The sequence below is a fragment of the Molothrus ater genome, chromosome 1 (genome assembly GCF_012460135.2).
Source record: "Molothrus ater isolate BHLD 08-10-18 breed brown headed cowbird chromosome 1, BPBGC_Mater_1.1, whole genome shotgun sequence".
NCBI classification, from domain to species: Eukaryota; Metazoa; Chordata; class Aves; order Passeriformes; family Icteridae; genus Molothrus; species Molothrus ater.
In genome coordinates, this window is record NC_050478.2 from 58,572,339 (window position 1) to 58,644,427 (window position 72,089).

General features: G+C 39.8%; 2 protein-coding genes across 7 annotated transcripts; one reads left to right on the plus strand and one right to left on the minus strand.

Moving 5' to 3' along the window:
- Positions 1–448: 448 nt before the first annotated feature.
- BRD9 (bromodomain containing 9) lies at positions 449–27,739 on the minus strand. Of its 5 annotated transcripts, XM_036404498.2 has the most exons (18): positions 27,607–27,739; positions 26,461–26,681; positions 24,718–24,850; positions 22,969–23,029; positions 21,891–22,035; positions 19,958–20,068; positions 19,029–19,204; positions 16,534–16,662; positions 15,544–15,676; positions 13,265–13,340; positions 11,866–11,961; positions 10,951–11,083; positions 10,025–10,136; positions 8,358–8,396; positions 7,849–7,920; positions 6,473–6,575; positions 4,528–4,695; positions 449–3,773 (listed from the first exon to the last, which is right to left on the minus strand). In XM_036404498.2, the coding sequence occupies exons 1-18, from the start codon at positions 27,677–27,679 to the stop codon at positions 3,673–3,675; spliced, it is 2,082 nt and encodes a 693-aa protein (XP_036260391.1). In that variant the 5' UTR covers positions 27,680–27,739; the 3' UTR covers positions 449–3,672. The 5 variants fall into 5 exon arrangements, with proteins under 5 accessions (XP_036260391.1, XP_036260389.1, XP_036260388.1 ...); XM_036404496.2 differs by lacking the exon at positions 16,534–16,662 and having other exon boundaries at positions 19,029–19,144; XM_036404495.2 differs by lacking the exon at positions 16,534–16,662.
- A 6-nt stretch (positions 27,740–27,745) lies between these two features.
- On the plus strand, positions 27,746–40,963 carry TRIP13 (thyroid hormone receptor interactor 13). Of its 2 annotated transcripts, none has more exons than XM_036404499.2 (14): positions 27,746–28,007; positions 28,158–28,260; positions 29,830–29,995; positions 30,291–30,420; positions 32,454–32,509; positions 34,199–34,289; positions 35,533–35,605; positions 36,542–36,605; positions 36,858–36,944; positions 37,737–37,843; positions 38,493–38,646; positions 38,828–38,940; positions 40,086–40,155; positions 40,733–40,963. In XM_036404499.2, the coding sequence occupies exons 2-14, from the start codon at positions 28,169–28,171 to the stop codon at positions 40,826–40,828; spliced, it is 1,299 nt and encodes a 432-aa protein (XP_036260392.1). In that variant the 5' UTR covers positions 27,746–28,007; positions 28,158–28,168; the 3' UTR covers positions 40,829–40,963. The 2 variants fall into 2 exon arrangements, with proteins under 2 accessions (XP_036260392.1, XP_036260393.1); XM_036404500.2 differs by having other exon boundaries at positions 27,746–27,893.
- Positions 40,964–72,089: the final 31,126 nt, after the last annotated feature.

The following is a 72,089-nucleotide window of genomic DNA, read 5'->3' on the forward strand; positions in this document are numbered from 1 at the left end:
TCCCATGGAGACACCCTAGCTTTCCTTGTGAGGTGGATGGGCTTCTTCTCCCCTCCCCTTATCAGCACACAGATCAGCATTTATAACACATATTCCAAGGATGGTAGAAGGGCAGAAAAAACCAAACCAGAAAAAGCAGCGCATTTCCATCCATATGAAAGTAATGCTGTGCAGACTCCAAATCCTACAGTGGCCAGGTAGAAAAACAACAGCAAAGCAACAAACACAAAAACGAGTGGCATGGTTAAGAACCAGCCCTTCAGTCTGGAACGTAGGGGTGGAAAAACCAGGTTATTTCTGCTGGTCAGCTGTTCAGGTCTCATCTGCATAAATATCTCATCATAGCAATGCATCTGCCAGAAAGCAAAATAACTTCATGGCTTTAAAAATGTCTTTGTGCTTTTTCTTTTTTCTTTTTTAATAAAGAGCAAGAGAGGAACAACAGAAAGATTTTTTTATTTTTATTTTTTACTTAATATTTATAGGTAAATTCTGTCCCTGTACTTGTGTATCTCAGAGAGTGGAATAAAGTTGCTCCATGCTGAATTCTTGTTTACAAAGATGTTTGCTATGTGTGCAATACAGTCTCAACATTCCCTTTGCTGCCACTGAAGATGACTGCGCTAAAACATGTGTTTGATGACAGACATACAAAAGAGAAAAGAAAAATCAGTTATTTAGACCATTTTGTATTTTCTTTGATATATTTCTATGTTGTGGAAGAACAGATCTAAGATTTCTCTTAACATTGCTTACTTCCTTAGCGCAACACACTTTTTCATACAGCAGTTATTAGAGGGAAAAATTGAAAAAATGCATTTAATTTCTCAATTTTTTTTATAGGAACCCTGGGTTGATTTTACCAAACACCCTAGGAATTTCCCCTCTATTTCAATGATAGCATATTCCAACCAATGGGAACTCACATAAAGTTTATTGACATATGGTGCCACCTAGCTAGAAGATGTTACATGTCATGTATTACAGATTTGAACAGGGTGCCATGGACACAGAGTCGTCTCCCAAATGAACCAAACAGGAAATATCTATCAAACACACTAGAAAGAAATGGTTTATCTTGGATTAAATAAATAATGATGTATGTTATATAAACTCACAGAACTAAATCAAGTTTTTAAAATTCTTAGTGTTTAAATAAAACTGTAAGATTAGAGGCCTTTACTGGTTAGTTCAAAGCTTTTATGTGTATATGAACTTACCACCTGCAGAGTCAAGAGCAAATAAGACTTAGGGAATTTTTTACCCTCCAATTAAGTAAGGAAAGGACAGGCAAATTTCTTCTTAAGGCTTTTTTGCAAATAAACCAGAATCATTTGCAAGATGCAACAGTGTACCACTGGTACCAGCACAGGCACATACAACAACAACGAAGAGGAGCAAGAGATTCTCTTTTAGCACAAGAATCAGTAAAAATGCACTGTGACAAACAAGTAACTGAAAGACATTACTTCAACCACTTACTTTAACATTTTAGTATTTTTTACCAGAGACTGTAAACTCAGTCCAATCTTTCTATAAAATTTAGAAGAACGAGATTTCTCAAAGAAACATGAAAGCTTTTCTTGTGGCAGTTAGTGAGCCTAATCATGTGTCTCAGTACATTCAGCAAACAGGTTACAAGTCAATGCCACTCTTGAGAAGGCACCACAGCAAAAGCATTTGTATTTGCTTCTAGGAAGAAGTTTTGTCTTAAAAGCATTTTTTCCCTGGGGAATGCAGGCAGTTAGCCTAGTGAAGGGATTGTCCAGCACCCATGGAACAGCAGTTGGAGATTGTTGTGCATAACTAACATTGCTTAAGGGCCAGATAGGCTGAATAAATAAGAAAACCTTCCTCAGGCACAAAGTGCTCTCTGGTACAGTAATGATGCAAACAACATCCAGCCTTTTATACAACCAGCTCATGGAGCCCATAAAGGCTGATCTACAGAATTTCACAGAGTTTGAATGCATTCTGCCTGAAATCCAAGGTGAAGGTATCAAATTAGATACTGCACATTATTTCAGTTTTCAGTAGTAAACACTGCAGTTCAAACCAAAACCAGAACAAACCAGCACATTCTTCTAGAGGTGTATTTTTAACATTCTCCTGTGGAATTTTATTCAAGAGCTAAGGCAGGCAATTCAACAGCAAGTGTTTCAATAAAGATTTCCTCACCAACTGTAACTATAGAGTCTATTACAGGAATCAATTTATATTTACTGTATGAGAAATCAGAGATTTACTAGAGGTCAAAAGCATGTCAGATTTAAAGACACTTTTCAATTGAAATCGTTTTGGGAAGCTGCAATCCCACACAAGGCTGTATGCCCATGCAAATCCTCGCCAACAACACTGCCACAGGGCGGCAGATCATTTATGTCACTTCCAAGAACCCACAGTCATGATGTGTCAGAATGCAGGAGCGGCAAAGGAGCCCAAGCACAGTGCCACACACATTCCTAACAACTCCCAGACAGAAAAACCTCACACTGTTCTTTCTTCGGCACTTCCACTTGGAATGAAACAATCTTCCTATTTAGAATTTATCAAGACTTTACTACCAGTTATCTGACTTCCTTAATGGTTCCTAAAAACTGAGGAGATTACTAAAACTAAATGTTTTTTTTTGTTTATAGCTCAATGTGGCATGATGAAATTAATCTTTTGAAGCAGCACATGAATTCAACCCAAAACTCTTTAGTATTTCAGATTTAGTATAAGGAAGCAAACTTCTCCCTGGCAAGGACAACAGATTTGCTGTATATCAAAACTGCTTTTCTATTTTTATTAATATTTACAAAATAATGTAAATTCATAACATTTGTCTTCTTGCAAATAGCAATAGTACAAAACTCCTCAATTTCAGTATTGATGTATTATAAAAGTTTTATTTTGGAATTACTGAACAGCACACTGTATCCAGTATTTTTTTCACCCTATGAGATATACACATCATTTTAAAAAATACAAGTATTATCTTTTCTTTGTGCTTCAAGATACGAGGGATCACAAAAACATACATCTTTTTCAAATCGAGGGTAGAAGTTTTGTAAATGAGCATTCAACTGGAACTACCAAGTACTGTTACTCTGAAATTAAATGATCTCTGCAGTGATTAAAAAAAAAGATTTTAAAATATGGGGAAATTTTTAAAACAATTTCTACAGATTATTAGCATTTGGAGATTGAAAACACAATAATGATCCAGATTCATGCAGTTATTTGTTCTTCCTTGGAGATGTTCAGGTCTTAGCCTGAACAGTAGATAACAGAACAATTATCTACAGAACTAGGTGATAATTGTACTGCAAACATTTAACGACTGTTGCCATGATTCTGGGAAAATTATCACTTTTCAGCGTCTATAAAACAGAAATTTTTCTAACACATTATTTGCTGCTTTTCAGTCAAGATTCACACATCAGTAAATAACACTCTCCCTTAATAAACAAAATGAAAGCAGTTCTTGGTACATTGCTAACAACATGATGCACTAATTAGTTTGGGGTTGGGATTTTTATATGTTTGCTTGTTTAATCCTGTATACATGATAATATTATACAGCAATCCTCATAGAAAAGAGGACAAAAATGCAGTTTCTGTCATGGACAAAAACTTTATAAAAACATAATACAATTAAAATACAAAATAAATATAGTACATGTCAGATTAGTTACTAGTAGCATTTGAGGTTTCTGGAGACTGAAGAAATTCATACGGATCATGAACCATGTCTTGCTGTTCTCCAACACTCAGATGAGAGGGGCTTCCTGTTGGATGTGGGAAAAAAAATCGAAACTTTAAAAGCACAGAAAAAATTAAGAGATATTTATACATATAAACAGGATGGTTATTTCACATTTTCCTTTTAGACTTTTAAAGTAAGACATCTAAATAATATTTAAACAGGAGATTATGAAAAAGAAATCACAAGATTCTTAGTAATTTAGATAATTTTTGGAATAGTAATCATTTTGTTATTACTCTGAGTTGATTACTTTGAGTTAATTACACAAAATGCAACTGAGTATCATGCATCCAACATCTTCTACCTTCTCAGAAATGGCACCAAATTGTTAAGCAGTATGTTATGCTATCATCCCGTCTTATCACTGAATTTTACAGTTGACAATGAAATGCTGTTGTAGAATCCCATTTGTTACTTGCTGAACACAACTATGCTGAAGTAAAATAATCATTATATACTCCTTAGTGTAACTGACAGCATCAAATGAAAATGCTTACAGGAATTTGCCATTGAATTATCAATTTACTTCACAATTACTTTAATCACATCTAATAAAAAAATAGGAAATTACAGTTAGGGGTCTTAGTTCTGGAGGTTCAAAGTATGTCTTGTTAGTTATCACTGCCGGGCATATTTAAAAATTAAAACATGATCAGTCAGCACGCTGTTTTATCAGAGTAGTTTCCCACAGAGATTTATATAAATTACAATGTGAGTTTAAACCAATTCCAAATAGAGCACAAGTACTGGAACTTCTGTGCCACAGCTAAATTTACCAAGATGATGTTGGTCTCTTTCAGAGGTATTGGAAAGGGAACTCAAATTAGATGATGGCCGGGACCCCACTCTGTCAGCCTGAGCTTCATGAAGGTCCTGAAGCAGTTTTGTTGTTTCATCTAGATGTAGATGGTTATCATCATGATCAAGCTCCTTCTTCACTTTTCCTAAGAGCCACCAACCAAAACCCATAATTAGCACATGTACATTGACCCACGAATTACCAAGTCACTATAAAAAAGTTCTAAACTTAACACAAGCATTGGCTATACCCAAATGACCTCAATCTTGCATTTTTCCTCGCACTTCTAAAAAGCAACAGCTGCAGACCTGTGCAGTATTGGAAGATGAAGGAAAGTGGCACAAGGAAATGGCTGAAACTGAACTGACTACCAGTACCTAAACAACTGTAAGAGCTTATTTTGTCTTCCTTAGCTGTGAAATGCCAGATATGGACAGACTGGCCTGGGTTGGAAGGGACCTTAAAGGCCATCTCATTCCAACCCCGCCTGCCATGGGCAGAGACACCTGCCCCATCCAACCCGACCTTGAGCACTGCCAGGAACAGGGAACCCACAACTGACACAACTGTGTCAGTGCCTCACCACCCTCACAGTAAATAACACACTTAGTTTGTGGCAAAACGGAGTCTGCAAGCAGATCATTTAAATATTTAACTCAAAATACAGTTAAAACAGAACCTGAAATCTATGGAGGCAAAGATATCCCCATCACAGAAGGTTCTAAGAACAGTATCTTCTCCAGCTACATTGATTTTTAGTAAGTCAAATGAAATTGTGAAATTGGAAAGAACTGCATGTTTGTGCCAATATACACTATTCTTTCATATGAAGACCTAAAAAAAATTCCCTCAACTTTAAACAGGAAGATAAACTCCTTCCCTTCTTTTTCTTAAATGCTAATTTTGCAAGAATTATGATAAGAAGTAATTTCATAAACTCACTCTGGCAGCCAACTAATCTAGCAGTATGATTATTTACAGAAAGGCCAAAGAAGAAAATATAAGCAGCTTTCAGTGGTGCATGAAATTTATAGTAAGACTGATATGTCTAAACATTATCTATAAAATGGATATTTATTAATTTTTTACTGAACTGCAGTAAAATTAGAGTGAGACAGCATAATCAGAACTTACAATTGCTTTTCAAACTGCACCTATGTGAGAAATTTGTAGAAATCTTTCTTCCCTTTAAGCCTTCAATTCATTTCATTGTGTTTTATAATACATAGCTTGGCCTCTTTCACATTCAGAACTAAAAGTACCTTAAAACATAAGCAAGTTGTTTGCTTGGATGACATTTTTGAGGACATATGAATAACTCAGCTGCCTGCAGAAACGGTAACAGTACTTGTTGTGGTACTTACAGGATAACTATCAAAGGCATGTATTTGAAACAGTATCCAAATTCTTTCACACAACTGAAGAAAAAGTCTATCCAGTCCTAGAAGTTTCTTCCCACTTTTGTTTTGGGATGTTCCATGTAGCAATATGATTGGGTTTCACATACTTACCTAATTCCCAAGTTTTAAACTTACCTAAACTTACCTAAACTTACTTACCTATTTCCCAAATTGTAAAAGACATATGAAACAACATAATTTCTGAGTGAAAGCTTCACACCAATTCTTAAAATTTATATTACTATGAACACAAGAAATACAAGCAAAGCTACCAAAATAATGAAGTACAAATACTTTGTTTTCTTCAGTTGTACAGGAAAAGTTAGCTTGTATAACACATGGATGTCTCAAAGGAAAAACAGAACAAGGTTTCATTTATAAGCCCTAGACTTTTACCATAGTTAAATGTATATTTATTACTACTTTTCAAACCCTTTTTTAAGTCTTAGCAAATCCTGCTGTGATTTTCTCTAAATGGTACAACTAAACCATAACTGATATCTTGTATATTTAGATACTTACCTAACGAACTTAACATAGAAATATCAAGAGATACATCTGAATACGGCTTCATGGAGAGAAAGTCCAAGTCAGAAGTGTTACTGTCTCCAGCAGATTCTCCAACCTATTAAAATACAAAAAACAGAAAGATTAGCAAGAGGTACAAGCTGTGATGTTAACTTCACAAAGTTTAATGCACAAATCCATTCTCTCAGAAGGGTTACTTCAACATCTGAAACTGGAGCATCCATAGCCATCTTGGCTAACCTGAAATTCAGAGACGGCTCAAAAAGATTCCTGGACATGAATGGCCAGGGATGTGCACAGTAGTCCAAGTCTTTTATCTCATGATCCAGGACTGCTGAAACTCAATTACACACTCAACTCATCCATGTCTCATGGTAGAACCCTAGCAGGTGGAAGTATTACCAGTATCCCTCATCTTCCCCATATGTGAACATTGGATTTATTGAAATTTTTCGTACACTGGGCCTCCTTCTTGACAGTATCAGCTGGAACTGGTTGATCTAGTATTTTTCCTATACACTTGGATAATGAAATACAGCCTAAACTTTGCAACTCTCCTTCTTTCCACACCCATTGCAATATTGCTAATGTAATGGCACAAAGGAAGAAATCAGAGTCACTAAGCTTCAAAACCTGTTCTAAGGGAAATCTCTGAGGATGCCTGATCCAGCAGGAGAAATGAGACACTCAGATAAACATACAATCAGATATTATCTTTTAGAAATATGAAAATGAAACCTAGCACGTACATCAAATAACTTAACCAGTCACCTTCTAGAGAAATTCACACCTTTCCACAAAACATAAGGAATATTTATAAAACTATGATTTTTTTTTAAGTTGCTATAATGTGATCCATATAATTTTTATGTGAATTGCATTGAATGTAGTGCATATCTCCTGTTATCACAAATAATTTGCAAGATAAAACCAGTACCACTTAAAGAAAGATTTTATTAGTAGCTGTAAAAGCATAAGATATGGTTATTTATCCATAGTTTCTAATAGACATTTTCAATGGATATGCTATTAACCGATTAATATTAATGGGTTTTTTTCCAATTTTATAGCAGGCTGAACCTCAAATATTGATCAGCAGATCAAGTATCTTTTTCAGGTTCCTATGTGATCTTTCTGCGTCTGAGACTTAGTTATGCATGCTGAAATAAGCTGAAGAACAATAAAGCCACAAATGAAAACAGACTGAATATCAGAGAATTCATTTTCAGTACTGCAATCTTATTCCAGATAATGTAATTTTAATATTCAACCTCAGATTGTGCACTGAAATGAAATAATGTCTCAATACTACTTTTTTGTTTCTGTTTTTTCCCCTGTTGTTTCCCTCCCCTACCCCCCAGCCATTTTACCATAATCTGTTTGGAAGAATCCAGACAGGTATTGCGCAACTTGTGTTCTTCTTTTATAAGAACTGGCAGAACCTAAATAACATAGAAATACTTTAGATTTCATAGCTTATATTTACTAAGGATGTTCCCTGAGAATGTTTGTGTAATTTACTGGTTTTCCACAATGAGGTCGTGGGCCATCATAGAAAACTGCCACATTGTGTGATGTTGAGTAGAGCCTTCACAAAAAACTAGAGACCAGCTTTCTCTAGGGCAATCATATAGAGTCACGCCAACAATTTGTAACTAACCAGGACAGCCTCTCCAGGAATAACCTAAAGCCTCTCCTTTCTCATATACTCCACTTATCAATCTTTTCTGTATTACCATACAGAACAGAGGCACATTAAATAAAATAAAGAATTGGAATGTTGCAAGCTCAGAGAGCTGAGTAACTTTCTCTACTTTAAACGCCAAAACACTTTTCCCTGTTAAAACCCCCAAACAAACACAGTATTAGCATAACTTACTTTAACTTCATCCAGTGGTTTTACTGGGATGTTTCGCCTCTGTAATGAAAGAATACCAATAACTGCTTATACTGAACACGTGAGAAAGACATCTTTCTTGTACCATCTCAAGTATATTCAAATCACACACAAAAGGAGGCTAGAGACAGCTAACTTTTTCACATATCTGTAACATAATTAGAATGCAACAGTCGCTGCTCTGAAATATTTTAGTATTATTCATTTTAAGTAATCTTTGAGTCCCCTTATACTATTTCTTCTGCTCATAAACTTTATATTCAAATGCAGTATCTTTGTCATTACTTCAGTAACTTCTGATCACAAATCATTCAAGGTTGTACTTCCAGAGATACTAATTCTTACTCAAATGCAGCAGTACAAAATGCTCAACATAGAACACCATGTATATGTCACTGAAACACATGTAATTGTGTAAAATCAGTGTATATCCATATATGTCACAACTAAACAGCATTTTCAAGTGTAAATAGCCATTGACCATTGGAAGGTCCTCAGAAATTCTCACCTGGAATGACATTCATAGAAAAACATGGTAAAAGGCAAAGGCACATTTTATTTTAATGCTAAGTTGACTATGTTGCATAAACACATTTCTATGTGTAGAAAAGTATTCAGAATATTGGGTTTTAACTTTTTGAACTAATCCTTTACATTTCTTCCTGTTAAATGTACCATCTTTTTCCATAGGGAAAAAACACCCAGAAAATTCTAAACAATCATCAGTGGTTTTCATTCCATTGTCTCCTTATTTCCAAACACCACCCACCCTACTCCACTTCTAAGTCGCAAAGATGTAGCATAATCTCATTTCCACCAGATCAGGAAGTCTAGAGTACTTTCCATCTTCCCACCCTGCCTTCCTTTCTTTATTGTTCAATCTTTCAGAGTGTCAGCATTTTAAATAGCAGACAATTATTTCAAACTACGACTGCCTTTCAAAGTGAAGATAACACAAAATTTATCGTCAGAAAATTTGCAATTTTTTAGCTTATTTTGTCTTGGGAATGCAAGTCTTGGGGAATGCAAGTCTCACTAGAACCATACACATTTCTGAGAAAACTCTCTTCTCATAACAATCCTAGTATTCATGTCTTCAGGAAAGTGCTTTTGGAAATAAGTTAAAAGCTTTCCCTGTAGACACACTACATGAATGTAAAATTTAGCACTGGAGGGTAACAGACACGTGGTACAGTGGTAATTACTCTTTTAATTTTACTTCCATGTTCCAAATAACTAATCCTTCTATGAGAAATATATTTTGCTTTTCAATTAAGAAAAAACCCAAAACTTTAACAAAAGGATTGTAATGTAACTCAGAAGTCTGTATGTAAGTCATGACATCAAGTGACAAGGCTGCCTAAACTCCATCCAGTTGGTTGGACCCTGCTATGCTGCATCTCCTGTCTCCTCCTTTCTACAGTCACATAGTGAACCACATTGGAGAACTGACCTAGCCAGAGGAAAGGATTCCTCCTTCAGTCTCTAATTAATTCAGCCTCTAATTTGGTTTATGGTTGCTTGAACAGCTAGGCTTGCACTGCTTAAACTGGCAGTGGAAAACAAAGCATATCACAAAATATTAAAAAGCCAATAGGGTCATTCTTATTCTGATGAATTTGTGACACTTCAGTGCACCCAGGACACACCTGCTTTAGCTGATAAATAGTTTTGGAATGGTCACCACTAGTGATCTGGTCCAGAAGATCATCAACTATTTTCTTGCTGTAACTTCCAGCATCCTTCACAAATTCTTGTAAGCTAGCAGGAATGGAGATAAGCATTACAGAAAACATCTACTTTCATAAAAACTACTTCAACTTAAAATGTTTTCCCAAATACATTGAGTTACACCTACATTTTCTTTTTCCTTTAACTCTTTTATGCTTCTTCAGGAAAGCAATTAAGGTCGCCAGGACATATAGCTTTTTCTTTTACTTTAATAGTAAAGTAGGTTTACAACTTGTTTTTCACAAGTACCAGCAAATTTTGTCTTGAACTATCATAGATGGTAGGGTAGTGGGTTAAAAAACAAAACACAAAAGATAAAAAGCTTGAGATTATTTCTTTCCCTCCAAGATCAACAATTTAATGTTAAATGTCATTTTTCTTTTCAAGTAGCATTAAATCTTTTGAAACTCATTGAAAAACATAATTGTTTTAAAGCCACTGAAATATATTACTTGCCTTTTAAAATTATTTACTGCTGGGTAACACTAAATCTGGGGCAACCTATAATATTCTGTGGTTGAAGACCCTAATAACAAGATCCATAACAACTTTGCAATAAAATAGAATAGCTTAAAAGGCCAAATAGAAAAACCCCCCAAAACTCTCCCCACCTCCAAAACTCCAAAAGTAAACAACAAAAACAAAACAAAACAAAAAACCAAACCAAAACAAAACAAAAAAAAACACCAAAAAAAACCCAAGCCAAGAAGGATGAAAGCCTGGCTTCAAAAGTAAGTTTTAGAAAAAAATTCAGGATTTGGAGGCTCTTAGTTGAGATCTAGTTTAAATTTCTTTGCAAAAAATTGCTATGAGAAGGTTGTCTTCTTAATAAAGAAGACCTTACCTTAAGGCACACTGGATCCCAGTTTCATCACCATATGCTGAGTATAGAAGCTCCATCTCATCTGGTTTCAGATCATGAAATATAGAGTTGTTTTGCAAAGAAGGTGCTGTATTGGCACTGGTAAGAAAGGTTACTACACAGGTAAAAGACACAACAAATTATTAGCAGCAGTGTCAAAGATCACTTGGGGGAAAAACCAAAGATTGTATTTTCTGAAACAGATACAGATTCTGAAACAGATACATGGCACAGAAAGTGCCATGTAGTTTTTCCTCCAACTGAAAGCAAGAGCAGTGTCTCAAGGACACTTACAGACTCTAGAATCAGCGCTATTTTAACCATATAAACAAACATACTTATACTACTGAAAGATCAAGAATTAAGTTATCCACCCCATTCCAAGAAGAAAAAGGTTCACGGTCACATTCCCTTCTGTATTTCTACATTTTGTGTGCATCTACATGATGGTTGCCAGTCAGTTTCTGGACAGCAGATTAGAAACTATTAAAAACTGTCAATAACAACAGGAAAAAAAAATCCACAGCCTGCAAAATCTTTGTCAAATGTTGCAAAAATGCAAATGACTGGAAGTTGTTTTTCAACCGTAAGTGCAATTACTATGGAAAAATTATTTCCCCCAGAGGAAATGGACTACCATTACTGGAAATCTTCTAGTGTGGCTATAACACCACGGTAAAATATTAATACATAAACTGCTAATTAAATTATGTTTAATTAGCGAAATATTCAATTTAATAAAAGCTGCATTCTGCTATTAATGGAATTATTATATATTATAACATAACTAAGCGAATTTTCATAATATAAACAGGTATATATCAAAATGATTTTATATCAAGTAATTGCTTGAATATTTAATAAACACAAAGTTAAAAAATGGTCTTTGGTAATTACCTTTATTTCTTCGTTCATCTTTGAAGCCCAGTGTAGTGAAGGCAGGTAATAATTTACTTGACAGTGAGCTCAGATCCACTGGGTGAGTTTCTTCCTCTGATAATTTAAAAGAAGGCTTAGAAAAGCATTTTGTGTTTACAATTTATGACAAATAATTAGAATTTGCTATTTTAGAGCTGTAATTAACATAAAGACTAAATGTTTTTTAAACTATACATTAAGGGTAGGTACTGTAATTCAGGTTCTCCATTTAAATTTCAACCTCAACCTATAAGTATGCTTCCATGTCATATTCACAAGATCTATGGCTTAAGTTATTTCTTAATAACTTAAGTTATTTCACTTTTACAGTATACAGTAGCATCTGTAATTATTTTAGTAGCCAATTCACAAACCTTCAATATCCAGATATTACTGAAATGATAAAAGCAGTCTCTTGCAGTCTCTTATGTTGACTAAGTGGTTTTTTATAGAAATTCATTACCATCACACTTTGAATTGTCAGTGGCATAATTTCAGAGGCATTAAATCACTTTTTTTTTAGAAATAGGTAATAGGCATGAGAGCAGCCAAAATGCTCAGAAAGATTCCAGAAAAATTTACTACCACACGAAAAAGAATTTAGCAGGCTTGCATCTCTCAATGTGATTAGTCAAAAGCATTTATATATTCATCAGTGAAACAAGAGGAAAGCTGTGAAAAAATTCTAATCTCAAAAGGTGCAGAGAATGAAGTGCTAAATCAACATGACGATTCAAAAAACTATGGCATTTTATTCATTACAAGTTTTTAATACTTCTGCATCATGAGCTTGAAATTAAAGCAAACGGAAAGCATAAAACAATATAAATACCATAATAGTAACAGAACAAGAACAAAAAAGAAAATATCAAGGAACTAAAGAAAAAAAATCTCATACACTTAAAACTGAAATTTAGCTAATGATTGAAAAAGATAATAAAGAGGTAAAAGATTATTCTAAATTTGCATCTGTGCATTGCACATTTACATAGAATTGCAGCATCTTCATTCACTTTTTGTCATTAGGTACTAACACTACAGTGTTTTTGCAGTAAAAGCTTGTCTTCCAGGCTCTTTGTAAAGTTGTAGGAATGTCTAAGTGCTTATAAGGAGATATTATTTTATCTTCTCACTATTGGCATCAGCAAAACAAAGCATCTGAAGTGTGAAAATAGGGAAGGCAAACAGAAACACCTTTGGGGTGTTTGGGGAAATGGCTTGGGAAATAATTAATGAAAAGAATGAAATTTTTTGAAAAATAAAAAACAATTTAAAAACTCATATATATTACGCAGGATCTGTATCTACGGTTAAGACTTCAAAATCTCTTATAACATATAAGACTAGAAATGTTTACTTCAAAGACTATGGCTTTTACCTTCTGCTTCTGGATCAGATGAATTTACTACACTAAATAATAAAGTTCCATCTCCATTTTTTTTCAGATAACCAATCTGTGGACAGAACCAGAGATACAGGAGGAATCATTCAAAACTGTTCACACTCAAAGGAGGAGCTGCCCATTTACAGAGAAAACTATAAAAAGCAGTTTTAGCTGTATTGCACTGGACTTTGCTATTCCCTTTTTCATACAGAGAACCTTGGGTCACTACTATTTTATACCACTTAGCCAGTGTTTCAGAACAGGAGACTTAGGAGAAGTTCATACATCATATATACAATGCCCTATTCATCTTTCTAAGTCAGATCTAAAGATTACACCCAAGACAAACCCAATTCCATTGTCATTAGCATGGAACCAGCCTTTCTGACTGCAAAGTCCAGAACACACATTTTTTTTAGAAGCAATCTGTAACTCCCATCCACAAACAAAGTCACTGCTTATTTTCAAATATAGACTGAACTGTCTTCATGTCTCACCCACAACTTTTTCTAACTAGAAGTACTTTTATTAACACACTACCAAATTCTTCAAGAGGAAGAAGTGCTGTGACAGACCTACTGAAGCAGACAAGCACAATGCTAAAGACAGATGTGAAAGACAACAGAGCACACCAGGGTCTATAAAGTTAGAGCCAGATCTGATGCAACAAGCAAAGCTAATGTCAGAAACTAACTACACATGAATTGAGAAAAAAACCACTGTAAACTCTCAATATAAAGGGAAAATGAAAACTGTTCTCTCGCTACAAAAATATTAGTAAATACATCTGAGGAAATGAACAACAAATCTCTCCTATTTTGTTTTCTATCCCCCTCCATCTGAAAACATTTAAAACTCTCTCTGTACAGGAGGCCAAAGCTAATATTGGCATACAATAAAAACAGAGGTGAGAGATGCTGGAAAGAGAATGAACAACATCTTCAAGTGATGGCAAAAGTTAACAACAGCTGAATTCCAAAAACATGCCAGGGTTACCGAGATTCAGTGGGACATGCAGTGGGGCTGCCAAGCTGACTTAACAGCCTTAGCAACTAAGAGCTGCACACCTTGAGAAACTTCCTTGAACAGTGCAAAACTGACTGCATCACTCAATGGTATTGCTTTGAAGGGATTTTAAAAGCCACTCTACTTTGGAGGTTTCCAATAGACTTCAATTCTAACAAGTCTTCTCATTATCCAAAGAAACAGAAATACATTTGAAACTAAGCCTCCACCCACTACTCTTTGCAGTTTTATTTCATAATCCAGTTGAGCCTAAACTGACTACATAATCAGGGCCACTGCCCAAGAAATGGACATTTAAGTTTGAAGACACAACACCACTTCTGCTTCAAAGTAAAGTTTCTTCTGCAATAGTTTTTAAAGAGGTGGAAAATGCAGATGTGGACACATCCTGATTCCTTTCTCGAATGCAGTGACCACTAGAGTGACAGATGAGAAATGGGAGCAAAGGTGGAATAAGTCTCCATAAAATTCGAGGGAAAGAGAGTAAAGGTATGTCAGTACAGATCTGTAGCGAATGCCTGGAGCATTCACTCCAAGCCTAGCACAAGGAAATGAAGGAATCCACCACTATCATCACAGAGCTAAAAAACCTACAGCTAAAAAAATTGATCCTTCAGAGAAAACGACAGCACCACCAAGCTTGTCCTTGGAAGAGCACAAAACCCAAATACATGGAATAACATCAGCATTACATTCAGGACTGTAAAACTTGCTATCTAAACCTACTCAATGAAAGATCTTTGTATTTGGTACTCATGCTACAGCTGACAGCTACTGCTTGTAAATACAAAACTACAAGACTTTACAGACTCTCCTCATTAAAAAAGGTAATTTAACATTAAAAGTATGTTAATTCCTGGGGGGGAAGGGAGGGGAGAGAAGGGGAATCCTAATTGTTCTTCAACCTATGCCGTAGTTTGCTTTTTCTGAGGTTGGAACAATAGGAGAAGTGTGATGTTATTTTAATCACTTTCAGTGCTAAGGGTGGCAATTCAAGATGGAACATTTCACTGTTTCCTGTAAGTGAATTTCCAAAGAGAGAACCTGAGATTGACTTAGGACCCCCTACAATGGCTTTCAGTGGCAACTAAAGATAGACAACAGCAGTATCAGTACACCACACAGAACATATATCCCAGATGCTCCAGTCCCAGGCAGCCTAACAGTAAAGCCTGTTTCCTAACGTGAAACAAAGCATTCAATAGTCAGGCACAAACTGGAACTGCTAACTGCCATGTGCAGTAGACCTTGCTGTTGGGTAGATATCGATTGATCCTATCCCGAGCTTCATCTGCTGCATGTTCCACTAGTGCCAGGACATGTTCTTCAGCAGTGCTGTCTGTCAGGCTGCATGCATTCCCCTCAGGTTCAAAAATGCAGCTAAAAAGGAGAAGAAAAGGAGCTGTAGCAATTAAAAGCTAAAACAAAACAAAGGGCTGAATTCTGGTTTTGCTTAATAGAGCAATCAGTCCCACTCTTCTCCCAGTGTCAGTGTACCTCAGCATTTAAGTGGAATTATAATCATTATAATCATATAATCATTACAATCATATTATGAAGTTTTGCAGCAGAAGCTGTGAACTACCAAACTACTGACTTCAAAAATTTAATTGTTTCTGTATCCTGATGAAAATGAAGTATAAAATGAAGCACAAAACAGAGATTGGGAATAAAACTGGCAATTATACAAGGTGAATGCTGTATGCATCCTTAGTCTCCCACATGCACGTATACACTATTTTCAAAAATTACAAACAGGAAGATGCAGAAAATAAATTATGTAATGAGACATAGAAACTGTTGCTTATCAGAGAAAAAACCCAATAGGCTGCATTTATGATGATTATGTCATATAGCTGCTTGCAGAAGTAGGACCAAACTCCAGGTCTAAAAGGGAGTCCTTTAATTCCTGTGTTTTCAGTATTGGAAGTTAGCATTCCTAATCTGTATCAATCACAAAACTGCTTGTAACTGAAATTACAGAACTTAACATTTATCTTTCAGTAGATCCCTTTTCATTAGAGCTCCAAACCAATAAAATCGTAGCAAATAAGCATACCCAAGGATGGAACAGGACATAGCTATCACATAAAATCAGGAAAAGGTAGTATCATAAAAAGAAGTGTGAAGATATCATAGAATATGGCAGTCTTCATTGTATTTTATATATAAAATAAATGTTGTAAATCAAAGTATTTCAGGGCATTATATAGACATTAGACACTAGGGCCAAACACCTTAGGTACTGGGTAGAGCATCTCCTCACACCAAATCCATTTCTCTCTCCTGGGTTATCTTCTTCCATTTGCTTAGCTAAGAATTTCTCTCTGTATAGAGATTCAGATCCAATACACAAGTAAGTTTTGCTATTAAAGACAATAAAAAGATCACAGGATCATACTATTATGAGACAAATGTTATACTACTCTGTTTCATTGAAACTTTAAGAAAGGGTATACACAGCAGGAAACTCCTCAACAACTGGCACTTTCCATCACACACTACAGAATACTTAAAGAACAAGAATTTTGAGAGAATGTTCAGATTGTAACATCCTAAAAAAAAATTCAAAAACTATTTAAACATTAGGATGTTCAAGTGATCAAGTCGCTTCTTCCTCTATATAGAGGTCTAAGCTGCTTTAACACTTTGTAAACATTGACTTCAACTCCTCTGTTTGTAACCATAAATATGAAAGCAAAAATATCTGCTATTAGGTTTGATTTTCCCCTCTCAAGGTCTTATTCTTCATCAAAAAATACAGTATCAATCCTACAGATGCAAAAATACAAGTATTTAAAAGTTCACGTTACTTAGAAAAAAACTAATTTCAACTACTAAAGTTACACAGATGTTGAGAGGAACAGAAAAGTAGATTTATACTACATCTGATTGCTGATAAACTGGTACCAGGATATATGTTAATGTAGATGGCAGTCTCAATTTCTTGTTCTGTGACAAAGGACAAAGTTACTCTTGTGGCAGAGTTTATGCAAGAATTAATGCTGGGCACCACACAAACCAAATTATTTTGTCTTCTAAAAAAAACCAAGAACAACCAAAAACCAAAGCACCTCTCCCTCAAAACTTGTCTACAAAAAGGTGCTTTCAGTTGAATTCTATCCACAATCCATTAAACAAAAGAGAAATTATACCTTCTCAATTCTCTATGATACAGGAACAGATTAGTTTCTGTATGTTATCATTAGAATAGCTTCCACTACAGATAATTATTGTTGAAAATTATTTTTGAAGATACATGTTGCAGTCTTCTATTTCCAAAAAACCCCTAAATTAGAATACCACTTCTTCCATCAGCAATAAGAATTACAAAAATGCTGGAAGTGTAAAAAATGAAAAGTGGCTGATGAGAACTGTAAAGCTCACTTTTAAAAAAACATGAAACAAGGTATGTAGAGAGCTTTTTGGATAATTGGTTAGCTGAGAAAGGACATTTTGATGTGATACCGATGGATAAGGATAGGGGAAACAAGCTGGGAACTATGTAACCGGTGTCCAATCACTGACAAAGGTCATAGTGACCTTTGCTGAAACGGGAAGATGGGGGAGAAAGTTGCTTGCCAGAAAATGTAGATATCTTAGGTAGAGAAGCTAGAAGAATGCAAACATAGAAGCAAAATAATTATTAGAAGATAGAAGTAGGTGTGGTTGATCTATGTGTGCTTTAACCAATAATGAGCTCAGCTTTTGCAATATGTATAAGCTTCATTAACACCAATATAAATATGTGTGAGTTTTCAATAAACTTGGGGATTTGCCATTCAGGCATATGGTGTGTTGCAATTCCTCCGCCGTTCACGACAAAGGTATATTTCACTTTTGTTACTTTGAGGATTTAACAAGAAACCTGCAGAACATATCTACATGATCAGATTATTTACAACATGACTAGCGGTGCTCTGTTGCAATATTTTTTCCCATAAAATTCCAACTGATATAATGCTTTACAATTTAAATTCAGTCTATCTTTGGATGCCTATGCAAGAACACTGAATAATATAAGTTGCTTGTATATCATAGTTTCTGCTAAAATCTCATAAAATAAATTTACGAAATTCAGATTTAAAAAAATTAAATTAACATTAGATTTTAGTTATAAAAATATGAATTTGTGACATGGAGGTACCTATTAGCTGGAGGATTACTATTGCACTAGCAATATATTTTACCACTAAGTTAAATAAGATTTCACTGGGGATATATTATCATCTGCTCCAGAAATAATCTCCTATACTTTTATAACCTGCCAGACAAGGTTAAAGTTAAATAAAATCACTCACTGATCTGGAGCCACTTTGCCCTCCTGGGAAGAACCTCTTACATTTTGATGAGACTACTTTAGGAAAGGAAAAAAAGGAACAAAATGCAAAAGGTATTTGTAGCTATACCCAAAATAACATTTTAAACCATCATGAGAAGAAACCACTCAGTATTTAATACAGATATAAAGAAGAATGAAAACATCTCTATAGATATTAATTTTAAGTGTTTGAAAGAATATGCAGTCATCTTTTGAATTGTTTGCTTCAAGTTAGGAATCACTGGCTTATTAAACAAGTTCTATAAATAAACAAATAAAATACAACAAAATTGCCCACTTATCCTATGGACCTCAAGGAAAAATGCTGAGTTTTTTCCCTCAGTTCTTTCCTGCTGTGTAATGCTACAAAAGCTGCAACAAACTAGTAAGTATCCCCATTAAAACCTTTACCTAATAACTTCTTTATTTTGCTTTTTGGATTTCTTGGTAGTCTCTGCTTGTACAGGAACAACTTCAGGAACAGGTTCTTCAACTGTTGTGTCTTCATCGCCCAAAAGAGCTGCCTGCTGAGAAAAATCCATGTCCTGCATAAACGACATGCTGCGCTTCAAAGCTAACAGCCGTTCCTAGAATCAGAAAGGACAGAGCGGCAGGGACTTAACCTTTCCCTCATAGCCAAGATGCTATGATAATGGGATGGGATGGGAATGGCCATGGCCTTATTTTGTTCTTAATCTCGTTTCCAATGGCGATGCAACATGATTTGGTCATGGTAGCATGGCATCAGAATTTCTGCAGCCCAACTATCAAGAGAGAAACAAACAAACAAACAAACTGCATATGCAAAAACAACTATTTTACACAAAACTTACCATCACTGTAACACATGCACACATACACACACACACACACATGTGCACACACAGAGCAGCTCACAAGAAAACCTTCATTTGACAAGCCAACAACTGTATCTGAGTAAGAAGTATTTGTGACACTGCTGAAAATTCCCCAACACCTTCAAAAAAGTAATGCTTTCTTGTTTACACAGAGATAAAACTTAAATGAGATCTTGCTTCCAAAAGTTTCAGCCAGAAGTAGGATTTTTCGGTAGAGTTGCATATATGTGGATTCGAACTGCTTCCACTGAAAGAAGCTCTTACAAACTTCAGTGGTGCAGGTAAGGTTGAGAAATAAGTAAAAATTACTGGGTTATAACAAAAATGCCATCAAGCCCTTAAATATAGCAGCACTAACTGGCACTGCTGTAATTCATCACAGATGGATGAAACAACATTTACCATTGTTACTTTGTTCCTTTTGAGTATGGTAACATAAAAACCCCCAAAGTTTCTGCTTTTTGTTTTTAATAGGTCTCTTACTTTGCTCATCATCTTAAAGCCTGTGTGCAGTATCTTCTTGGCTAGTTTGTAGTAAACAGTATCTGGTCTGTTGTAAGTCATTGCATTATCACACATCAGTTTAAAATCAGCCTGTAAAATACAAGACAAAAGAACTGTAAACATTTCAGGTCCTTTGTTAAATGACTGGAAGATACCACTCCATCTTGGTAGCTCTTTGAAGAACACAGTAATATTCTAGGGGTAGGCTCATGAACACAAGCCAAAAACAGAATTGCAAAGGTTTGAGCCTCTTCTACCTCTCCAAGATGCTCAGTTTCCTTTGGAACTGGCTTTTGGTTATAAAAACCACTCTCTTTCCTGAATGCCAAACGTAACATCTTCTCTTTAACCAAGTGGACCAAATGGACTAAATGGACCAAACACTAGACCGAGCTACCAGGGTGACTTTTTTTTTACAGCATTACAAGCCCTCTGCCTCCAATTACCAAAGCCATGGCAAAGACAGAAATTGAGGTAACATGGACAAGCAAACTATGGCCCAAGAAGCAGACAAAGAAGTGCATGTAAGCTACACTTCCAGTGATGGCCTTTCAAGTGCTGCAGAAACAGCCAGTCTTTTGCTTGCCCAACTTTGAAGCAGACCCTTTTTTTTTCTGAAGTGAAACGAATGAGTGTTCTGCAGAAATTGCCCCTCTTTTAAATGCAGGACAGAGTTCTTTCAGACTCTACTCTTAGACAGATTATTTATTGTCTTGTGACTAGCCTCAGCTAGTTATATCAGACAGGTAACCTTTTGAGCAGACTTTATTTCAGAGGTTAAAAACCTACAAACTTCATTTCTTTATTAAGGTTATGGCTCTGTAGTTCTGTGTAATTAGGTACCCTCATGTATCTAGAAAGGGAGTCCAATTCCTTTTTTGCTCTAACATGGGCAGGCTTTTAAGAAAACTTTTATCACTCCTCTGACTACCAGCAGAAGCTAAGTCCTTGAAGAAAAAACAAAAGTCAGTCTAAAAAATACTGCCATTTTCTTTTTTTTTTAGGTTTCTATCCCACCAGTTTCAATACTGCAACCTTGCCTGTTACTTAACAGTCACAGAGCTTCCTATAAATCTCTACAGCATATTTAACAAAACAGAGTAATAATCTTTGTCAAAGCATCTGTAAGAAATGTAAACCATTCTTTGCTCACCTTGCCGGACCTTTCAAAAAAAGAGATTAACCCTGAGAAACAAGCCAATGCTCTCTTGCTCAGGCTACCATCATATCAACATCAGTCTAGGAAAAAGCAATTCCAAAAGCTGCTAATAATTCATGACCTTCACAAATGAGTTAAAGAAAACTCCTCTCCTTCAGGAGCTACCAATACTATGAAAAAATTTCTTACTGCACTGTCTGTGAAACCATGATGTATCTAATAAATTATTTCAGCAAAAACAATACGATTAATGACTAAGTTAAGCTGCAAATAAACTTGCCAAGTAAGTTTCTGCCAGAAGACAATTTCAAATGAAGTTATATAAAAACCAGAAGAATTAAAGATAAAAAATATGTAATTGCTATTTACTCATATACAAGATGCTCCAGTATATCTGCAGGTTTCTTGCAGACAGGTCCAAATTACATTTAAATCAATCTAACAAGGTCTAAATTTAAAAAAGGACAAAAAAAAAAAGAGCTCAGTGGCTTAAGTCTTGGTGATAATCTTACTCCTGTCAAAGTTTAGCAAAAAGCTAAATTCCACAGAACTTTAGAAGATCTTCTTGGTTTCAATAGTAATTTATAGAAGACTGTAGTAGAATATGACAGATTATTTGTAACGTACTGAATATACAAAAGTGCTCAGTTCTGAAAAAAATGAGCATTAATTAATGTAACAAAGGCTTCTACAGTTAAAAAGAATCTTCAGTTTCTTACTAGTTGTGAAATATCTAAATCTTTATTAATTCACCTTGAATTCAGTGACTGATTTGTATTCATTTGCTGCAATTTTTTCCTTCATTGTACCAAAATCCATAGGGTGTTTTATTATCATGGAATATCCAGGAGCAATGGCATCCGTGACTGGAAAGGCAAAAAACCCATGAGGATCTTTCCTAAAAATACAAACAATAAATTGAAATTTACAGCAGGCAACAAAACAATCCTTGCTTTTGCATCACATTAATAACACAATAGTACTACTAAAAAAACAAAAACTACTAAAAACATTCTCATAAAATAGATCCATGTTTGAAAAATTTCCTGATAAAGGACAGCATTGTGATTTCACATATGTAGACTTATTTAAAAAAGAAATTCCTGCAAATTTTCATTAAAAATGTCTTTCAATTCAATTCAATGATCAAATGATCAGTTCAAGCTAGTTCTCATATTTCTTAATTAATTCTTGTATGTTTTCTGTGTCTCTACACTCCAACTTGGTCTTTTGGCTTCTTGTAGAAAAAGCTCAATTCTTCTTGTTCATAAGGTCCTCTAAAAATAAACACAATGTTTAATTTTTTTAATTTGTTCCAAATTCAGCTTATTGCTACAAAATAAAAAAGTAATGTTTTTTTTAAACATGAGGTGCAGGTTTAAGAAAACAATAAAATAAAAAGCCTCTCCCAATTTAGAAGATTATCAAGTAACCAGGTCTAAATTTGCTTTGTATCTGACAGTAGACACTGAATAAAACAAAATTTAACTAAAACAGTCCAATCTTTTAAAGTAATGTAGAATTGTAACTGGTTTTTAATCCTTAAACTAAGTCACTAATATTTAATAAATTTATAATGGCAATGTATAATTTGCCCAAAACACTTATTTCCCTGCCCAATGCTAGAATTGCAAACTTGGTAATAATTATCCTCAACTTATCTTTAAAAACAACAAAGTCTGACACGGTTGCAAAGGTTAACAAATATCTTTCAGTCAGTCACCAGGCACTGCTTTCAAACAGAAAACCAGGATATGAAGTTGCCAGGTAACACATACAAATATGCACCAGACACAGCCTACACAGTTGAAGATACAAAAACATTTACTACCTTTGAAGCTGGCGAAGGAAGTGTTCCAGTAATTGCTGGATTGGTGTGCTCTCATTTTCAGCTGCATTTTGAGATGAAAACCCAGGTAAGTGCAATGAAACCACATATGCATATATTTTTTTATTTAAAAATATAAGTACCAAAGAGAAAAATCTCACTACAAGTACAGCTTGTACTGATCTGAAGCCAAATGTATGAACATGGATTTTAAAGCAGAAGCACATCAGATATCTAAGCACACACTACCTTTTTCTTCTTCCTTCATTTTCTGAGCTTTTTTTCTTATCACATTAAAACCTAGTACCCATTAAGTCAGATGTAGTGCTAAATTTAGCAGCCCTAAGAATATGTATTAATAAGATTAAAACAATTACATTATATATTTCTGCAGAAAAAGTGAAACTTGGTTGCTTAAATACTGCAGTTGGGAAATCATATTCTTACAACATGTTCGCTGTGCAATTTTCATGGTTTCTTCACCATAAACTCCATGCAATTCTATAAGCCTTTCAATCACAGAGTGACAAACAGATGCAGATTTACTGGCAAGACAGGTAACAACTACAATTTCACCTCCTGTACAGATCACAAAAGAAACACTATATGTTAATATAGTCTGTTACTTCAGAGAGACTGGCTTTAAGTGACGTTTGAAACACTAATGAAGCACCAAGAATTGAAAATCCAACTCTCCATGATAGAGGAAAGACATCTCCTTTCTTAAACAGAATGGGTCAGGTAATTTATATGCTTTCCAATACTATTTTACAACCAGATGAAAAGAGAATAATAATTGGAATAGTTTTTATCTCGTCAGTTTTTAAGGCTCCTGACTACCCAGAGACATAAAACTCGGATCTGAAAATTTCAGTTACCTTGACAGCTGATGGCCACTATTCCTCAATTTAATGTGTGGTCACAATTATAAAATTCCTTGGGATTACCTGACTAGTCAAAGGGCAGTATTCCAAAGACAAGACTCACAATATTCCTAATGACACAATTTTTTGCTACTAGGTTCCATTTTCAGGCTTATGTATAACTGAGATCATGATGTAATTGAAAATTCCTAAAAGTAAAGGTTTCCACTGAGCAATGCTGAGTTTTAATTATAAAGCAATGGCTACTGGTAGAAAAAGCAAGGCAAAATCTGAAAGGATCAAACATGCAGAAGTTGCCATATACAAATGATAAATATTCTGGCTGGTGATAAGAATTAGAGAAGATTTGTAAATTAAAAACAGGGCTGGTATGTGGTGTCTACAGTCTTTAGAGATGCACTATCACAACTTCCTTTCCATGAGAATAGAGATGCTAAAACTCCACATAGATTAGAAAAACAAAAAAGACAAAAACAACACCTAAGAAGTCTCCACGAGAGTTTTTTCCCTTGAACTAAGTGAAACTTTGTTTCAGACATTCTGATCACTATGGTGTAATTGCTAAGGAGAAGGAATTAGGGGAGCATTATGTGCAATAACACTTTCATAATGAGGTGTACCCTGCCAAGGAACAGAGGCCAGAAACAGGATGTCCTCGGCAACATCAGTTACCTGAAAACAAACCTACTAAAACATGGAAGCACCAAGAGGAATATTGACTTTTCAGATAGCAGAAAGTTCTGGATGTTGGAAAAAGTCAAGCTCCTATATTTCAGTAAATCTTCATGAAAATTTTATCTTTGACAAAAGCTTTGTTTTGTGTTCTTTTAAAAAGAACCAAAATAATTTAATCTTTCATACTGTTCACCTGGCTGAGTTCTGCATGCTCTGACAGGACGATCTGGAGGAGGTTCAACCTCCACCTTTTTCCCAGGATCAAAGTCATCAGTTTCTCCTTCAGTGTCACACTGTTCCTTCTCCCTTTTCCTCTTTTTCTCTTCCTAGGACAGCAGAAAGAAGACATATTTTAGAGGGATGTGCAATCCCACACATCAAAAGGCAAGAAACAGTGATGTTTTTAATTTGGAATACTCATTCAATATCCAAGTCATAATACTGTTTAAACAATATTGCATATATTTTCACTATCACTTTTTCAATTTTCTTCTCCAATTAAAACTGTTCATCTTTTGCTACTTTGTACTTGATACAGTATTGTTCTATCATTCCTGCATGTTTATTGAAAAGAAAAATTCTGAAGCTATTCATATGCAAAACTGCACAATAATAAGCTACACCAGAGAGCAAAGAAAGTTAATTGACTATTGAGTAAAGATCAATCTGTGGCTCCGCCCTCATCAATGTATTTTTGTTGTTTGTCACATTAAACAGAAGTGAGTAAAATATATGACAACTCAGCCAACAAAAGAAGCATAAAAAACAGTGGTGGCAATTAATGATCTCTTCCTGAGTTTCAAAGCAAAGGTACATCTAAGTCATTCCTGAAATTCCACAATCATTATCCACATTTGCACAGAAAAGCACACATTCATTAACCTTCCCTAGACTATGGTTTCATTACTTAAAGATCCATTAGCTTATTTTGAATGTATTAATCATGAAGTTCTGTGAAAAAAATCCAAACAATCCCCATCCCACAACTCCGTAAAGGCAACTGATACTGCAAAATCTTGTATGAAGGACAGGTGGTTTTGCTACATTTCAAGTCCCAGCCTAAAACATCTGTACTAAGAAAATTGTGCACTGTCTGTGCTGTATTTAAGGGCTTCTGAATGATCCTATGAGATCTGTCAATTCCAGATGATTTTTTTGTTAGGCTTGTATTACTTGGAACTGATAGATGGTAGACACAAACACACACAAAGTAGCACCAAAAAAACTGTCACACAAGAATAGTAAAACTACATGACAGGAAAGAATTAAAAAAGCAGAAAGGTCAGAGAACCATTATTACACAAAATAAATACTCTTAAAATTGAATTGTACAAGTAACTGTGCTGTCAATGCCTCACTACTGATTTTAAACAAACTCCCCAATGCTCAACACAGACAACTAAGTTGACTACCCTAGTTACTACTAACAAAGTCACAAAGCCCAGCACACAGGTTATTCCAAGAGCTAACGATGTAATGTACCACAGTACTCAAGAGTTCAGAAGCTGTTTTGAGTAAACATATCAATTTCAATGTCCAGTAACTTGGCACATCTCCAAAATGCAAACACAGCCTGGAACTTAAAAGCTGAAAATACCCTCCCTAAAACAGTAGCAAAATATGTTTGTGACCAGGCTAAAATACAAAAGATCGAACTGAAAAACAGAAACATTTATTCAAAGCAAATAAGTAAGGAAAATAAAAAGTTATAAGAAGGAAGTTTTTACTTTGTTCATAGAATCATCACAAAAGGTATCTCCTGTAAATAGCAGAAGTACACCAACTCACACACAAGGGTTTTCAACATTTCTGAAGTGCTATCTCCAGACAATAAGCTTCTTGTAACAAGTGATTTAAACAAAGTTCTGTACCAAACTTTAGACCTGATAAGTAAGCACGAAGGCTGGTGTGCCTGATTCTAAAAATCACAGCTTACCTTTCTCTTTCTTCTTTCCTCATCATCTAGATACTTTTCTTTTTCCTTCTCTGACTTTTTCTTCTTTTTTTTCTTCTTTTCTTTATGTCGTTCTCGCTCATGATCTGATCTATCATCGTAGTAACTAGAGTCATGCCCTGACCCAGAGAGTTCAGTGACTTCACTGCCTCCAACTTTAAGAACCAGTTTTAAGGGTTTTTCCAAAGGCTTGTCCACATAATCTAAATTTCAAAAAAAATAAATTAATAAATGCATAAATGCACAGGGAGCCAACAGCACATAGCAATTACAGAATCAGTCTCAATTAGGTCAGAAAAGACCACTGAGATCAAGTCCAATCTATGACAAAACATTACATGTCAACTAGACCATGGCACTGACTGTCACATTCAGTCTTTTCCTAAGCACCTCTAAGGACAGAAACTCCAGCACCTCCCTGGCACCCCATTCTAATATATAATCACCCTTTTTGTAAAGAAATTCTTTCCCAGTGTCCATCCTGAAGTTCCCCTAGTGCATCTTGAGGCCATGTCCTCCCGTCCTGTGGCTGGTGGCCTAGGAGAAGAGACCGACCCCCACCTGGCTACACCTTCTTTTCAGGCAGCTGCGGAGTGACAACGTCCCCCCCGAGCCTCCTTTTCTCCAGGATAAACAATCCCAGCTCCAAAACTTCTTCTAGAACTATTGATTATAAGAATTCGCTGCAAATCAAAAATATACAGAATACATTTGGAAAGAAAAACAAAAGCTAAGGCTAACAAATCCAAGCTAACAAACAGTCGTTCTGCACATCTTACGTTGTGATGTTCAACAAACCTGCAAGACATTAGAAACCGGTTCTTCGGCCTCCCCTAAAACCGTCGCAAAGTCCTTGCAGAGCAAGGTGAAATTAAGCATCATTCAAGCACCGCAGCGACCAGATCCTCTCAGAAGCGGCCGTGGGAAGCACGGAGACGCTCCGGCTCACACTGCACCGCCCGCCCCGCGTTCCTCGGGCCGCCCCCGCCGCCGGCAGCTCCAGCACTCGGAGCGAGGTCTCTGCCCAGGCCCCACAGCCCGCGCAGGGACGCCGGGCCCCGCCGACAGCCGCGCCGGGGGAAGGGACGGGCGCGTCCCGGGTACAAAGAGACCCCCCCCGGCCCTTACCGCTGTAGGTGGTGGCGGAGGTCGAGCGCCATTCTGCCTTCTCGGCTTTGTGCTTCTTGTGTTTCTTCCCCATGGCGGAGCCGCAGCCGGCCCCGCCGGAAGCGCTGGGGAGGGCGGCCTCCCCGCCCTCCAAGGAGGAAGATCCGGGTGAGGGGCCGGCCCTGCCTCGCCCAGCGCGCCCTTTACAAACAGCGGCTGCTGCAGTCGGTGCCTGGTGCCTCCGGGTCGCCCGCGCTCGCGATCTCCGTCGTCCCGGCGCGTCGCTTCCAAGGCCGTGCCTGCCTGAGGTGATTCCCTGTCCCCAGCGCTGAGGCGGGTGCAGCCGCCCGCCCGCCCGTCCGTACGCGCGACCGCGCTCGCGGCGCGTCCTGAGCCTGTCGTCATCTCCTGAGGGAGGGAAGGTGCGGATCCCGATCCTGGTCCTGATCACGTACCTGGTCTTAGCGGGGGGCGGTGTGCACCTGGACGGGACACCGGGAAAGGGCCGTCCGTGCTGTGGGCGTGTAGCAGTCGCTGGAAGTCGCTTCTCTTTGGTATCGCTTTTCCCCTAGGAGCGAGAAAGATGGAAGGCGCTGCTGGAGATTTGAAGCAAGCTCTCCCAAACGTGTGTGACAGCGTTCAGATCCATGTAGAAGTTCACCAGAAGTCGAGCAGGTCTCTGATCAAAGCGTTGCTTGCTGCCGCTTGTGTCTGTTTCCTCTCGGCCTCGTTCTACGCATCTCCAAGAGCCCTCAGGACCCAGCTCTGCCTTCTCTGTGCTCTCCCGGGAGTTTCCTCACCTGTGTCTTTTCCTAAGATTGAGCAAATACACTTTGCTCAGTTTCACCTTGTGGGTCATGTCATCCAGTCTCATAGCGAAGTTGTTGGCCACGTTACGGGTTTGCCCCAGTTTATCCTTGTCTCTGTTGTGTCTATGCTGACAACTGCTCACAGTACTCCAGATGTGGTCTTACAAAGCCAGTGGATGGAAACACTGCTCTCCCTAACATCTGCAATCTTGGTAGCACAGCCTCAAAAGGTTGTTCTCATTAGTAGCAGGGGCACACTTGACTTATTGCCAGCTTGTCCACCCAGTACCCACGGGCCCTTTTCTGCAAAACAGTATGTCATTCAGTAGGCCTCTGATCTGTTCTGTTATCTGGGCAGTGGGTGGAGAGCTAAGATTTCATGTTTACCTTTGCTGAACGTCAAAAGTTTCCGGTAAGAGCATATTGCCAACCTGCAGAGAGGTCCCTCTGAACAACAGCCCCGCCCTCCAGAATACTGAAAGTTTTCCTTGTTTTGGTGATATCCATAAACTTGTTGCAGTCACTTTCAATCCCTTTGTCAAGGATGCAAAAACAGTGCTGGTCCCAATGCTAACAGCATCACACTGCCTTTCCCCACCCAAGTTACTGACAGCTCTGCTTAATCTTTGTACTAATCACAGCCCTCTGAGCTAGACAGTCCAACCCTCCTTGTCTATTTATCCAGTTCTTATCTTACTGTTTTGGATGTCTTAAGGATATGGGAGAGCACATCCGAGACATTAGAAAAATCAAAGCATAAAATACACACTGTGCTATTTTTGCCAGGCTTAACAGAGAACTGAGGATTTGCACTGGTTCTAGATGAGTGAAATTGCAAAATTAAGTTAAATCTTCAAATGGTATTCCTTTTCCTGTAGTTTTTGTCTCTTCTGGAATTCTCCCTATATTGTGTCCCCATCCTGATGTTTCAGCTGTCCTGAAAGCATAATAGAGCTTCCAAGCTAAGCTTACCAAATTCAGTCTGTAGCTTGGCTCTGAGTCTTTCTGGGTTTCCTGCTGAAACACAGATTGCATAACTGCTTTCCATTCTTGAAGTCTTCTAGCTGTCTCATTCAGTATCCCCTGATACGACCTCAGACAGAGCAAATAGTATTATTTGGATTATGTCTTTTAATGCACAAATTAAAAACAACTGTCCAGCTTGTTGCTTTTGCAGACAGACTTAATCTGACAGGTTCTTTTTTCCTGTAGAATGCTGGAGGAGGATTGAGTGGGTTTGGGATTTTTTTGTGTTAGTTGTTTTTTTAGGATTGGGGGTTTTGTTGGTTGGTTGTTTGGTTGGGTTTTTTGGTGTGTGCAAGATAGAAGCTATTTTCCGTGAAAGCCTCATGTATGAAATAATGCTTTCCAACAGTAATTCAAATTGCCTTATAAAGGTCAATGCCATAAAGTAATGATGTTTCTTTCTTGTTAGTGTGGCCAAGAAAGAAGATATTAGGATGAGTGTCTTAAAGCTGTTGAACAGACACAACATCGTGTTTGGTGATTACAAGTGGACAGAATTTGACGACCCTTTCCTTAACAACAATGTGCAGTCTGTGGCAATTGTGGACACGGACCTGAAACTGAAGGACAGACAGGTATTCCTGGTCAAGAACGTGCACCTCTGTTTATGTGCCCCTGAACTAGTTGTAGGTGGACTTCTGGTACCCCAAGGGCAGAAGCAAGACAAGGTCTGTAGAATGATGTAGTATCTTAGGCTGACTAGTATAACTAGGAAAAGGTGGCAAATTTTTTTTTACTGCTTATTAAGGTCTGAAACAGAGATAGTAGGCTTCAGAGATAAATGCCAGCTGAGAACTGTAACTTTCTTTTGTTCAACTGGCTTTAAATGAGAAATATGACAGGTAACAAATCTTTTTATGTTCATTCTAGCCTATTGACCTGAGCACAAGCAGTCTTTCTCTTCATGTTTTTCATCTGAATGAAGAAGGACCAACCTCTGAAAACCTGGAGGAAGAGAATGATGATATCACTGCAGCTCACCACTGGGTGCTACCAGCAGGTACCTGTGTAGCATTTCTGGGAGCTCTAGAACAATAAAGAAAATATTGCAAAGGCTAAAATTGTTTATAGTTACCAATAAAGGTACTATTTGTATTTGTTGTTTGTCTATATAACAAATATGTTTGGAGTTTTTTCTTTATGGAACAAATATATTTGGACTTTTTCCTTTGTGGTTTTGACTGACGTGCTGCAGATGATTCCAAAACACATCCTTTATTTCTGTAATACTTGTAGATGTGTGGAAATAACTGGTCTTGTGGTCTAAAATGTGTAGTCATAATCAGAAGCATGCAAGTTTTTAACACTGGTGGTTGCATTCCAAGTTTTTTTTAACTTGAAGATCCACAAGAAGCTTATGACTTTAAATATTCATTTTACAGAGCCCACTGCTGGCTTCCAGCCCCCATGACAGTACTGCTTTTATAAACAGTAACAAAGTAAAAGATTTAGTCTTTATCTTATGCTTTTATAAACAGTAACAAAGTAAAGAGATTTAGTCTTTATCTTCTGGAGAGGAAAAATCAGGCTTTCCTCTGTGATAGAGCCAGACCTGCCTGTTACTGTCCTGTGCTTGGGGAAATTTGATTCTCTGCCTGAAAGGAAAAGCACAAGTGTGAGCTTTAGCTCAGAGAGACAGTAATTTTGAAACATTTCCTACTCTTTCCATGTTGTGAAATGCCTTATTACATTAGTTTTCAGGAAGAATTAAATCTGATACATTGACATTATTGTCGCAGTATGCTAAAATCAGGGTGACCCAGCTCAGCGACAACAGAGGTGCAACAGACCCCCCCCCCCCCCCTTTCAAGCTCTGCAGAATCCCAGCTACCAGTAGAGGTTTGGCACAGGAACAAAAAGACAGCAGCATGGGTCTTGGGGTAGAGCTGGGGTGGCTTTATTTGGTGGTAATTTCCCTTGAGTTTAGGACTCCAAACAGCCAAGACCTTGACTCGAGGTTAACAGGAGTTTTTATAACATTTGTCGGGAGGAGGGGTTTAGGGTAACAAACCAACAGGGATATGGTTGGGGGGGGTCTGAGGTGGGGTAATTCATACTTAGACCAATGAAAGAGCACCAGGGAAGGGAGTAACTTGGGTTCTAAACAATGGGGTTCCAAGTAGAGAGGGCAGGTTTGGGGAAGGATTGACACCTAGGGGGAGGAGGAGTAAGGAAGGTTCTGGGGAAAAGGGTAGGGAGAGGAGGGATTGACAACTTGGAAGGGGAGGGGTTTGAAACTTGGCAGGGAGTGGCTGGGTAACAAACGAAGGACTGACACTTAACCGAACTGAATAACAATGAGGGAGCAAGTCTAAATTTAGAAACATGAGATGCAAACCTGGGCCACTCCAAAGGCAAGGGGAGGACAACACAAAGGGATTGTAAAAAATCACAAATTAGATAGTGAGCATGCCAATAAAAACTAAAGAAAACACACTGCAGCAATTATTGCCACAATTTTGTGGTTTATAGTTGTTCAGTCTTTTATGCTTTTCTTTGCTGAAAGTTAGAAGCCAATGGCTAGGAATGATTGATAATCAAATGACAACTTTAGGCTTTTATGCATTATTCAGCTACATGGTTTTTTGGTCCTCTATATCTTGATGTTATAAAAAAAAAAAGGCAAACTTGAATGATAAAATTTGCCTTAAAACCCTCCTCCTACCACTAGTTTTCATTGCTTCCTTGATGAAATGTAAGTTCATCCTCTACTGAGAATGGAAGGAATGATATTTTTCTTTCATGTTAAGAAATTAACATTAATTTATTGTCACAGATATTGGAGGAAATAGAAGCTGGGAAACTGCTGAATTTGTCTGTTAGAAAGTGGTGTTTGCATTTTGAGAAAAATTAAGTTGAAAAGTTGAAAAACTTTTTTTTTCCCCACAGATGCTTTACTTGCTTTCATATACGTGTTCTTAATTCTTCATTTTAGTTGAGCATAATTTGAAAACTGTTTTGTGCTGCAATGATGAGTTACAGGTTTCCAGATTGATTTATACTAAACAGGTATATAATATATTGCTTTTGCAGCTGAATTCCATGGCCTTTGGGAAAGTCTTATCTATGACACTGAAGTAAAATCAAATGTAAGTTGGAAATGAACAACAATTAAAATTGCTTGAGAAGAAGTAAGAGCTGAAATTAAACCTGTTTGAAGTTTGCTGCATCCTATGGAGATATGGGTGCAGGCTGGGCAGAAGGGAATGGGAGTTTAACTTTGTTTCTGGCAGCAGCTAAACAGTTAATGGACTTGGCAGTAATGTAGGCAAGCAGGGCTGCTGTTCGTGCAAATGCTTATTCAGTGATTTGACCAAAGCTGAGTGCCTTGCCACTTGAATGCTGGCAAGACATTGGAAAGAAACAAAACACTTCCATGGGGTCATTTTCTAGCTTGAAGATCCCGTGCATTCATCAGAGGTTGTGATGATAACTGCCAGAGATTGTAGAACAGTAATACGGTAATCTGAAATTTAGTAATTGTGATGCAAATAAAACCCACAAATAGTTCAATTCAGCTTCTAACTGAAGTTCTTGGACACATAATTAATTCATTAGCTTATTTGTAATACTATAGATACAGTATTTTCACTTAAGTCTTTATAACCAAATACAGAAAAGCAAAACATTCCAGTGATGGTACTTCTTAATTGATAAGGTAAAAATCAATTAATACATACACATTTGTGTAATTTATGGAACAGTTTTCAAAGTCATCTGTGAAATGACAAGACTTTCATTAGACTTGCTGGTGTACTAAATAGCAGCAAGCTGATCACTGTTGAGTGTAAGTGTATATGGGTAGAAAGAAATGGTTGCTTTTAATGGCTAAAACTTGAACTACTACTGTAAAATTGTGATAAATCTTCCTTTAAACCATGGGAATGCCTGAGCATGTTTGGGTTCTATGGGCTCTGAAATAGTTGCTGTGAATTTTCAAAATAGCACAGTGAGAATTTTGACAAATATGTGGATTAAGTTCAGTTGTTTTTGCTGTTGTGTGATTGCTCCATCTCAAGCATGATGCACCATTGCAGGAGCACCACTGTATTGTCCCATCAACATGCAGGGATCTAAAGCTCGTTACACGTAAGAGCAACAGAAGATAATGTGGTATCAGGTGTTATAGGTAAAAGTCATTATAGATTCACACCTGAAGTTCATATTCATTTTATTGAAAGAGTTCTCTACTTCCTAATTCTAGATAATTCTAAAATGAAACTGCAGTATTTTTAGAAGCAATCATTCCAGGAAATACATGCAACTTCCATTATTTGGAGGAATGAATTAATCTACGAATTCCTTGTAGAAGCTAATACAAATGCTTCAGTAAAAAGGAAATAAATGTGACAGGAAATGTTTTGTTTGGTGTGCTGACTATAACAAACTGTACAAATGTATAGCTGTACAACACCTAAACAGGACCCAGAATTTGAGTCTTTGATTCTCTGTGCTTAGGCAGCTTGTGTTTTACAGACACACAGTACATGGGACAATGAAAAATAAAATCAATTTTCCTTCCTTGAAGCATTTAATTTATCCATTTAAAAGTTCTGGAACTCCATTTGTGCCAAGTACATGCTATTCTTATTCTTGAGGGCAGGACAGAAATGAATTCCCATCCTTTGCAGAAATAAATTTGAGTAAAGAGATGAGCTCTTTTTTTTGTTGTTGTTATGAGTATACACAATAGACATCATTAGAGATTGATTCTACTTGTGGTTGTATTTGTTATTATGACTCTAATTTGTGTCTTTCTATCTGTCCTCTTCATTTAGTTACTCGATTATGTGACGACAACATTATTATTTTCTGACAAAAATGTTGACAGCAACCTGATATCATGGAACAGAGTTGTTTTGCTGCATGGTAAAAATGATCTGTTTTAAGCCAAGTAGATTCACTGGCCAGCTGTTTATACTTTCCTTCTGGAAAGACTTGTACTGCAATCCTATGTAGTGAAATGAGGTGATATGAAAGCAGCACCTCAATAGTACAAATTTGGATGAAATGTAATGTCAGGGTCAAATCAATGTTCACATATTCTGTTTTGCATGGATTTAAATTCTAAAGCTTACAGTGCAGTGACAACTATGGATTTCTTAATTTTAAGTGATACTGTTGCATTTTTACAGAATGAACAAAAATAATGCAGATACTGAAGATACTAGGAGGCATATATTAGTTAAACTTCTATTGCAGTACTAAATTTTTTTTAGTTATAGCTTTTTAAAAACTTTGGGGAAACTGGGAAGGCAATCTGTGTTGTGTTGTTGACACTGTTCTGTTGCCAACACTTGCTAGTTTAGTTACTTTTAGTTATTTTAGTGAAGCTGAAATCTTCAGTCAGTTCTAGCTCACTGTAGAGGTTGTACCACAAACGAGATTAGCATCAACTGAATCAATTTTCTTGCAAAGTGCATCTTGGACTGATTTTGTCATCAAGACTGGTATTCAGAAATAAAAGGTCATAGTGGAAATATTTGTTTGTTGTACTTAAGTTACAACTGTCATTTTACTTCTACAATTTAGAAGCTTCTTTTTTAGATATTTTTATTTGAAAGACTTTATTTCAGACTCATACTCTGGTAATTGTGCTTGTACTTGCCTCTTTGGAGGAAGTCTTTGTGGCTCTTCCATAGGATATAAAGTCAAATCCAAAAGGTTTGTCTCAGAGTATAGTTCTCAAGATGATCTGGGTTTCCCCAAGGAAGAAATTTCTGGGAGAGTGGACAGCTGATCAAACTGATTGTGATATGTTTCTGTTTTCCATGTTAAAAGAGTGCGTTTCAGGAAGATACAAGTTTGAGCATAGCACTGATTATAGAGAATGCTGATGAGGTTTAGCCCTGCTGGGGTGATACTCTGCTTCTCTGGCTGTTGAGTGTTTTAACTTTATGGTGTCTGCATACATATAGAATCCAGCATTAGCTCTAGGATTGTAGTCAAGGAAGCAATTTTCTCAAAATACTCTAGTGTACACAATCATTATTTGTTGTGATTTTACTCTACAATTAGTGCTGTAATGAAATAAAATAGTTAAAAATCTGTTAAATGTCATTAACAATATAATGCAGACTCTGTGTAATATATGGATCTGATTTCAAATCAGGCCCTCCTGGAACTGGGAAAACTTCTCTCTGTAAAGCATTGGCTCAGAAGCTGACAATTCGACTGTCATACAGGTGATTTTTTTTGTTTGGAAAACTTTCACTTTAGCTTACTATACGTAGTTGTTCTTTTTCATTAGCCCAAGTATATCTCATATTTATTTTCAAGTAACTTGTACTTAGTGCTATTATATCTTCTTTTTTGTAGTGCACGAGGCTAGCAATAAAATTGATCTGCTAGACTGATTAGGATATTTTAAGGCCTTGTAAAATGTGTAAATAATTGTCCCAGGTGTGTTAAAGACATTCCAGTGGCAGTACAGTGATTTTTGCCCACTTTGTACATCAATGATTATTAAAGGGCAGAGGATCAAGGAGTATTTTGGTTTTTGTATCTTCATGTTTGATAGAGCCTGGTTTTAATAGGTAGTGGTTTTTTAAACTAATTTCTTTTGTGCTTGGATTGTCTGAATGCTGCAATCTGCAGAGGTCAGTTTGTATATCAGACAGATCATAAGAAATAGCCTAAAAGTTCATAGCAACCTAACAAATCTATATTAAAAAACCAAAGATATAAAATAAAAGGTGTAGCATAAATAATGTGTATTTGCATGATCCTACTCTAGTCCAAACTGAACATATGAAAATCATAAGCTATATAATGTGTGGTTGAGATACTTTGTCACTTCTTGCTATACTGAAGAAAATCTTACACAAAGAGAAGAATGAGGCAATTATCATGGTAAGAGTTACTTACCCTATTCTAATGAGGAAATTCTAATAGCAATTTAATATAAGAATTCTAGTTACATTTTCAGCAACATGACAAGTTCCAGCAACAAAAATAATATCAGTAAAATATGTATTATATTTTGAAAGGTAAGTAATTTAAAGTACTAATTCACAGAATTCCAGGGTCAGAACATCAGGAATGACACTTACAGAAGTTATTGATATTTCTGATTTTTATTTAGAATGGAGTTGATACTTCTTTTTCTCTTCATACTTTAGGTATAGGTATGGACAGTTAATTGAGATAAACAGCCATAGCCTTTTCTCTAAATGGTTTTCTGAGGTATGTATTGATGTACCTAATAAAATAAGCTACATATTTTAGAAAATACACTGTAATTATTCTGTTTAGCTTGTTTCCTAAATATGTGCACCAGAGATTGTTCAGAATAATTAATATATTTGAAAATGCTTAAAGAGAAGTTTTTTTAGAAAGTTGTTTTAAAACCCAGGCATTTACACCTTTAAATATGATAAGCCTTAGAAAGTTGTGTGGTAAGGAAATAGTCAACATATGCATATGGTGTCTTTCTAGAGCGGCAAGCTTGTAACCAAGATGTTCCAGAAGATCCAAGAGTTAGTTGATGACAGAGATGCTCTTGTATTTGTACTGATTGATGAGGTATGATTCCAATAGCATTGTTATGCATAAAATGTAGCATAGAAAGGAAATGGATGGGAAGGAGCTGCAATAGTGCTCATTCATAAAGAACAATAAAAGCACATTTATGCTATTTTGTAAGCTACATGATTGTGCAGATGAGTGAACTTTAGTCTTGACTGCTGCAGATTTGAGAGGTTTGGAAGGAACATAGTGTGACCTAGCAGGCAAATTCCAGCTGAAAATGAATTGAAACCTTTCTTGGTGGAATTTCCCTTGCTGCTGTATGTTTACATTATATTGTTTCAAACTTCAAAGTAGCCCAGATTTGTATTGTTTAGATTTTTTGTAAAGCTCTAAAAAATGTGAATCTGCTTCAGATCACTGTTGTTAGATTTTTTTCAAACTTGCATACAAAACTTGCAACTTAGTAAGTATGTACCTTATATAGCTTTGTCATATTGGAGTTCCTATGGGGAATCTCACTCTAAATTCAACCTATTCATTATTCTGGTGGTGTTCCATTCCTCCACCTCCAGAATTTAAAATGCAAATCAGCCTCCATTCTGCTGTCCAAAAAGGAATTTTCCTCACTACACTTTACTTCCTTGACATGCCTTTCTTTTTCCCTGGAAATTCCTACCTAACAAAAGATTTTGAAGAAGTTTTAGATAGTAGGCACAGGAATCTGAAGGTGTGTTGCATGGGTTACTTGTTTGCTGCCAGGACTCCAAAAGTGCAATCTTTTTGTTTTTCTTGGTGTTTGGTGATTTTGTTCTTGTTGTTTTGGTTGATTGGTTTGGGTTTTTGTAGGTGGAAAGCCTCACAGCAGCTCGCAGTGCCTTCAAGGCAGGCACAGAGCCTTCAGATGCTATTCGTGTGGTCAATGCTGTACTGACACAAATAGACCAGATTAAAAGGTATTGTTTGCATATTATTGCAACAGCAAAAGGTAATTGACAGCTTCAGTATTCCTATTCCTGCTAAATTTCAATTCCTACTTGGAATACTAAACCAGATTAATTAGTGAATAGTTATTCTTTGTTCATTTTGCTAATCTTGAAAAGAAATAGGAGTAATCCAACAGAATATTTTACATGTACCTGGATGGACAATCAAATCTATGGACAATATGCTTCCCCTAACGACAGAGAGAGAAAAAGGACAGAGCATCATCATGTCTGCTTGGAGAGCAGACATCAAAATTGAAATGTAAAACATGCTGATTAAAGGTTCACATTTACAATTCTTTTCATAATCTTTTTTCTGTGTGTCAGAAGCTATGCCAGTAGATTCTAGGTAGTTACCATATATCATTTCTGAAATAGAATTAGAGGAACTGTGGATACTTGGGAAACAGCTGAAGGAAAGACACTATGCATTGAAATAGTCTGGTAATACCTGGCCAAGAGCTTCAGATAATTTAGTGTAATTCCTGATTGACAAGAATGATGTGACAGTTTATTGCATAAAATTATTTGAAGCATAAGAAGGAAGGTACCAACTTGCCAGTCATAAAAGGAGATAAATCTTTTACATGTGACCTAAAAATCTATTTTTGTCTTGAAGGTATCCCAATGTAGTTATCCTGACTACTTCAAATATTACAGAGAAAATTGACATGGCCTTTGTAGACAGGGCTGACATAAAACAATACATTGGACCTCCATCTACTGCAGCAATATTTAGAATATATCTTTCTTGCCTGGAAGAACTGATGAAGGTAATACTTGAAAGCAAAACTGTAAAATGCCATATTTTAATAAATTGTGCATTTTAATCATACTTCCTAAGTAACAAAAATATGTAAATTTCATTCCTTTTCTGTATTTCCACTCTTACTGTAACATTTAATTTTGAATGCATTTATTTTTCATACAACAGTTTGTAACTCTCGTTTCTAGTGTCAAATAATATATCCTCGACAGCAGCTTCTGACACTCAGAGAGCTTGAGATGATCGGCTTCATAGAAAATAATGTGTCAAGGTTAAGCCTTGTACTGAAAGATATCTCAAGGTAAGATTCTGAAATTCTACTTTTTTCATACATACATACTGAGTTGTGGAATGATGTGTAAAAGTAACCAAATTTCCCAACAACTGGAGATCTGAAACAGCTCATTTTTTTTTTCTGTTTGGGAAAGTGCAAAAACCTTCAGGGGACAAAAAGTGGAAGCAATCACAATTTGCTAACATGTCTTAGTCTCAGATCTGGCTTGGTCTAGTACTGCTTGTGGTTTTTGCTCTGCCATTTGAAGTCCTCTTGACAAGTTGCTGGCTGGATTAGCCTTAGTTTTCAATAGATATTGGGAATTGTAATGCACTTTGGCAGAAATAGCATGTGCCTTAGGTCCTGCTAAGAAAGTGTTTTGAAATGTCTTGCCATCTGCTAGATCAGTATTCAGTGTAGAGATATAAGTGGACAGAAACAAGGGGGAGAGGAATAAAGTGTAAATAGATAGTGTTGTGGTTTGCTGAGTATGCTGGTAGAGCAAATGGTCTTTCACTGCAGCATAACAGTTCTTGAAACAATAAAAATTATATTCACAATATCAAGCAATGTTTTTTTCCAAAGTGCAGATCCCTATGGAACAAAATAATATTCATAAAGTATGCAAAGTGTGTTTTCTTTCTGTTCGTGAAGTATGCAGTCTTAACTAGTGAAGAGTGAAGTAAAAGCAAGTAAGTTTTTCCAGGCACGGAGGTTTGCATTTTATGTACACAGAGCAGTGCTTGGAGAAGATGCTAACATATACGAAGTGGGTGAGGTGAAGAAAACTGTGTAAATGGTAGGTAGAAGGAGACAGGCAGTACCCATAAGGACCAGCACTCAAACCAGTTTTTTTCCCAGTCCTTCCAAAAGTGGTTGTGTCCATACCATGCTGTGGTAGACATCCCCCCAAATTCATGAGATTGGCACAACAATGTGAAGGGCCTGATGTAAGCATTGGCAGGCAGCTGTGCCTGTGCTGCTGCTGTGTAGCCTCCCATAAGCAGAATTTGTCTGTTCACTTCCTGCTAAAAGAGCTGCAAGTGACCTACTGAATTGTCATCTGAAGTTCTTTTGGAGCAACTTAATAGAGAAACACAGAAAAAGGAAAGGCCTCCTTTTAAGAGTGGATATTTAGCATTTAAGCAGCACTTGTCTCTGTTTTACCATAGAAAAAGTGAAGGTCTTGGTGGCCGGGTCCTGAGAAAGCTTCCTTTCCTAGCACATGCACTTTATATTCAAGTAAGTTTATTATATTCAAGTGAGTTTATTCTATTCATTATATTTTGAGTTGAGTTTGAGACAGGCAGAAAGACATCTGAACACTGCCTGAAGTGAAAGATTAGTCCAAACCTCCCTTTTAATCAAAACTGCACTTGTTTCTGCAGCTTTGTAGACCAAAACAATTATGTGTTGTCCATAATTTAGAACAGGATGAAGAAGACAGGTGGGATTGATCTGCCCAAGAGCATTCTACTTTTGCTTAAATAAATGAACATTAATATTGGTGCTCTTATAATTTCTTGCTGAAAAAAAAATTCCCCAAACCACTACCGCTTTATAAATAATAATTTGTTAAAAACCTTTTTCTAAGCAAATATACAGTATACAGTATTGTGACTGAAGAGTTTGCACAGGTTGACTTTGAGTTTGCTGTGATAGCCGAATTTAAATAAACTTGCAGTTTGGTTTGTAGAATCTTGCAATTTTTGTAACGTGAAATTAAAATATTTCTCTTTTAAATACTGGGACTTGTATGTAAAATACTATGTCTGCCTATTGCCTTGGTGTGTCTAACAAAATGTTCTCTTATTTTCAGTCCCCGAGTGTCACAATGGCAACTTTTCTTCAGGCCCTTTCACTTGCAGTAGACAAACAATTTGAAGAAAAAAAGAATCTTGCAGACTGCGTGTGATATGCTGCTGTTTTGTAGTTGACTGTATTGTTATATTTTTTATACAAGTTGTGCTACTTTTATGCATTTGTAAAATGAAATGCATTTTTATGCATTTGTAAAATAAATGCATTTGTAAAATAAAATGCACCTTAAAAAACCTGGAATGCCTCATCTGGTTTTTCAAGATATTCATTAATAAACAACTAAGGAAGTTCACAGCATATTTTTTGAAACCTTTATTTCAAATGTCAATAAAAAGATTGTAAAAGTTTTTGTTTTAAGTCAGTTTCCATCTTTTGCCATTACTAAAAGTGGGCAGGCTTCTATTCCCAGTTTTTAATCACTAACTTTCTATCCATGCATCTGAAACAACAGGCATGAAACTGGGAAGAATTCAAAGTGCTCAGGGAGAGACCAGATCTTTCATACTGACATCTCTTTATCTTGATATTTAATATAAATTATTATGGGTTTTAATTACATCAGAGTCAAAAATTTAAAATCAGGTGATCATGTAATTGTATTTTGTAAAATTTGGGGGTTTTTTATGTTTTTGAAAGGATGTGAACCTCAGTGGACCATGTTTTCTCCATGAAGTATAACTACAATGTTTTATCTTTAAATGCAAATACATTTTAGTTATACTTCAGATATAACAGATAAAACATTGTAGTTATACTTCATGGAGAAAACATGGTCCACTGAGGTTCACATCCTTTCAAAAACATAAAAAAGAGAGACGGGGACTTTTTTAGAGGGTGTGTAGTGATAGGACAAGGGGGAGCAATTTTAAACTGAAAGAGGGTTGGTTTTTGCAGTAATCCGCAGGTCTCTGGGCTGTTATATGAATCCAAATCCAGCTAGCTCAGGCTCTGGCCCACACGGACTTGCATAGACAGAAATAAAAGACAAGCGCTCTTTGCCACATGGGGATGAGTATCCTGTTTATTGGCTTGGGACAGGACACTTCCCATGGTGACGACCACCCAGGTAGAAAAGAGGGCGTGGTACCCTTGCAGTGGAGTTTTATACCCCAGGGGATGGAGGCGGGGAAAGAGGACCGTGGCCAATGGGATTCCACTGGGGAGGGGTGAGGGGAGGGGTACCCATGGGACAGACGACCAGGTTTATAGAAAGGGGGGTGCATAGGGGAGAGACCATGTAATGAGAAAGGGGGACTAACAATCTCCGTGACATAACATACCCAGTAAAAACTTCCCATCACCCAGTGCAAAACAACAACTAAATAAACTATTTAGTGCAATACAACACCTCCACCTTTTCTATTAACTAAAATTAAAAGGAAATGTGTCGGACTATTTCTGCTGCTGATTATGAATTTGCCCACCACTCATGGTTTGCGGGCCTGTCAATTTGCTTTAGTTCCACAAACTCTGTGTGGTTGACTTCTGAGGTAGTAGAGACCAAACCGTTGATAGCCTTTAAAAGTATTCGACGTAGAATCCCAAATGCTAACATGACTAGGAAGAGAACTACAATAAACAACAAAATTGTCCTAATTATAGAGGTCCAGCACCCCAAGAATCCCCAGTCCTTGAACAGTCTGCTGAACCAGTCCTCGGATTCCTGCTTAACTCATCCGATCAGGCTTTTCACTTCTCAGAGAGCTGCGTGGACGGGTGCTTTTGATGCTAGGTTCATGCAGCACAGTCCTTCAAATTCTGGCACTCGTGTCCATGCAGCAGCAGGAGGAAATCTATGGTCGCACGATTTTGGAGTGTGGCCTGCCTGGTAATCTCCTCGTCCTCTAGGAGGGGGCTGATGGACGTGGATGTCAAGTTTGCCTGTTTGACTACCCAACACTCTAAGTGGCCCAATTCACCTAGAGCTTTGGCTGCTGCAACCCATGGAAGGAACAAGGATACAGCAACTCCTTTTGACTTGGCCCTATGAAAGATTTCTGCATCACAGTTTGGGTCCAATTGTCTATGCTTCTCTTATGAATTTTGCTGACCAAATTGTTCTTTTGAGTCCATTCGCCAATCATGGTTTGGTTGGGTGTCAACAGGGACAACTGCCCTATGGTACATGGCCCTCCTAAAAGCCGAGAAGGGATTCCTCCCCATGCCCGATCCCCACAAATTAAAAACAAACCTTTAGGGAGGCTTTTGGGATGTGAATGGTACGGATTGTCTGCTGCAACATGGCTTAAAACCTTACATGACCTTTTGGCTGAATTCCTCTTGATACTGTTTAACGTTGTTAAAAGGTTTGGTCTTGGAACATGGGATAAAGAAGAAGTGTATGCAGTATGGTGCAGGGGAGGAGCCCAACAGCTCTAACTCTTGAGGCTCCTGAGCAGCTCTGGGTAACTTGGCAGCCACTCCTCTATGGGGGTGTTAATCATTACAGCTCGCTGGTGACGGATATTGTGTGGTTGTGTGTGATTTGATTTGGGACTTGGGTGAGGTATAGGCGTATCTAATTTGTCTGTGAACTCTCCAGCTTGCAATGGAATCCCTACCAGGCAGGTAGACATTGGGTCTTTCGCTGCTGCAGTGGACAGGCATATATTCTCCTGTTGGAGTATCTGTGCCGGGATCACCCAGATGTTTTGGCGTGGCTGAGGAATGATCCACGCAGCTGTCAGACTGCTCAGCGCGAACAGGATCACAACTTGAACAGGGCCCATTGTGAGGTTAGGTGGGAGGTAGATTTTCTGTTCTACAAAGAAAACAAACATTTTTTTTTAAAAAACACATAGAAGTTCATGGATCTGCCAGAATGCAGCTAACTCTTTTAGGAAGATTCTTCCTTCTTTTTCCAGCGGCGTCTTCTCTTTGAGGTGATAGCTGCTTGTTTCTTATCCCTGTCTGCTGGAGCTGGATTTTTGGGGACGAAAGGTTTTACCCACTTTTGGGGTATCCATCGAGGGCCTGAGGGGGTGGATACACACACGTAACCACGCCCCCAGGTGACGAGCTCATAAGGACCCTTGGTTTCCCAAGTTTCTGGGCCCTTAATGAGAACTGGTGGACACTGTGACAACTTAAACCAGTTGTTATTATTGAAATGACGTATTACTGGAGGATTCATGTTTTCAAATGAACAATTCAAAAAATTGACAGTAAACAAGGCTTCGCAGAACTTTTGTTGTGGAGTCATCCACGCTGCAGAATTGCCCTGCCTAGCCAGGACTTCTTTGAGTGTATGATGGGCATGCTCAATCACAGCTTGACCTGTGGAGGAGTGGGGAATGCCTGTTTTATGCTCCACTCCCCACTGCTGCACAAACTCTAGGAACTCCTTGGAGGCATATGCTGGGCCATTGTTGGTCTTAATCTCCCTAGGGACCCCCAATACTGAAAAGGCTTGCAGCAAGTGTTGTTTAGCATGCGCAGCCCTTTCCCCTGCATGGGCAGAGGCATAAACCGCACCTGAGTATGTATCTATGCTGACGTGTACATATTTCATGTGACTGAAACTGGGAATGTGTGTGATGTCTGTCTGCCACACTTCACAGCTCCCAAGGCCTTGGGGGTTAACCCCACCACCCAGGGATGGCACTGCCTGAAGCTGGCAATTGGAACAGGTGGCCACAATGGCTTGAGCCTGACTGCGTGTTAGCTGGAACTGACAGATTAGACCTGGAACAATTTGATGGTCTTGTTGGTGACTTAGCTTTGCCTGTTGAAAGATGTCTGGAAGGCGTGCCATTTCTGCTGGGGCGGCAAGGGAATCTGCTTAGCGATTACCTTCTGCGATCTCGCCTGGCAAATCGGTGTGAGACCTCACGTGCATCACATAGAAAGGGTGCTCCCACTGTGAAACCAAATGAATTAGTTTTGAGAGCAACCTATAGAGATGCTCATCCTCGATGTCTTTGAGAACTTCCTGCTCTGCCCTGGACACTACTCCCGCCACTTAGGCTGAATCGGTAACCAAATTAATTTGCTCCGAAAACTTCTCAAAGGCTCTTACAACTGTGGCCAGTTCAGCAATCTGGGGCAACCCCTCCACAAACTCAACATCAGCTTCCCAATGCTGGGTTTGGAGATTTCTCCAAGTCATCACCAACTTGTGGGATGCTCCAGACACATCAGTGAACACTGTAAGCGCCTTGAGTGGCCTTTGACTCCTTTTCTCAGGAGCAATGAGGTGGAATTCCTCATTGAACAGCTTGTATGACAGGCCCTGGACTGATACCTGTCCACTGTAGCTCTCCAGGGATAGCTGGAGACTGACATTGCTCTGGAGCAGGTCGTTGAACCTCCTTTTGGTCAACCTCTCGGGAGAGGTCTTTCCCTCCTTAGCAAGGTGGACTGGAAGGTAAATACACTGAAAGTCACAACCAGCCAGCTCACGCAATCTTAACCTGGCCTTCCAGATCAACTGAGCTATTAGCTCCTGTGGCTGTGTGATGGTTTTGGATCGCTGATGGGAGAGGAAAACCCACTCTATGATTAGAAGTGGATCCTTTTGTACTTCAAACCACTGGAATATCAACCCATGTATGTGTGGTAACTTCCCCAAAACAATGAATTCAAAAGGCAGCTTGGGCTTATAATGATGAGCCTTCCTCTCGGCCGAAGCCTTCTGCACTTTTTGGAGGGCTGTTTTTGCCTCTGGGGTCAGTTCCCTGGGAGAGGCTAGTTCTCTCTCTCCCTTCAGTAAATTGAGAAGGGGAGCTAGGTCCCTGTTGGTGAGGCCCAGCCAAGGCCTGACCCAGTTCAAAGACCCACACAAGGAATGGAGATGTGCTAGGGTTTTGGGATCACTCTTAATTTCCAATTTCTGCAGAACAATGGTCCGTGCAGTGATTTGCAAGCCCAGGTAATTCCAAGGTAGCATCCCCTGAACCTTGTTTTCCTGCAGTTGGAATCCAGCAGAGGTTAAAACTTTAACCACTAGGTCAAGTGTGTCTTGGAGTATTATGTCATCGGGGGCACACACAAGCACATCATCCATGTAGTGTAGGATGATTGCCTCTTTTTTCTGGGCATGCACTGGGGACAGCAATGAAGCCATGTACCACTGGCAGATGGATAGACTGCATTTCATCCCCTGAGGCAATACTTTCCAGTAATAGCGCTTCATTGGGCTTTTCAATTGGTGGTGGGAACCGAGAAGGCAAACCATGTTTCATTCTCATGTTTATTTCTCTTAAATCATAGAGGAGCCGCCACTTATCCTTCCCTGGCTTTTTTATTACAAAGACTGGGGAGTTCCAGCAGCTAGATGTCTCTTCAATGTGTCTTTTAGCCAATTGTTCTTCCACTATCTCCTCAAGCACATCTATCTTTTCATTACTGAGTGGCCACTGTTTTACCCAGACTGGATCATTTTTCAGCCATGTTAACTTGTGGGTGAGGTGCTCCACAGTGGCCGCTTCTAAAAATCCTGGGGTGTCTTAGGGATGACCAATTTGACTCCCCACTAGGACATCGTGTCTCTACACCACAAGGAAGCTTTGTAATTGGTAACAAATGGATGGACACTGGCCAATTTTCCGTCTGGTCCCTCTATTTGCACGATGCTCTTTGATATCTTTGCCAATGTGACTCCTCCTACACCTTGGATTTGACCAGCCATGGGCTGCAAATCCCAAAGTGACGGCCACAACCTTTCAGGTATAATTCTTCACTTCTGCCCAGTATACACCTGGTGCCTTGTCATCTACTGAAATTTCTGCTGGAACAGGAACGGCCTGGGTGATGATTTGCCCCTTGGCCAAATAGAAGGGTGGCTGTGGACAGGGTGCCAGGAGAATGAGGTTAGGTATGTCCCCTTTGATGGTCATAGGAGCCACCTCAATCTCCATGGGTGTGTGTGCAGTGTCCCCAATAACAAAGTACTCACTGTCCAATCTTGTGCGATCTTTTGTCAAGCTCTGCAAGTCCTCTGGCAGGTCCACTCCAATGACCATCCACTGGGTAGACCTGAAAGCAAAAGCTTTGGTGGTCACAAGCTTCAAACGCTTGTGAGACCACCAGATTTTATCCTGTAAATGGTTATTTTGTTTTCCCGCACCCCGCTTCCCTTCCTCCCGTTCTGAGGGAGGTTTTCCCGTTAGAGAAGCCTGCTGCATTTATGTCATGGCGCGGGGCGGGTGCGCATTGGCACCAGCGTTTTTTGGTGTGAAGGGTGTCTTTCGTTGCTGGCCTTGGGGGCAGTCCTGGTTTCTTGCATGAAGCGAATGACATGTTGTTCTGGTGACATCTGTTGCCTCCTGACTCCCGGAGATACAGCTGCCACTGTCTCTGGGTTTGTTGGCCTTGACCACGCCTCCTGTGCAGCAAACAGTTCCACCTTCCTAGCACAAGCTTCGATCATCTCTGCCAGTGTAGGTGGGGGGGTTGAGAGGCAGTCCCAGGAGCACCCTGCTACAGACTTCATTGGCATTGCTCTGTGCCATCTCTTTCACTATCTCCATTTGTGTCTTGGGGTCCCGTACTTGTCTCTCAACCTGTGCACAGAGCTGGTTGACAAACTGCAAGAAACTTTCTGAAGGAAACTGTTTAATGTCAAGGAAACTACCACTAGCTTCAACAGTTGGTAGCTGGTTAAAAGCCTTATCTGCAGCCTTTGAAATCTTATCTAGAATGAATTTTGACAACTATGGAATATTAATCCCAATATTTCCGGTGGGATGTGCCTGGCCTCGTCTAACCCTTGCTGCTGGGCCAAAGGCGGCAGCTGTGGTATTTCACCTCACAGATACCTTTGGCCGGCTGGATGCTGCAGCTAGGCACTCGGAACAAATCCAGGCATAGTAGAAACTCAATTTACCTCTGGTGGAAAAGGTCCAGGCGATGGTGAAGAGAAACAGGAGAGGATTCTATTGTAGAGTTTTAATCCAGAGTTTTATTCCAGGATGATAGACCTCTGAATCTTGTAACAGCTCCCAACAGAATCCCGACCGCATGGTCCCGTCTCCTTTTAAGCCCAGGGACAGGGGGAGGGGAAGGGACAGCCGAGGCACCAACCAGGTGGGAGGAGGGGAAGGCTCAAGGGATAAAGACACTTGGACAGGCCAATGAGCCCAGACCTGAGGGGCATCTTTTGAACTTCTGCCAACCACACCACGACCCTGCTGGAATGTTAAGATTGATGGACAGCTCTCAGCAGGAGGGCAAAGGGGGAGGGGAAAGGAGAGGTTGGCACACCTGGGGGGTTGGGATAGGTGAAACAGGAAATGGCATCACACTGCGACATCTCCCCCTAGTTTTGTTTAAAAAGAAGAGGACTAGGTTTGTGGTACAGAGTGCTTGCCAAACCATGGTTGGTAAATCAGTTCCTCCTCTACAGGAGGTTCAGTGCTTTCCACTGAGACTTCCATGTCATTCATTGGAGCACTAAGGGCTTCCAAATGGTAAACTTCAGGAGGGGAAGATGAGCTTGAAACTAACTTGAGAACCATGCGTTTGATTAGTCCAAAAACAAAACTAACAGCTACAATAATAATAACTAAAATAAACAATACTAAAATTACAGTTTTCAGAATAGATCCCAACCAGCCCGAGAGTCCCCAGCCTTTGAACAGTCCACTCAGCCAGTCATCGGTTTCTCGCTTGATGTTGCTCACCATGGTTTTCATCTTGTTGATTGTGCCATGGTTTCTGCTTTTGATGACAAGTTGAGGCAGTAGAGACCTTCAAATTCTTCACAGTGATGGTTGTGCAGAAGGAGCAGATAGTCTATGGCTGCCCTATTCTGAATGGTGGCTTGGCTGGTAATTTCCTCATCTGATAAGAGGTCACTCAGGGCAGTAGAAGTAAGGTTTGCCTGTTTTGCAACCCAACATTCCAATCGGCCTAATTCTCCCATGCTTTTTGCTGCCGAGATCCACAGCAGAAGGACTGTAATTGCGGTGGCTTTAGGTCTGGACCAGTGAACAATTTCCAAATTACAGTCAGGGTCTAATTGCCTTAGGTCTCTTTTTTTGGATAGCCAATGTATGTGTGTTGTTTTTTGTTTGCCAGTGAATTAGGTTTGTTCGATTTGGGGTTAACAGGCTCAGCTTGCCAAAGGTACATGGACCTCTGAGCAGACGAGGAGGGAGACCTGCCCATGCTCTGTCTCCATATATTAAAAACATACCTTTTGGGAGTTCACGAGGCGTATAATCACCACCTGATGAGTGCATGACTAGGACTGAATTTTCACACCAGTTTTTGTCTCTGTAGTGTGGGTTGCTAGGGTCAGGATAGGTGTTTTGTTTAGCTTCCTGATACGGTAATCAGAAATTGAATTCAAAGTGAATGCAAAAGGTTGCATTCATGGAGCCTAAGAGATAGAATCTTGTGGCTCCCTTTTTGGCACTGGTAACTGCCAAAACAATAAAGGATTGTCAGCAGGATAGCGGCCAGGAGAAGGAGCGAGTAAGTTAACTTCATTTAAAGCATTCCACATTTCATTTTCAACTCTGAGGATTTAAAGGGAACTCCCACCAGGCAAGTTGACAGGGAGTCAGAGGCCATTGCTGTGGAGAGACAAATGTGATCTTGTCCAAGGGCTCTGGCCAAGGTGGTCCATACATTTGCTTTGGGCTGAGGGACTATCCAGGAGATTGCTGGAGAAATGATCTCAAGTAGGATGAGGAGCAGGCTTCATGTCATGGTGTCTCGAGACTGCACACGAACAGCGGGATCTAAACCAGTAAAAGGAAATTTAAGACAAACATATATTACAAACTATTCCAGATAGAAGGCTTAAATGGAATTTCCTCCAGAGAATGCGTGCGGCGTTTCCTTCTCCAGGCAGTGTTAGCAACCTGGGGCGCTTCTGTCGGTTTCTCTGAGACCTTGGGGACATAGGGCCTTACCTATTTGGAAGGAACCCATTTTAACCCAGAGGGGGTGGACACACAGGCATATCCACGTCCCCAAGTAATCAATTTGTAAGGTCCCACCGTCTTCCAAGTCTCAGGGTCCTTTACTAAAACCAGAGGCTTTTCTTTCATCAACGTATGACTGCTCCCCCCAAAGTGGCGGAGGATGGGTGGGTTCAGGCTGCCAAAAGAACAATTCAGAAAATTCATTGTGAACAGCACCCTGGACAACCGGATGTGGGGACGTTCCATCTTCAGAACCTGTTGTTGCTGGTCCAGGACTCTTAATATCGCAGTGAGTCCTTTCTACTATGGCTTGACCTGTAGGGGAGTAGGGGATGCCAGTTTTGTGCTCTACTCCCTATTGCTGTGGGAAGCTCCCGAATTCCTTGGATTTGTAGGCAGGCCCATTATCAGCTTTCAACTCCTTGGGGATGCCCATGAAAGAAAAAGCCTGTAAGAGGTGCTTAATGGCATCAATAGATGATTCTCCTGTGTGGGCAGAAGCATAGACGTCTCCAGAAAAGGTATCTACGCTAATGTGAATGAATTTCTGCGGTCCAAATGACTGTATGTGTGTTACATCTGTTTGCCACAACTGTTCAACCCCCTAGGGTTTGCTCCTGTACTCACTGTAGGGAGTGCATGTTGTTGGCAATTTGGGCATGTGGCCACAATTGCTTTGGCCTGTTCTCAAGTGATGTGAAACTGACGAACCAGGCCAGGTGCATTTTGGTGGAAAAGCTGGTGGCTGATTTTTGCCTGTTCAAAAACATTTGGGAGAGTGGCCATCACTGCAGGTGCAGCAAGAGCATCTGCCCTTCTGATGCCTTCGGCGATAAACCCTGGCAAGTCAGTGTGTGACCTGACATGCATCACATAAAATGGTTGCTCCCGGCGAGTGACTAACTTTACAAGTTTTGAGAGCAATTCGAAAAGTGCAATGTTAGACACTTCTTGCAGTATTGCTTGATCTGCCCTGGATACTACTCCTGCCACATATGCAGGATCTGTAAAAAGATTGAAAGGTTCTGAGAACCTTTCAAAAGCCCTAACAACTGCAGCCAATTCAGCAACTTGAGGTGAACCTTCCCCCTCATCAATGTCCCTCTCCCACTGCTGGGTTTGAGGATCCTTCCAAGTCATAACGGACTTGTGGGACCTCCTGGACGCATCTGCAAAGACAGTCAGAGCCTTTTTTAAAGGTCTCCTACTCTGAGCACTTCTCAATTTGAGAGTAAATTGAACATCTTGTTCGAACATTTTGTGGGCGGGCCGCTCTACAGAAATTTGTCCTGAGTAGGAATCCAGAGCAAACTGCAACACTTCATTTTCTTGAAACAATTGTTCCAATATTTGCATAGTATTTTGACCCGATTCTAACTCAATTGGAATGTGAATGCACTTAAAGTCACATCCTGCTAACTCCCTGATCCGGGTCCTTGCTTTCCGGATCAGTTCTGCTACCAGAGGCTTTGTCATTCTCTTGGACCTTTTGTGACAGAAGAAAACCCATTCTGTGATCAAGAGAGGGTCCCTCTGGTCCTGGCCCTTTTTAGGTGTGTCCTTTGCCTTAGGTGTTTGTTTTTCCTCCCACTGGAAAATGATTCCATGGAGGTGTGGCAACTTACCTAAGATGATAAATTTGAATGGCAGGTCAGGCTGACATCGGTTGGCCTGTCTTGTGGACATTGCAATCTGAACCTTTTCTAGAGCTTTCCGTGCCTCTGGGGTAATAGACCTAGGAGCACCTGGGTCCTCTCCCCCTTTCAATAAATTGAAAATAGGGTTAAGGTCTTTGTTAGTCAGACTGAGCCATGGCCATACCCAATTCAAAGACCCACACAACTTGTGGACATCCACAAGTGTCTTGATCTTTGGATTGATTTTTAGTTTTTGAGGAACAATGGTCCTATTTCCAATTTCTAAGCCCAAATATTTCCAAGGTGGCATCTCTTGAATTTTCTTTTCCTGGAGCTCGAACCCTGCAACAATCAATGCATCGATCGTTAGGTCAAGCGCATGTGTGAGTAAATCATCATTGGGGGCACACACAAGGATATCATCCATATAATGATAGATGGCTTTCTATGCGGCTGCACGCACTGGGGAAAGCAGGGAAGAGACATACCACTGGCAGATCACTGGCGAGACCTTAAGGCCCTGAGGAAGAACTGTCCAATGATACCTTTTCATAGGGGCTTCCATGTTGATGGTGGGGACCGAGAATGCGAAACATGGTGCATCGTCAGGGTGTAGGGGAATATGGAAAAAACAATCTTTTATATCAGTAACAGCTAATTTCCAACCCTGGGAAAGCATTGTTGGGGATGGCATACCAGGCTGGGGAGAGCCCATCTCTTAAATGACATCATTAATTTGTCGGAGGTCGTGGAGGAGCCGCCATCTCTTTTTGTCAGCTTTCTGAATGACAAACACTGGAGAGTTCAATGGGGACGTGGTCTCCACAGTGTGACCCTTTTTCAGTTGCTCTTCCACTAACTCCTCAAGCACCTTTATTTTTTGTTTACTGAGCGGCCACTGTTTCACCTCAACTGGTTTGTCTGTTTTCCACTTCAGTCTTTGGGTAGGGTGCTGTTGTTCAATGGCCACTGTACAAAAATGGTGTGGAGAGTCTGGAATATCAATTGTAACACCCCACTGGGCCATTAAATCTCTCCCTAACAAAGGTTCTGAATAATCTTACACAAATGGATGGATATTTGCCAATTGTCCGTTTGGTCCCTCGATTTGGATGATGCTTTTGGATTGTCTTGCCAATTGCAGGCCTCCTACACCTCGAACATGACCAGCAATGTTTTGCAAAGGCCAATGTGCTGGCCAGTCTTGTACTGGGATCACTGTGCAGCCTGCGCTCATGTCTACAAGCATCTCAATGTGTTTTGACTCCCCACCCCCACTAACATTACACCATAACTTAGGTTTGTCTCTCCCAATAACTTGGACCCGGGCAACTATGGGCCCTTGTTTTTCAGTGCTTTCAGGCAAAAACGGCACAGGGATACCTTGTGCGACAATTTGCCCTTTGGGAAGAAACAGGGGTGGGTGGAAACAGTGCAGCCCAAGAACAAATTGCTCAGGACCTGGCGTTGTCATTCCTGGAGCAATTTCAATCTAATGTGGTGTGTGTTTGGTGTCCCCAATGACGATGTACTTACAACGAATTCGGTGCCAAGTGCCCTTCTGTTCTGGATTGACAAAGACAAAATGCCAGTCAGTGTCTTTCAGGTGGAGTGATTCTGTCAGCTGCAACCTGTAAGTTTCATTGACAGAAGACGTGGTTAACATAGGTTCACCTAAATCATAACAAAGGTTATTTTGTTTCACTTTCAACAGTGGACCAGCAGACATGGTCTTTGAAGCATCTGCTTCACTTACAGAAATAGTAATATTACCGGGCACTTGGTTTGTTTTGCTTCCCTTATTCCCTTGGCCTGCTCTTTTTGTGTCTGCATGCCTGGCAGGCCGGTGCTCCCCTTTCAGTTTTTTTGTTGTTGTTGACCCCCTGGGAGTGCTTGTAATTCTCCTCCCGTGCCATTTCTAAACTCATCAAATTGCTTTTTCAGGTGGTACTGGCTACTCCAATGTCCAAGGTTATTGCAAAGCAGGCATGGCTTTGTGGGGTCAACCATTGCTAGTCTTTGCTGCTGCCCAGTGTGCTGCTGTGCTGAGGGAATGGGTGCGGGGCTGGCAACGGCGACACGCTGTGGTGGTCTTGGCAGCAGCCTTGGTCTGGTGTCTCCAGCAACACTCATCAGAGGCACAGACTAGAAGCATATCTTTTAGTGTAGGGGGAGGTTCTAGAGGGAGACTCAAAATTGCTCCTTGACACTGTTCATTTGCATTTGTAAATGCCATTTTCTCTAAAACCTCTTCCCTTGCATTCCCTTTTTAAACTTGTATTTCAATGGCTCTAGTTAACCTTTCTACAAATTTCAGAAAAGGCTCTGATGGTAGTTGCTTAATCTTACTGTAGGGCTCAAAAGGCCCCTCAGGTTGGAGGGAAAAGAATGCTTTTTCAGCTGCTTCCTTTACTTTCTCGAGTGTTTCTACAGGAATTGTGGTAGCTTGGATTGAGGGTGAAGACCATTGGCCTTCACCAGAGAGATGCTCAATGGTAATTGGCATGCCATTAGCATCTTTTGCTATGTTTGGATCAGCATGCAAGCCTGGGACAACCTCTTTTGACAGTTGTTCCTATGCTAATTCCCATAATTTGAATTCTGTAGAGGTCATGAGGCATGAGAAAAGCTGTTTTAAATCATGTGGGACTACTACAGTCCTACTCAATTCAGAATTTAAAAGGCCACGGAAATATGGACTGTGTGGGCCATACTCCCGGTGAGATTTACAGACCTCTTTAATTAATTGTCGTCCAAAAGAGCTCCAATTAGCAGTTGGGGCCGCTCCTCCTTGTGTTGCAGGACAGGAGCGAATGACAAAGTGGGACACTGTATTGGGTCTACAGCTTCCTGCCCTGTATCCTTTGAATTGGAAGCATTGAGATAATAGATACAGGTCTGGGGACATGCAGTGGGCGTGCTCCCTCCGTGGGAACCCAGGGAGGGGGTGGGGACACCTGGTGACATCACATCAGCCGACGCCCCCTGGGAGGAGTAGAGGGGCAGAGCTGAGGGTACTGCAGGAAAGGGGGGAGGAGGGAAGGTGTCACGAGGAACAGGAGGGGAGGGGGATGGGGAAGGAATTTTGGGATGCTTAAGGGGATCTTGGGAAGAAGACAACCAGGTATGGGATGGTGCCACGTGGCATCCTCCATCTTGTGTACCCCCTAGGAACTGGGGGCCATTTTGGGCATCAGTGCTCTCTGAAAAGCTAACACGTGCTCTGGGTTTCAGAGCAGGGGACACAGGGTTTTGGGAAATGTTCCATGCGGTCTGGCCAGGTCCTTGTGGACAAGGGAACTCAGGCATTTTAACGTGCTCAGGGAGTTGACTTCCCAGCACATGAGCAGAATTTGCTCTCTTTAAAATACCAAGTTTTAGGGTAAGAGGTTTAGGGCTGGAGGGGGAGAAACAGGGAGAGCAGAGGTACATGGCTTGATATTTGGCTTTTTCTCCAATTCCCTTTGTTTGAGCAACACTGTTCGAATTTGTAAACTCCAGAACACAAATTTAGCTCAAGATGTATTCCCAGACTGTCCCAAGGTTATCAATTCATGCCCTACTTTATCCCAAAATTGAATATTGTGGACTTCTTCAGGAGAAGTTTGTGGGAAGTGTAGAAAAAACCAGCTTATAAACTGTTTCAATTTTCCTTTAGAGAACTTTACATTTGCACTGACTAAAATTCCAACAATATGATAATACATTCCTTTTTGTGCTGTGCTTAACTTCGAGCCCATTTCAGATGTAAATGGCCCAGAACAAAGTCCCGCCGACCGAATGCAAAGCTAAAATCAGCTATGGATTTCTAAAAAGACTACGGTTAAAAAGTGATAACAATCAGACAAAAGCTTTCACAATGCAGCTGTATATACTGCTTTTAAAACTGCCGCGGCAGCAGCAGTAGGGAATTGGGACCCGCCCCGCCGTGTGGAGAGACAGACAAAGCCTTCCCCACCCGAGAACGCAGCCCCCCCGCGCCACGTGTAGAGAGCAGCCCCCCCACACCAAGAGAGGTCCCCCACCAAACTGAGAGCCCAGCACACTGCCCTGCCGAGCCGGAGCGGGAGGGGCAGGCAGAGCTGTCCCGCTCCTCCGAGCCGGCACCGCCAATTCTAAAAACAGCAAAAACACGCTGCAGTGGGCTAAAGCTTTACAGGGTATCGCTTTCATTCCGCAGGGCTGCGCAGCCTAAAATGAAAGAGCAAAAAAGAACAAAACTCATGGCAGAGACGGAATTTGAGCTTCTACTCCCCCAAGGAGCAGAAATAGTCACCAAAATCGAAGCTGTTGCTGGCAAAGTCAGGCAGGCTAGTCTCTTCACTTGAATAGGACCCCTCGGGCAGGAGGGGCTCCCCTATTCTCCCCTGGAAAATTCGCTCACCAGAAAGGAGCTGCACTTTCCAGAAGCACTGAGCATTCCACAAAACTTCTTGTGGGATCAGTCCCAAAGTTTCTCTGGAGAGCTATGCATCCCCAGCTCTACCAGTGGATGCTAAACTGCCTTAAAGCTTTTCCAAGGTTCTGAGATTCCTTCTGGCACTGCAGGTTCATGCAGCCACACGTTTGGGCACCATTAATATATGGAATATTAATCCCAATATTTCCACGTGGGACGTGCCTGGCCTCGTCTAACCCTTGCTGCTGGGCCAAAGGCGGCAGCTGTGGGGTTTCACCTCACAGATACCTTTGGCCGGCTGGATGCTGCAGCTAGGCACTTGGAACAAATCCAGGCATAGTAGAAACTCAATTTACCTCTGGTGGAAAAGGTCCAGGCGATGGTGAAGAGAAACAGGAGAGGATTCTATTGTAGAGTTTTAATCCAGAGTTTTATTCCAGGATGATAGACCTCTGAATCTTGTAACAGCTCCCAACAGAATCCCGACCGCATGGTCCCGTCTCCTTTTAAGCCCAGGGACAGGGGGAGGGGAAGGGACAGCTGAGGCACCAACCAGGTGGGAGGAGGGGAAGGCTCAAGGGATAAAGACACTTGGACAGGCCAATGAGCCCAGACCTGAGGGGCATCTTTTGAACTTCTGCCAACCACACCACGACCCTGCTGGAATGTTAAGATTGATGGACAGCTCTCAGCAGGAGGGCAAAGGGGGAGGGGAAAGGAGGTTGGCACACCTGGGGGGTTGGGATAGGTGAAACAGGAAATGGCATCACACTGTGACAGACAATACCCGAGCTTGGTCCTCAGGCTTAGCCCACTCCCCCTCACCGCACAGATGTTCATAAGTAATGTTTTTATTTTCTAAATCTTTGGCACCCTGAGGGGTTTGCTTAACTTCCTCCACGAGATCCCTGAGAGATCTCTTCCAGGAGCTTTCCCATAGATCAAACTCTGACTGGGTAAGCAGGCCCCGGAAAAGATCTACAATATCAGTAGGAACAAATTCAAGGGATGTTAATGTAGCTCTCCTCATGCTTCTAAAATTTTCACTATTTCTCCCAATTTCTAGTTGACTTTTACATAACTCACGATTTGTCTGATATGAGAAAGGCTGGTAGGTTCTAGCCCTACCACTTGTGTATTGAACAGGGGCTACCAAGGGGATTACTTCTTCCTCCTGGTTTTGGACCCTAGGGTTTCCCCTTTCAGCCCCACCTCCGTGGGACCGGGCAGGGGGACCACCCCTTCCTCCAGCCCTACTCCCATGGGAACCAGGAAGGGGACCACCCCTTCCCCTGGTCCCACTGCCTTGGGAAGCAGGCCGGGAGGCACCCTTCACCCCACTCCCATGGGGACTGCTAGGGGGTACACCCCCTGACTCTGCCCCCCCCACCCCAGTGCCTTGGTAACTGGGAGGGGGGACATCCCCTCCCCCTGCCCCACCCCCATGGGAACCAGGTAGAGGCCCACCCCCCCAGCCCTCGGTCTCACCCTCTTGGGACGCAGGCAAGGGGGCCTGGGGAACAGGCAGGGGAGCGGGGCAACTGTGGGAACCAGGGGTGGGGTCACTGGATGATGTAACAGGGGGCGGGGACACAAAGGGAGGGGGAGGAGCATCCAAGGGAAGGAAGGGGTTGTGAGACTGGAAGGGGTTGGGGACAGGTGAGGGAAAAGGATTGTGGGGAGAAGAAGGGAAAGTGGAGGGCTGAAACATGTGGATGCCACCATTTTGGGCTTCGGCCATGTTGTCACAGCCATTTTGGGAATGGGGGGGTCAGAACAGGAAATCGGGTAACAGGAACTAGGTTAGAGGAGTGCAGGCAAGGTGCTCTGTCAGCCTGCGCACAACTGCCAGGGCCAGGGTACTGAGAGAGAGGTGGGAGGCCAGGGAAGCAGTGGCAGTGCCAGGTACCCTGTCACTGCCGGTCCGCCTTGCTCATCTTTCTCAGTTCAGGGGCAAAGGGTTTGGGAGGAGGGGTGGGAGAAGCCGCGGGAGGGGAAATTTGCTCTTGCTGTTCTTTCAAATCCGTCTTTCTGACTTCTTTCCGAATCACCAGAAGCACAGGAAAAAATTGAGACACTGTCCCATCTCCCTTTTCCGCTTTCGCTGTTAACAAGGCTCCAATTTTGTCCCAGGCAGAGACAGAGTTAACATTCTGCTGGGTAAACTGAGGGAGATGTAAAGATATCTAGTGCACAAACCGTTTCAAAACTGCTTTGGAAACCGTAACGTTTTCACTACTTAGGGCATCTAAAATTAGGGTATAAATGCTTCTCTGTGCCACAGAAAACTTAGCACCCATTCTGATGTTATTTGCTCTCTGCAGCACTTAATCTACCTTCCTTACAGCCAGCACAAATAAAAACTGAAAGCACTGAGTCCACAGCCAATCCGAGGAACAACCTGGGCAGCCTCCCCCACCTCGTCTCCAGGGGAGAGACGAACTGCTTGCGTACAAACCGTGTGGTTTTTAAAATGGCGGGTGCCAGCTGCCGGCTCTCCTGGACCACGTGGGCTGCCGCGCAGGTGCCCGGAGCTGCTCGTGCCGGTTCTCCTGGGTCCGCCGCTGCACGGGCATGACTGCTCACGGCAAAAATGCAAGCCACGGCTACTCTGCCACTGCAGTGAAAACTGCTCGTAGCACCAGCTTTATCGCGAAACCCGCCTGTGCGGTGGAATTGCGCTGCACGCAATGGTGCCACCATTCCTGGGAGCCGCGTGCCGTGGGAACACGACCGATGGAACCACGCAACCCCTGGAGCCATGCACAGGCGCCGCCAGAGCGCCAGAGCCGCTCTGCCCACGCGGTTGTGCACACCCTCCTTGGGACCGGACTTTCCCTGCACCAGGAGCTAACCCCCACCCTTTGGGGGCCCCCCTGGGGTCACACTACCACTCACGGGGAATACTCACCCCGCTTGGGGACCGGCTGGCTGGGAGAGCTGTAAAGAAGTCCTCATCCGGAATTGGTCCGCCTGGTGCACGGCGGGGTCCCGATCCCACCCTCTAAGCATTCTTGCCAACAAAAACGCGACGAAGAAGTCAGAGGAAGGTGAAAGTCCCAAAAGCTAATGCATTCCACTCGTGGAATTACCAGCTCCTTTGTGATTATCGTGGGAGATGACCACGTGGGGCATCACCTGCAGTAATCCGTGGCTCTCTGGGCTGTTATAGGAGTCCAAATCCGGCTAGCTCAGACTCTGGCCCACACGGACTTGCATAGACAGAAATAAAAGACAAGAAGCGCTCTTCTCCACGTGGGGACGAGTATCCTGTTTATTGGCTTGGGACAGGACACTTCTAGTAGCAGCAACCACCCAGGTAGAAAAGAGGGCATGGTACCCTTGCAGTGGAGTTTTATACCCCAGAGATGGGGGCAGGGAAAGAGGACCGTGGCCAATGGGATTCCACTGGGGAGGGGTGAGGGGAGGGGTACCCATGGGACAGACGACCAGGTTTATAGAAAGGGGGGTGCATAGGGGAGAGACCATGTAATGAGAAAGGGGGACTAACAATCTCCGTGACATAACATACCCAGTAAAAACTTCCCATCACCCAGTGCAAAACAACAACTAAATAAACTATTTAGTGCAATACAACAGGTTGGGATTAGTTATTTGAAAGGAATTTTTTGTGGGTTGGTGAGGCACTGGCACTGTTGCCCAGAGAAGCTGTAGATGCTTGATCTCTGGAATTGTTTAAGGCCAGGGTGGATGGGGCTTTAAAGAAGCTGTACTAATGGGAAGGGCCCTGCCCATGGGAGTGGTAAAAGTTGGAACTAGATGATCTTTAAGGTCCCCACCCAAACCATTCTATATTTCTGAATGTTAAGGGAGCTTCCAGAATTATTTTTTGAGAGAAAATGGAGGGATTCAAGTTAGTGGTATCCAGTTCAGAGATGCCTCCTGGCTGTTGGTGTTGAAATACTTTAGTATTTTATTGCTTCCTTATTTGTATCTTTTAAATCGATGTTATATTATACATTCATGAAAAGAAGTATTTTTATCCTGAGTTACAGTTATTAATGAACACTGTGGGTTAAAAATCGAATGGAACTTGTGAAGTTCTATTATTTTTTTGATTATGGCATCTATTTGTATGTAAAAAGAGCCCCTGTCTTAAGCCTGTCTGTTCATTATACTACTTTGATATAATAACTTGTTAAATATTATTTGTATCCACCCCACAAAAATAGAAGGGAGGTGGGCAGCAGAAGAGAGATCTGCTTGGATTGTTTTACAAATTTCCAGGACTGCTATAAGAAAAGACACATTGGACATGAGGAATCCTCTGAGAAACCTCCTCCCCTCAGTCAGTGCTTCTCCATCCCACACTCCAGTGCAGTAACCTCAGCTGTTCTTTTCACAGTCTCAGTAGCCACACATTAATCCTGTTTTCTTTCAGTGCTCATTAAATGGTTACGTGGAGGGAGCAGTCCTCTTTTCCAGGTATAAATATTTTTTTCAAATATAGCTATAAATTAAAACTGCCATCTTTTATCACAAACAATAATGTTCAACTTTGTCATTAGCAAATTTCTTTTAATTCTGTTCAAAACCACTAGATGGCAAAAATGAATCCTTGAGATTTAGGAAGTCATGTGAGAATGGGAATGCTGGCTGAAAGTTTCAAAAGCCCTAATGAGCAAGACTTTGCTGCAGTGAAAATGCCTCTTCAAGATGTAATGTCAGCTGTAATGTAATGTGGCACCATAGAATTGCTCTGCTTGGCCTTACAGAAAAATTCTGGAATTTAAAATGTTTTGCCTAATGAAAGGAAACTTGCAGAATTTGATCCAAAGATGAGAAGCACTGAGTTCTCTGTGCTGCAGCAGAAGCTATTTTGTAGTGTACTGGTTGGTGGGTTTAGAAAAATGTCTGGGATCTCGATCGCTATAAGCATAGATGATGAAATATTGAGCCTGTTGAATGCAAAGACTTTCAGCATAAGCACATTAAAGTGTGGGATTTTAGAAGAGTTAAGTAATCCTGAAATAGGAAAGTAAAATATTTTTTCTCTTTCTTGGAAAAAACAAATACAGACTGAGAAAATAAGCTGAGCACAGCTTATTTTTATGAGCTGTTTCCATGACTAATGTTTTTCCAAGCAGTGAAAATTGTTCATTCCTGATCCAGATCCTATGACATGATTTTAAAAATTGGGGTAGAGGAGGTTGAGGACAGAAGGATTTTATTACCCAATTTATTCACTGGATATTTTGCAAAGATTTTTCTATGATTTCTTTTAAAGGTTAAATAACTCTCTGAAACTTTGAACCTGCAGAAATATCAATTTCCAATGATCCTACTTTCATGGGTCTCTATTGTTGCAGCATTGCACCTTTTAATTCTCAGTTCAGAAAAGGATGAGAGCCCAGCGTAGGAGATGTCAGGCCTCTCTGAGGCCACTGAGAACAATAGGATGATTTTAAAGCAAATTTTTGGAAATCAACAGAGGCTTAGTATTGCACTCAGCAATATGCAGCAAGCTAGACTGGGGAGATGCTGTTTTCCAAGAAAATTTTCTTTCTCTCAGATTTATTTTGTTACAGCACAGAAATAAGCTGTAGTCATTAGAACCATAGAAATATTTGTATTGTAGTTTGCCCTGGAGTTCCAGCTCTGGGGAAGAAGTGAAGAGCTGTCATAGAAATATCTTGAAGGATATTTGCTGCTAGAGACAATGATCATCAAATTAATCCATCTGAGGTAATCACTGATCACAAAATAGTGCATTTGCCTTACTCCAATTGATAATCTTTGAGAAATAACACTAGGCAAGTGCTCAGCCACCTAAGCAATCCAGATATGAAGCAAAAATCACTCTATTCCCAGGGAAGGCCCTCATCCTACAACTATGCAGCTGTGCTTCCATTCCTAAAGGGCTGGAAAATGATGCTCCTGGATGTCACCATGGCTTAGGATCATCACAGCAAATGCTGCTTGAGGGACAGTGGGCTAGCACTTTCTCATTCTAACACAGCTCAGCATTATCTTATATATGCAAATTATTGGACCCCTGCAAATATGTGGTCCTGGTCTTAAAGCAGGATTTGGGCTCCACAGCCTAGGGAGGACCAAGAGCAATGCAAAGCAAACCACCAGTCGAGGACACTCTGTTACAAGGACTGTCTGGTTTTGACCATCTGCTGCCAATACAACTGCAGAACCCCATTTTTTCAAACATATTGACATCACATAGAGCCATGTAAAATATTGCTATATTTCCATGTAAAATTGAACTTATAATTACAGATAGATGCAAATAAACAAACTACAGTAGCTCTGACCTTTATGTGTCTTTCAGACTATTAAAGGCTTACTGACTACAATAACTATTAATCCATTTCCCTGCATACTTCAAAGATTAGGATATTCTTACAAAATAGGGCATTGGTGATGAGAAGTGCCAATCAGTGTTGCCACTGCTCATGTTGAGGGAGTTGGACTGGATGACCTTTGCAGGCCCCTTCCAACCCAAACTGTTCTGTGATTCTCCAGTCTGATTGAAAGACTGAATATCACTGTGAGGCTCAGGTCATCACTGTGAGAGCTTTGTGGTAGGGCTTGGTCCAGGGAAAGGATTTATGAGCCAGAGGTTGTTTGAAGCTTCCCTGCACTTGTCCACTGCAGCCCCTCAGTCACAGTAACTAGGAAAGGAGAATCCCAGAAAGGAAAGAATATCCATTCAGAGCTCATTTATGCTACACAGCAGTTGGCCTCTCTCAGCAGGGCTTCCAAATGTGGAGGCCTCTTGAAGGTGCTCAGGGGTTACTCAGTTATGCTGGAAGAGAACCTGAGTAGGTTTTTAATTGCAGCCTCTTGTGCTTGCAGTTTCTAGAGCTGTCCAGTGAGATTTTGCTTCAAAAACTTTTGAGTTTTTTGCTGGTTTTTGTTTTGGTATTTGCTTGTTTGTTGTAGTTTTGGGTTTTTTTTCCCCCAGAGTAAAGACTAACCCTGGAAGAACAGCCTTTCTTTAGAGGACTGGGAAGTCATCAAATTACTTTGTTAAACATTTTGATTAAACTCATTCTAAGACATACTCACTGCAGAAACACAATTTCTGGGACCTGTCATAAACAGAAGTGCACCAAAATGGGAACAATTCCCAGCTGATATTTCCCACTAGAAAAAAGTGTCTAATGGGACCAAGTTTGTCTAAGAAAGTAGGCCCCAGATTTCATGGCCGTGAGATTGTCCTGACAGCTCTTCTAGCTGAGTGAAATGTAGAACAGACTTTGAAACTAACTCAAATATTTAGCTGTTTAGTAAGATTTGTTATTGCTTAGTTTTTTTGCAACTGTTTCCAGTTCTAGCAAGTATTTTCATAAATATATTTTATTGGTATAAAGCTGGGGGGTTGATTGAGTTTTTGGAGGGTAGTTTAAATAATCTTGACAGAGTTTAAACTCTGTCTAGTCTGTAATAACCTGCAATAGTAAAGATACTAGTGTGTACTGGTTTATCCTTCAGCTGAAGGATTCAGATAGAATGTGAATTCTATTCAGACAGAGCCTGTGGACTCATCTTCCTCAGATTGCAAAGAGTTGTCTATAGAGTGCTGTTAGGGGCAACCAAATGTGGTGAAATATTATCTATGGGTTAGAGACTTCTGGCAAATAGCTTTAAAGTAATAAAGGGTTGGTGACGGGAACACCCCAAAAACCTTCTAGTCCTGAAAAGCACCTGTTTGGAGTACTTCAGTACTTTGCCTAAGTCCCTCAGAGACGCAGGAGACTATTTCTCTGCTTAACATTTGGTGCCCAAGTTAGGGTTTTTAAAGGACATTGGTCCAAAGACTGTGACTGTCTAAAAGAGGTTTCTTGCAGCAAATTTTCTATAAGCAGCTGTTTCATCTATTTAACACGTCCTCTGTAAAGCATCTCATCTGAGCTGCTCTGCATGCTTCTCTTGCACTTCAAACCGGGAAGACTTGAGTTTCTACCAGAATCTAACTAAATGACAGCAGAAGAATTGTCATACATGCACAGAGAAGCTATTGGTGTCTTTCCAGCTAGTAACTTACTTATGTTGCTTTTGTTGTTTCCTGTTTCTTCAATCATTCAGTGTATCTCCTCACTATGCCATACAACAGATAAGCTGTATGGCCTTATTTCAGTGTTTAAAGATCTGTGGCACCACCACTTGGGTGCCAAATTAAAGATTAATTTTTGTCAATACCAAGGACTGCAGTATTGAAAACTCATTTACAAATAAAATGTGATAAAGGGAACTTTGATAACAATTTCTCTCCTCAAAGGCATAAACATGACTGAACAGAAATCTTAAAAAAAAAATTCTTGAGCATTCTAGGAAGGTTCCTGTTGAGCCCAAGGAATTATGGAAAGCACAATCAGTTCAATGGATAAGAAAAAATGATGTGGCAGTACATCAGAAGTTGTACAACATCATTGGAAAGTGCAGATGAGAATTTCTGCACAAGTGAATAATTCTTTGAAGCAATAAATTCTGAGATCATTTTTGTGAATAATTACTGAGATAGCTGATACAAACCAGTAATTTTGCCATGAAGGTGATAATTAGGCAAAAAATGCATTTACACAAGCAGATATGTATATGAGACTTTCTCATTGTAGTAATCATACCATATAAATTAAATGAATGACTCTACAAGGTTTTTCAATGAGAATTTGCAGCTTAACTATTTTAGTAAAAATTCACCAACTTCAACTTTGCAAAATTATAATTATTATCCTTTCTTAATAAAAGAATTTTGAAACTTGACAGAAAAAGAAATTTGACAGCAAGGCTGGAGCCTTAGGGGGAATTATAATATTACTTTGAGAATTTTGTGTGGGAGGTTTAACATTTGTTCTGCTTTCCTCTTTTCTCTCAGGAATATAAAACAAATATTGGGAATGGTGCCATGGGAACTAGAACAGCATTTGCTTTTCTGAAAGCTCTCTTTTTTGCATTAACCTGCTGCCAATAATTACTCTAATTTTCAATTATTTGTAGATTGAATATTAAATATAATGCAACACTTCTAAAATGTAACAGTAAGTTATGTCAAGTTTTCAAAGAGCTAAATCACTGAACCTTTGAGGAGTGTAATCTAGCTCTCAATGGAACAGAACATTCATGTTGACTAATGGCTCCTTTGACAAGAAAACCAAGAGTCAGATTCAGTTATCTTAAAGTTTTTATGCTCCAAATCTGAATTTCATTATCCACATCAGGGCTTAGTCCTTTCTTAAGACAGTAACTATGAACAGGTTTCTCATTAAAATTAAAAAAAAAAAAAGAAAATAATTAGAAACAGAATTGGTGAACTTTTCTTGAAGCATTAACTTTTTGCTAAGGCTTTGATCAAAGAAATGAGAAGACAAGAGCAACAATCTTTGGCTTGGGAGTAAAAAAAACAACACACAAAAACCAAAACAAAACAAAATCAGAAAAATAAACCAAACAGAAAACCACTACAAACACAGACACCAATTTTCTTTTTTCTTTTTACTTTTTTTTTTGGTGGGGAGGGGAGTATCTTAGAAGGTAGACAATTATTGGCTCTCCTTTTCGGGGAAATCCTGCTGTCCCAAGCTGCCAGGAGCAAACCTCCTGCAGTTGCATGTCCACACATCTAGCCAGTAGAAGGATTGAACCCCCATCCTGGACTGTGGGTGAAGCCCCACATCTGGGGGCTCTGTGCCATTAAGGTGACCCCAGAGCACTCAGAGTCCTGACTCCTGCCTGGTGGCACCAGCCCCTTGCAGCTAAATGGAGAAATGCCACCTCAGATGTCATTCGTAGTGTGGTGTCTGCATTCTGAAAAACTTAGATTTCCAATTAACAGAGGTTTGCCTGCAAACCTGCCCTACAACTGTTGCAATTGTTCACATCTTGGACCCTTGTCTAATGTACAATCTTCTCCACATCCTTGGCTAGATTTGAAGCCTTCTGAAGGCAATTAGTGAGATACATAAATGGGAGGTGATCCAGGTTTCATCTCTGAATGTTCATCCTGTCAAATAAATACAACTTTTTTCCTTCCCTTTGTTAGCTTTATTCTTTTTCTACCACTTCAGTCACTGTTCTTTAGTTTTGCATATAGTACTTGTAACAGCATGGTATGTTGTGCATAGATTCTCTGTTACTGTTCCCTTTTTTAACCATCCACATTTATTAACTGGGAAGCTGGAATGCTCAGCAAGCATTTACTGAAGTGATTGCATTTTATAGTATTTGAAATACTTTTCATTAACTTACTGAAATAAAACTGTATGTTTACTGTGAATATTTGCACATGGCTTGTTACATTATTGTTTTTCAAGCTTTATTCAACAGAATACTAAATATTTTTATAAAAAGAAAATCAGATAATGTGATTGATATGTTTGTGCTGGATCATTCCTAGTTTTATAATTGCCTATGCCTGGCCTTGCTACTGACTGTTAAATAGTTATGAACAATTTATTTAATCTTTATCTAAAGAGTGCTGCAGCAGTATTCATGTGAGTGCCCCTTCTCACATCTGCTGATGCCTGTTACAGTCCTGTTATAGTCTAGCCTGTCACAATCCCAGCCTGGTTTCTGTGTTTATCTCATTCCAAACATGCAATGTATACTTCCCAGAAAAGATCTGTTTCTTTATGGTTGTGGATGGGCTTTACAAGGACATTTTTTTGATCCAAATGTCATCTTCTGAAGGACATGTAAAAGGCAGACTTGGTATTGGTCTCCTGCTGAGAGGTTCTCTCTGCTCATGGACCTCAGGACTGCATGTTGGCAGTGTGGTGAATGGCCCTTACCTTCTTCTGCCCCTCCAAAAGCCCCTGTGGAATCACAGACCCTTCCAAGAATTCATACTGTAAAAAACTTCTGGATGTCAACTGGTCCAATCCCTTGCCCAAGGCAGGACCAGTTTAGGTCAGATTGCTTATGGAGCATCTCCAAAGAAAGAAGATTTGAAGTAATCAGCCCCACTACCTACTGCATTTGCTCACTCCCACACCTACAGAAGAGCAGGTTCTTGCAATTAGTTCTCAAATACACAGGTCCTTACAAAGCTGAGACTGCTGAGATTTCACACAGTGGACACACAGGAATGGAATTTGAGCCTTCATCACCTGCAGATGGGCACAAGCCCATGAGGGAGGTAAGGAGATGTACTCTGAACTCACCTCCCTGAAGGAAAACCAGGGAGCTTTATTTCCCTCTTTCTTACCATGTTGTGTCTGTACTACCTGAGCTGCCAACTGCTAGGCACACTCTGACTTCTGTGTCCTTTTCTGACTGCATTTCTTCATGAAAAGTCCTTGTCTCAAAGCAATCATATATACATTTTGAATATGCACTCTTGTGCTTTTATAGAGCTTCTTTTTCTTAGTCCAGGAAAGAGTTTTTCTCCAGGGTAAGCCTGGACAGAAGCAGAAGGAAGATGTAATTTCTTCTAATGCTCTTTAAAATGCCCTCTCTGTCCCTATGCAAAGAAAACCCGTAGTTGACCAGTACTTATTTCAAGATGAAATCCAATTCTTAAAATTTAGTTTGGTTTTTGTTCTTTTCTTGTATTAAATCTTTGTTTGAGTGGAGTATGACAGCAGAAAGGTACAGGGATATTGTTAACAATTTAATCAACATATTTATTGATAATAATGAGTTTATTCAACAACATCAATCTCTTTGAAAGGATTTTTTTTCAATTCTTACAAAAAATCGCAAGAAGATTTGTGTTCATATATAAAGAATACAAAGATTGCTACTGAATTAAGAAAAAAGATTTGCTTTTTTTCCTATTAAGGTTTGTTCTGGAAATTCAGAAAGTCTAGATCCTGAAAGTATATCAAGCCACTGTGAAGTGACAGAATAAGTGGATGTTATAATAACTACAGTTATAGGATATTGCTTCTGTAGATGCCCAGGAAGAGCTATAAGAATCATCTTTGTTTTATCTCAAGCACCAGTGATATTATCACTGTATTTCTTGACTGAATGACTCTGACTCATGGATTTTTCTGATCACAAACACCTGTAAGAACAAATAACTAATACATAGTATACATGGGGGTGAAAGCCTATTTATGATTTTTAAATATGATCAACTTTTTAAAATTCTTAGTTACAAAATAAAATATATTACTATTGTAATAAATTATGCATTGAGTTATACATAGGTATAGTGACTGTGTGTATTTTATACATGGCTAACACATTGTATTGAGCAAAAAAAAGCTGCTCTACTCTGTGCACTGCTGACATATTTAGTACGGCTGCACATGTGGTGTTTATTCAGACGAGCCAGTAAATTTCTATATCCTTAATATTCATATCAAGAAAATGTGAGGCATTAGCTGTAGTGAAAGAAACCTTCTCTTTATCTGCAGGCAAGAAACTCTCACGCACTGCTTGCCTCCTGTGCCTCAAAGTGATCTTGGGGAGAACAGATTGTAATAAGAGTGTGTTCATCTGCTGTAATTTGTTTGATTTTTCAGAGATCTTTCCTTTTTCTGTCATAGACTGCACACTGCCACAGAGACCGGGGAAGGTGGGACCAGTCACACTTTTCAAAATATTTTTTCCAACTATTTACAGATTTACTGGACATGAAGAAATGATCCATAGTTCTTTATTCATTTTATTATTGAGTAATAATAAATTACTCTGCTTATTCAATTTGTAAATATGCAGTGCAAGATGCTTGAAAGAATCTGCTTAAATTGGAATAAGTTTTCTGGTTTTTTCTTCATTTTGTCTCATATGTGGGCAGAGTTTTGGGCATGATGGGCTTCTTGTGGTGTTCAAAACTGGTCAAAATAAAGAAAGTAAATGGTCTTTCCTTCTCCTGCTGCCCCCGGCTGTACATCCATGCAAATTCTTTTTCCTGACCCTGGTTCTCAGTTTTCATGCTGTAAGCCAAATGTTCTTACTTGCATAGCAGAAATGAACAGAATAACTCTTTGCCAGTTTAGTAAGCTCACAGAAGAATCATGTGCATGAGAATTGATGAAAGACCATGGACAGATTTGTACTGATGGAAACTTCATTTCTGGCTTTGGGTTTCACTGAGGCTTTTGCTTCAGAGCACTTGAAACTAAAAAGTGCTGACTGTCATAGTCCTGCCTATCTGCTGCCCCTGGCTGTGAATGTCCTTACCTTCCATCTGACTCTGGTCTTGCTCTTAGTCTTCAGTTGCTTAAGTCTTTGAGAAACTACGCATGTTGAAATTTTCCTGTTGGCCTATTCCTAAATCTCAATGGGGCAACTAATATATGCAGTGGTAGTGGAAAGGAAATTTTGTGTGCCAGCTTGTCTTTTCCCAGGATATAGCTCTGAATGTGGTCATTAAACTCTATGAAAATTTTTGCTATTTCTTTCCTTAATAAAAAAAAAAGGTTCACTAAAAGCTAACAACCACTTTTTTTTTCAGTGGGAAGCAAATTAATCCCCTGCAAGTAATTCCTCTGCCAGCACACAGCTTATTTAAAAGGCTTCATAAAGTTAATTTAACTTTTCCCCTTATTTTAATGAAATAAAAGTTTACCAGGGTTCTGAATACCTCCTTATGAGGCATGAACCAGATGTTTCATACACATCTGTGTACTATTTCTGTGCAACAGGTGAAAAAATGGGGTGTCACTGGAGCCATGGTCTCTTCCACAGCTACCCATACCTCTCACTGATGCAAGTCAGCAGTGGCCCTAGTCCTGACCCTAGTATTATCCTTTTGCTTTCATAGTGCTTTCACATTGGGAGTGCTCTCACATCATCTTTCACATTGCCCAGTAAAATAACAAGGCAACTGTATGTGAAGATCTTACTTTATCTGGAAAATTTTTGCTCACTAGTTTTAGTCAATGTAAAATGGTGTTGGTTACTTGAATCAAAACTTTCAATGTGAGATGGGAGTCACAGCCAAAGGGTATCAGATTGTGGAATAAGCAATAGAAAGTTTATTTTTGGTACAGTTAGAACTGCCACAAAATCCTGCATTGTAAATATATTTTGGGGAATTCTCTTCCGCTGACAGGAAATTAGACTGAAGAGTACTCCTACTTTGGGTAATACTTTAGGCATCAGATAAAAGTGTTCAAAAAACCAAAACTGATACAGAGGTATTACTTTGGAACTCCCCCAGGTAAGAAAGAATATAGATTTTCATACCAGCAATTAATTACTGGTACATTTTCTATGTCATGATTAACATGACTAATTTGTTTGCAGGTTCAGTTTTTGGAATGTGCCATGGGATTTTGTGTAGAGCAGATTTTCTACATTTTTGTTCACCCTTTTCAGATCAGAAATGGTAAATTTTCAAGATTAAACAAGAATGGGTTTCTAGTTGTTGCAGCACAACAGTTTCATGAGAGGTAAGTAATTGTTCAGAAATCTGAATTCTTCTTAAAACCAGCAACAACTACAAAACAAAACTAAAAAAAAAAACAACCCAACAATGCCCCCCCCAAAAACCCAAACCAAAACAAAAAGAAAAGAAAAAACCCACAAACCAAACCAACCAACTGAACAAAACCACACACACACACACACACACACAAACACACACAAACACAAACAAACGAAAAATAAAATAAAAGGAAGTACTGATGTACTGACAGTGATTTCTATATAATGGAGAGCATCATCCATCACTCTCAGGATGTCCTGTTATGTTGAGGGCCAAAGCATGTAGGAACACATAAATATTGGAATGAGTCTTACTCTTGACAAGCATTCTCATTAGTTCCACACAAGAAGTTTGTTAAAATTATTTTTCCTAAAATGATAAACATCTTTATGCAGGCACTCCTAGACCTGTTTAAGTCTGGTTTATATTCAACAGTGTAATGAACTTGCAATGAGACAGCTGCAACCACACTTTAAAAATATTTTAGTTTGAGTGACTGCAGGCACTGCTTATTCGAGCTATGTGTCAATGCAGGAATCCTAGAGCAGACATTGTCTACAAAGGAAGCTGCATTTCTGGCACAGCCATGTAATGCCACCACCAGCCTCCATCTCTTTTAGCCTTTGACTCCTGTCAACCATTTCTTATGAAATGTGCTTTAAGCTGGAGTGGAGGAAGTCACTGCCCAACAGCTGTGTGGGACTAATTATTGGGATTGGTAAAGCGAAGAACTGAAGGTGGAGGTAGGTGGGGCACTCACAACAGTTTGGGGAGGAGCAGTCATGGGAAAATAGCTGGATAAGGCAGAAAAAAGGGACCAGTCGTGTGTAAATAGATGTCTGGTCTGTCTGTTTTCCTGGCCATGTCTTTCTCCTGGTTAATGCAGTCAATCTGTGTGGATGAGAGTGTCTGGAGGTTTAGGTGGCAGGAAATGGACTTGAGACTGTTAAGTCTGAGCTGGATGCTGGAGGGACCAGAGGGTGTGTGAGTTGGCTCCTGGAGTGAGCAGAAGGTGGGGCTGGGGATTGGTTGTTGGCAGGGCCACAGAACTGGACCAGCTGTTGGAGAGAATTGTTTGCATGTGTGTGTCCCTAAGTGAGAGGCAGCTGAAAGACCAGAGGATGAAGGGGACAGCAGCTGGACAGGCTGCATGTTAGGGTGGGCTTCCAGCCTAATTAGTAACAGGAAGGAACAGGATGGTGCTCTTTGGGAGTGCTTTGTGCTCTGTCCGTGTTGGTCTGTGTGGCTGGCCAGGTGTACTCCAATATTGTGTATGTTTGTGTGTTCTGGGGAATACTTGCTCAGCCTCACCACAGGCAGGACCTGGGGAAATGGCTCTTCTGCCTCTCTTGGGCCGGATCTGGCAACCCCTGACAGACATTCATGATCTTAAACTCCCAGAATGGTCACAATGTGGAGTGGTTTTTTTGCAGTCCATTTTAAAGGAGGAGATAGGAGATAAGAGCCTGGGATTCAGGACTCCAGTTAGTATTTTCAAGAAAAAAAAAAGGTAATATAAAGATTGCTTAATGTAAAATGTTTTCCTTTTAGAGTTTCATAAAATCAGGGCTTGATTAAATGAGCATAAGGAGAATTAGTGATTCCTAACTAATTTTTCAGTTTTTCAATTCAGTTTTTCTCCAACTGAATTTCCCCAAAGCAGGTATTTCCCTAAAATAGCCTAACACACACATTTTTAAAATTCTTTGACACATTTTCAGCTAGTGCTAATGGAGATAGAATTGTAATAAAATAGCACAGGCTTTTTGGAGTCAAGGTAGTAACAGGAATAGGAGCACAAATAGCTACATCTGCACTGCAGCCCAGAGAATGAAACCCCCTGATCTTTGATAGAGCTCCTAGAACAGTGAGAGTGAAGGTCCCTAATAAGGCTCTTAGTATAATTAATACTATTGGTTCACTCAAAGCTTTGACCATCTGTAACGTTTCTGCATCAAAGCAAAGGGAAAGTTTTCAACTAAAAGAACAACTTGAATGCTAAAGAACTTGGCAGTACTGCCTTCTCCTCCACACTCGTATTATCAGAAGCTGCATACTCATGTTGTGAGTAAAAATCATTTATCTGA

Excerpts from the sequence above, each read along its gene's own strand:
- BRD9 (XM_036404498.2), bottom strand. The coding sequence starts at position 27,679 with ATGGGGAAGAAACACAAGAAGCACAAAGCCGAGAAGGCAGAATGGCGC. Across the intron at positions 7,921-8,357 it reads AACCACTGGATGAAGTTAAA|GTTCTGCCAGTTCTTATAAA; the intron begins GTAAGTTATGCT and ends TATGTTATTTAG. Across the intron at positions 4,696-6,472 it reads TTCTATGTTAAGTTCGTTAG|GAAAAGTGAAGAAGGAGCTT; the intron begins GTAAGTATCTAA and ends GGTGGCTCTTAG.
- TRIP13 (XM_036404499.2), top strand. The coding sequence starts at position 28,169 with ATGGAAGGCGCTGCTGGAGATTTGAAGCAAGCTCTCCCAAACGTGTGT. Across the intron at positions 38,941-40,085 it reads GTACTGAAAGATATCTCAAG|AAAAAGTGAAGGTCTTGGTG; the intron begins GTAAGATTCTGA and ends GTTTTACCATAG. Across the intron at positions 40,156-40,732 it reads CACATGCACTTTATATTCAA|TCCCCGAGTGTCACAATGGC; the intron begins GTAAGTTTATTA and ends TCTTATTTTCAG.